This window comes from Argentina anserina, chromosome 3 (genome assembly GCF_933775445.1).
Source record: "Argentina anserina chromosome 3, drPotAnse1.1, whole genome shotgun sequence".
Lineage (NCBI taxonomy): Eukaryota > Viridiplantae > Streptophyta > Magnoliopsida > Rosales > Rosaceae > Argentina > Argentina anserina.
The window spans coordinates 15,487,124-15,557,662 of record NC_065874.1 but is presented as its reverse complement, the minus strand read 5'-3'; the positions used below and the strand labels follow the sequence as shown (position 1 = coordinate 15,557,662).

Here is a 70,539-nt window from a genome sequence, read left to right as displayed (position 1 = left end):
CCAACTACCAATTCTTAGAGGTGGCAGTGGTGGGTTTAGGTTCCACCTCCGTTTTCCCCTGGAAGATGGCCGGAGATCGGAGGAATTTCGCCGGGAAAGTCTCCCCAACGAGGAGGAGTGGTAAATCACCAGTTTCCTATGAGCAAAGTTATACATATTATAATGTGCTAAATTATACAGAAAATCCAGTGGGGTTCTAAAGATTTTCCTTCACGCTTGAAATTTCATGACCTCATAAATATGTACGACATGTACATAAAGTTCAGTAAGGAACAAACCAATAGTTTTAGTCAATCTGTAATAATTTTTCGCATGGGACCAAAGATCAGAATACAAACAAAGTAAAAGTAAAACAAAAGCTACAAGTTCAATATTTCAATACCATACTGCAACGCAGAAATAAACACATTCAACTAACAATCAATTTACATTCAGCAAAGTAGCAAATGTAACTTGTACTTATTCAGCAACCTACATTCCTCCTGAGATTGGTTTCACGAATATATTTCAGTTCCCATAACAGGTAGTCAAAGTCGTGATGCAGTACAAGCAGCTATAAAAGATGTAATGCAGTACATAGTACATATAGCCTGTAATCAAAGATGTGGCTTTATATATTTTGCAGCTACACATAAAGCTTGTCCCCCATAAAGTTTCAAATGCACTAGTATTCCTGACTGTTAAAGTTGCAGACTACAACATATATTTACTTATTTAGTCATTGAAACAGAAAAATCATACATCCAATGGTCCTTCTTATAATGGAATATTTAATATCATAGCACATTGAATTCATACATTGGTTTGTGATCAATTGTCACGTGGAAACATGAAATTAAATATCAGCCTGATTATCACATTAAATTGCAGGAATCAGCTTAATCGTCTAAAAAAATGACATTGTAGATAAATGAAATTTAATGAAGTAAATCATCTTCATTAAATAATTAAATTGACCAAGGACCCGATAAAATTGCACACGTGGCCCAAAAGTCAACAAAGTTGATGCGGATCCGAATAAAACTCGTGTCAGCACATGAATGAATGATCGTAATTGAAGATACGTAATTCAGACGTAAATCGAAAAATTGAATGTTATTGACGATTCGAAATGGTAATCGGACATTTCATTAAATTAATAAATTCCTTAATGTTTATAATTAAGTCAATTATTTTCTGCTTAATTTAGTTATGAGAATAACTAATTTTAAATTAACCAGAAAATACATATTGATTTAATTATGTAATTAAAGGAATATTATTATTTTAGTGTCATTAAATATTCTATAAAATAGAAGCCTTGATACTATAAATACCCCCTTCAACATGAAGAGAAGGGGGACTTGAGAAGAAGAGAAAAAATCACTTGAGCAAGATCACTCTCGAGAAATCCCGAAGTCTCCCAAGTCCACGAAGAACCGTCAAACTACCAAATCGCTCATTCTTCATCAAGTTCAAATCCAAACTCAAGTCCACGAAGAATCATCAAGCTGTCAAATCGATCGTTATTCATCAAGTTCAAATCCAAACTCAAGTCCACAAAGAATCATCAAGCTGCCAAATCGATCGTTCTTCATCAAGTCCATATCCAAACTCAAGTCCACGAAGAATCATCAAGCTACCAAATCGATCGTTCTTCATCAAGTCCAAATCCGAATTCAAGTCCACGAAGAATCATCAAGCTGCCAAATCGATCGTTCTTCATCAAATCTAAATCCAAATCAAATTCAAATTCTCAAGATCAAGTGCACGTCACCCTTGAGCCAAGTCAGATACGGAGATAGAAACATAGGAGTTCACAAAGATTGTAACCCTGCGCTTGATTATAAATAAATCACATTTTTATTTGTCCACGTGTCTACATTCTCGTTTGTTTTCAGATTCTCGTTCTACAAATTGGAACGCCCAGTCGGACATTTTGGCCTCTCATCTCATTCTCCGAAGAAATCTTTCGTTTGTGCGATGGCTTCCAAGAACAACCAAGCCGTTCCTTCGAATAAATCCAAGTCCACAACCGCGAGGTCAAACAGAGAGGCCGAGCCGGTCAAGAAATCCAAACAAACATTCTCCAAATCAAAGAGTGAACCGATTTCCCTTGTCACCCGGAGCGTAGCTAGAGCTTAACCCACAACATTTATGGCACTTGCTAGTAAGCCTCGTCAACCAGTCATCACCTTGGAGAGCTTGGGAGCAATAGAGCATGTCTCTGAGAGTGGGAATAAACAAGCGTCGAAAGAGAAGGAGCCAAAGCAGCAATCTCCTCTATTCGTTCATGGTGATGGCCTTATCCTGGAAGACGTTTTCTCTGACAACGAATCAAGCACGGCATCATACCATGGAAGTGCCAAAGAAGATGGCGATAACTTTCATTCTATGTCGCATGAATCTTCTTCTGATAATGCGCAGGTCTTGGTGACAGGGGCATCCACGATCGAGGAGCAACTCTCCAATCTGTTAGAGATGGTTGAAAAGCTCACCCAGACGGTTGAAGAAAAGGACGTGCAAATCGCTGAACTTTATAGCAAGTTGGAAGATCACGATGCTGAGAACTCCACCAAAGGGTCGCCTGGCAGAAGCAAAGTAAATGAAAAAGGAGAAACATCCAAGAACGATGACGACTCGCTTGGTTCCTTATCACTCCAGCAATTGCAGGACATCATCACCAACTCAATATGGAGGTCCTTTTCGTGACTCCCTCACTTACTCTAAACCTTACACTAAGAGGATCGACAACTTAAGGATGCCGCTGGGGTATCAGCCACCAAAGTTCCAACAATGTGAAGGTAAAGGGAACCCAAAGCAACACGTCTCCCACTTTGTGGAGACTTGTAGTAATGCCGGAACAAAAGGCGATCACCTTGTCAAGTAGTTTGTTCGCTCATTGAACGGAAATGCCTTTGAGTGGTATACAGACTTAGAGCCAAAGTATGTTAACAGTTGGGACCAAATGGAGCGTGAGTTCCTCAATCGATTCTATAGTATAAGGCGGACGGTGAGCATGATGGAGCTAACTAACACGGAGCAACGGACGGATGAACCTGTGGTCGACTACATCAACAGATGACGCTCACTTAGCCTTGATTGCAAGGACCGACTGTTAGAGGTGTCAGCTGTTGAAATGTGCATGCAAGGCATAAGGGAAATAAGGGAAATAATGAGTCCCTGGTTGACCAACGAAAAGACAAAGTCTTCGGAAGCAAATTTAACAAGGTTGTGAAGAAGCATTCCAAAGAATCAATGGTCATCAATACTGCACTAGTTAAGATCTCTACGCGATATAAGAAGGAGTTCAATAAGGTGGAACCTCCTCGAACCTACGACAGGAGTCAACGCACGTTGAAGGAGATGGAGCGACGTACCTGTTCCCAAACTCTGATGTCGCAGGCATGTTAGAGGATCTGCTCGAAAATAAGGTAATAGATCTTCCGGAATGCAAACGTCCAGAAGAAATGCATCGAGTCAACGATCTGAAGTATTGAAAATATCATCGCCTCGTTAGTCACCCAATAGAGAAGTGCTTTGTTCTCAAGGATTTGATAATGAACCTCGCCAAGCAAGGGAAGATTAAGTTGGATGTTGACGACGTTGCTGAAGTCAATTGCACTACCGTAACATTCGGGTCGTTCGAGCCAATTCCACTCCATTTTCACCCGATGAAAACACCGTTCTGTTTCACAAATGAGGAGCGCAAACATGAGAAGACCAAAGAAGTTAAAGAATGTCCTACTTCTACGCCTATTCTCCAAGTTGCCCCTAATGCCAAGTCATAAGAAATCACCTCCACGACAGGAGGAGAGTGAATGAGGACGTTTTGAGATGAAAGTTGTTCCATATTTGTGGAAGCCTCTTCGCCGGAACATGTCAATAGAGCACTTGCCTACAAAACAAACGGAGGTCGCTTCAATGGCCACAAGTTGTGAAGTCAGCTCCAACGAAGACGAAAAGCCTGAAGCAAGAGAAATAGGTCCAAGTCAAGTGTTAAAGAAAAATGAGGTGTTGAAATAATTGGAGAGTCTACCTTTCCAATTTAGGCTCTCTGACTTGATGCAATTGCCAAAATCAACGAGATGTGCACTTATGGAGTTGCTCATTGACGTAGGAAAACACTCCACAAGCATGAAGGAATGTGGCACGTGTGATGCATATTGTGATACCATTCACTTCACAGATGATGACCTCTAATTGGGTTCTAAGCCACATAATCGGCCTCTTTTTATGACAGGATACATGCGAAAATGGAAGTTGAATCGCATGCTCATAGACGGAGGGTCAGCAATAAATATCATGTCCAAGTCAACCATGTCTCAACTCGGCATCAACGTTGATGAGTTATCAAGGAGTCGTCTCATGATCCAAAGTTTCAACCAAGGAGGACAAAGAGCGATAGGGATGATCAGACTAGACATGGACATCGGAGAGCTAAAATCAAACACCGTGTTTCATGTCATCGATGTGAAGACCACGTACAACTTGTTGTTGGGACGACCATGGGTACATGAAAATGGCATCGTGCCATCCACTTTACACCAATGCTTCAAGTTCTATCGCGGAGGTGTGAAAACCGTGGTAGGAGATACCAATCCATTCACAGAAGCTGAATCATACTTTGCGGATTCTAAATTCTACACAGATGAAGAGTCAATGAAAGAAGTCCTTCCGGTCAGAGTACCCTCCACGGGGAAAGCTGCTAAAGTTAAGGAGAATGATGCCAAATCAAAAGACGTTGAGCCTCATGGTGAAGTGTTGCAAAATGCCTCATCTGAAGCAGCAACATCATCTGCGGAAAGAAAAGTCAGCCATGCCTTTCTGGTCCTTCGCTATGTTCCGAAGTCTAGATGAAGGGAGGGGGAGTCTCCATTTGTGGGGACAAAGTCACAAGAGTGCTCACGAAAATTAGAAGAGGATGATGTGAAATTGTTGAAGGAGGAGTCAACATTGCCATTAATAAAGTTGAGCAACCAAAATCCCACAAAGTAGCCACTAAAGGGGTTTGTCAAACCAATTCAAGGTAAGACGGAACATGCATCGCTGCCCAAGAAAAGAACAAGTGAAGGGTTCGTTCCTAACGCATACAAGCTGTTAGAAAAGGCTGGATACGACTTTAGTTCATCAAGCAAAAAGGACGACCAAGCTGCAGCAAAGATTGCGCATGAGCTCGATGAATCACAAAAGAAGTTAAGAGAGCAAGGGGCAACAGTTGATTCTTCTAAAGCTGGTCTTGGTTTCACTTTGAGCAAGCCAATCATAATTTCAGGAAGAAGAAGGGTGGAGCAAGCCAATAACATATCAGTGTCGAGGTAGTTGAAGAGAAGAGTCAAGAGGTCCAGTCAACCCCTCGCATTTCGTTGTTCGATCGCATTCATCCAGGTTCCCGAAGAGCAACATCTAAACGTATCAAAGGATCAATCACTAGGGCATCAGTTTTTGACCATGTGAACATGACAGCAAGTAGAGGTTCAGTCTTCAATTATATCAGTGTTACAACCACTCGGCCTTTCGTATTCAAAAGGATGTCAAGTTCAGACAAAGATAAGAAAGAGTCAAACCTCATTCCGCGAAAGGCGGCATTGGAAATGATCCAAGCACCTAAGGAACAACAAATGTACAAGAGGAAAATGACTTATAGTCGAGCAGAGAGTAAAGAAATCCGTAGTCTTATCCCGTAACGCATGAAGAGGCATTGTGTGTTGGAAGTGGATTCCACGGATCAACTCAAAGTAAAGCAACATACCATCATATTCACTGGCCAAAAAAGAGATAGCAACCTCGATAATGGCGGTGAGGATGACATTGTCCAAACCTCTTATCATGTCACGGTGGCTGAAGCTGATGCCGTAGATGAAGACGATCATGAAGATTTTAAAATTGAAGTAGACGTAGCTCATCCAGAACTTGAAGACGGGGGGGGGGGGGGAAGCCACTATAGACGAACTTAAGGAGATTAACTTGGGAACATAGGAAGACCCAAGACCTATTTTTGTGAGTGCGTCTTTAAGTTCCGAAGAAGAAAAAGAATGTCTTGATCTGTTGCTCGAGTACAAAGATGTGTTTGCTTGGACGTACAAAGAAATGCTTGGCCTGGATCCAAAGGTAGCAGTTCATCGACTTGCTGTCAAACCGGAGGCTCAGCCAACCAAGCAAACACAAAGACACTTTCAAACAAAACTTATTCCTCAAATTGAAGCAGAAGTTGATAAGTTGATTGCCGCATGCTTCATTAGAGAGGTTCAGTATCCCAAGTAGATTGCAAACATTGTTCCTGTCAAGAAGAAGAACAGACAAATCCACGTTTGTGTAGATTTTCGTGACCTAAATGAGGCATGTCCAAAATATGATTTCCCTCTGACAATCATAGAGCTCATGGTGGATGCGACAACCAGACATGAGGTTTTGTCATTCATGGACGGATCATCAAGTTACAACTAGATAAAGATGGCCTTAGAGGATGAGAAACTCACAGCATTTCGAACTCCCAAAGGAATTTATTGTTATAAGGTCATGTCATTCGGGTTAAAAAATGTCAGTGCAACGAACCAACGCGCTATATAGAAAATTTTTTGTGATATGCTACACAAGTATGTAGAATGTTATGTTGATGATTTGGTTGTCAAAACAAAGAAAATAAGTGATCACCTGCAACATCTTCGAAGAGTGTTCGACATGTTACGCGAAACCAGTTAAAATGAATCATTTGAAGTGTGCCTTTGGCGTCAGTTCTGGAAAATTTATTGGATTCATCGTGAAGCACCGAGGCATCGAGGTAGACCGATCCAAAATTAAAGCCATCCAGGAAATGCCAGAGCCAAGAAATTTGTGCGAGTTGAAAAGCCTCTAAGGACGACTTGCCTTCATCAAACGGTTCATATCGAACCTGGCAGGCCGTTGCCAACCAGTCAGTCGACTCATGAAGAAAGATGTTCCATTTGTATGGGATGAAGCTTGTCGCAATGCCTTTGAGAGTATAAAGAAATACCTGGCGAATCCTCCGGTGTTGGGTGCACCTATCGCCGGGAAACCTCTTATCCTTTACATCGCAACTTAAGAGAGATCACTTGAGGCCCTTCTTGCCCAAGAAAATGAAGCCAAAAAGGATAAAGCCTTATACTACTTAAGTCGGACCCTCACCGGACCTGAGCTAAATTATCCGCCGATAGAGAAGATGTGTCTTGCACTCGTCTTCGCTATTCAAAAGTTGAGGCATTACATGCAAGCTTACACAATGCACTTAGTGGCGCGAGCCGATCCAGTTAAATTCATATTATCCAAACAAGTCCTAATCGGGCGCATGGCTAAGTGGGCGTTATTATTGAACCAATACGACATCGTATATGTGCCCGCTAAAGCAGTGAAAGGACATGCGCTGGCCGACTTCTTGGCAGACTACCATATTCCAGCGGATTAGGAAATCTCAGATGAATTCTCGGACGAGGAAGTCTTCCTTACAGAGGTCCTCCCTACTTGGAAGATGTTTTTCGATGGTTCATCTAGGGCAGACGGAGCAGGGGCTGGTGTCATCTTTGTCTTTCCACAAAAATAGAATTTGCCTTATTCTTTTACTCTTGGGGAACTGTGCTCCAACAATGTCGCAGAGTACCAAGCATTGATCATGGGATTGCAAACATAGTTAGAAATTGAAATCCAAAGTCTCGAAGTGTATGGAGACTTGAAGTTGGTGATTGATCAACTGCTCACTAATTACGAGGTTAAGAAGGAAGATTTGGTACCTTATTTCCAACTCGCCACACAACTCTTGAAAGGGCTTTGATAATGTTACACTCATACATGTGCCACGGAAAGAAAATCAAATGGCAGACGCATTGAAAAACTTGGCGGTGACTTTGGCATTGTCTGGAGACGAAATTTTAGACATCCCAATTTACCAAAGGTGGGTCGTGACAACAAAGCCTTCCTCCAGTGTGCCAGTTCTCATGTAATGTCATTTTACACCATTGATGTTGAAGATTGGAGGCATCCTTTTATCGACTATCTTGAGCACAACAAGCTTCCTGAAGATTCGAAGCAAAGGTGGAGCATCAAGCGGCGAGCACCGCGCTTCCTCTACTACAAAGAAACTTTATATCAGAGGTCATTTGACGGATTACTCCTTCGATGATTGGGAAAAGATGAAGCGGTCAAAGCCATGGAAGATGTTCATTCTGGAGTGTGTGGAGCACATCAGTTAGGACCGAAGTTACACTTTCAAGTAAGACGACTAGGGTATTATTGGCCTGCCATGGTCAAGGATTGTATGGAGTACGCACAGAAATGTCAAGCCTGTCAGTTTCATGCCAACTTCATTCATCAGCCACCTGAGCCGTTGCATCCAACAATTGCTTCGCACCCATTCGATGTCTGGGGAATGGATGCAATCGGACCCATCACTCCGAAATCATCGGCTGGTCATATGTACATTACGGGAAGCATTATACAACGCTATGGTATACCACGGTGCATTATCACGGACAACGCCAAGTATTTCTCGAATACCGCAACAGAAAAGTTGAGCAAGAAATTCCACTTCAAGCTTCACTTCTCTTCGATGTACAACGCCCCGGAAAATGGTTTGGCAAAAGCACTCAATAAAACGCTTTGTAACATTCTGAAGAAAACTGTCAGCAAGAAGCAGAGGGATTGGCATGAGAAATTGGGCGAAGCTCTCTGGGCTTATAGAACGACGTATCGGACAGTCACAAATGCTACACCTTATTCCCTTGTCTATGGTGTCGAAGCCGTGTTACCATTAGAGAAAGAAATCTCATCATTGAGAATCGCTTTGCAAGGTCTCACAAATGAGGAAAATGTCAAATTGCGCATTCAAGAGTTAGAAGCTTTGGACGAGAAGAGACTTGATGCACAAAAACACCTGGAATGGTACCAAGCTCGGATGTCACACGCCTTCAACAAAGGTGTTTGACCACGGTCATTTTAAGTTGATGATTTAGTTATTGCTGTTCGAAGACCCATCATTATGACGCACAAGACTGGTTCCAAATTCAAGTCAAAGTGGGATGGCCCTTACGTCGTCAGAGAAGTATACACCAATGGAGCTTACAAGATTGTAGCGGAAGACAGTTTGAGGATCGGTCCCATTAACGGCAAGTTCCTAAAGAAGTATCATGCTTGAAAAACGTCAAAGTGTGCTCCAAGTCTTCACGAGCCTAAACTGCATAAGATAAAAAAAACAAGACAAAAAAAACGCTCAAAGTCTGCACGAGGTTAAATTGCACAAGGCACTAAAAAAACAATAAAAAACCCTTGAACTACGTGATGACTTGATTTCTTCTTTAGAATGATACGTATGCAACTTGAGAATAACAATCTTAAGTTCAGTCACAAAAAAAAGGTTTCATTGAAAAAAAATGGAGCAAATCCTGATCATTCAAGTCAGCTATCACATCCAGGTCAAACCCTTGAAGATGTTCCGACGTTCTTCAAAACTAGCTCGTAACTTCTTTGCCTATTCGATCTCTGTTGCAGTCAGTTCTAGAATCTCTCGGATTTGGCACTTATTCTGTTCTAGATCAACAAGTCTTGCATCGTGAAGAAAAAAGTCTGCATCTAGCGAGTCCAACATCTGCTCTAGCTTCTCTTGTTCTTTCTTCAAGTTCACAAATGACTCAAGCATAAACTAATGCTGATCAAAAGTATTTTGTCGAATTTCTTGGGCTATCGTGATCAAGCGAAGTTCTACAAACGTCTGAACTTAGCACCTCGTTGCCTAACCTGGGCATTTGAAAGTTGGCTACTTGGTGATTCACTGCATAAGTCCACTGCAAGACGGGAGTTGAGCTGCCATAGAATGAAGCTTTAAAAGCGAATGGCCCGGTAAGAGAGGGATATACAATTAAGGTGGTGTCATCATTTTGCTCATCTTCAACATCATCGAGGGTAGTGATTGTCCTGTCCGTGAAACTCTGGAAAGCCGCCATGGTGAATGTAATGCGTAAAGCCTAAAATGCTTTTATTGAGTGCTGGCAAGTCTATGAATTGACAGCAATCAAGTGATTAAGTCGTTTACATTCTTCAAACTCTTGAAAGCCGTCATGGTGAATGTGATGTGTAAAGTCTAACACGCTTTTGTTGACTGCTGTCAAGTCGAAGAAATGAAAGCAGTCAAGTGATTAGGTCATTTACATTCTTCAAACTCTTGAAAGCTGCCATGCTGAATGTGATGCATAAAACCTAAAACGCTTTTATTGATTGCTGTCAAGTCTATTAAATGAAAGCAGTCATGCTATTAGGCCGTTAAGGTTCTTCAAACTCTTGAAAACCGCCATGGTGAATATGATGCGTAAAGCCTAACACGCTTTTGTTGACTGCTGTCAAGTCTATGAAATGAAAGCAGTAAAGGGATTAGGTCGTTTACGTTCTTTAAATCCGCCAGAAATCAACGCGTTTTGAAAGAAGTCGTATGGCTAGATTGACCGTGACTCTCAGATTGTTGTCAAAATCCTACAAAAAAAAATCAAAGTCAGACAAAAAAAGTCAAAGTCAGACTAGTAAAAAATTCAAAGTCAGACCAGTAAAAAAGTCAAAATTGGACTAAAAAAAGTCAAAAAAAACTCAAACCGATTGCATTGAAGCACAACCACACTCAATCATTCAATTATCACAACCACTCCTCCTTTGAAAGAGGACCGTGCTGCTACTTATAGACCTCCACCGCCTCCTCTGCACTCGGTGCAAGCGAAAAGCACTACGAACTCATCTCTTATTCCAGTGCCACCAACACCACCTAGTGCTCCAGCTCCTCCTCTGTCAGGGAAATCTGGAGGTATCTTTGTTCCTAGTGCCCCACCTCCTCCGGCACCCTTGGTTAAAGGAGGTTCCAATCCGGGAACTCCTCCCCCACCACCACTTAGCTCCCCTAGTAATGCAAAAGGCCGTATATCACGTACTATAAGTTCCAAGGATAGTCAGAAGAAGCTGAAGCCATTACATTGGTTGAAACTATCAAAAGCAGTTCAGGGAAGCCTATGGGCTGAGGCAGACAAAACTAGTGAAGACACAAAAGCTCTAGAGATCAACATGTCAGAGCTTGAGAATCTTTTCGCTGCGGCGGTTCCAACTTCAGATCATGGCAAGAAGGCAACTGCACCTGGTCCAGTTGCCCCTAAATCTGACAAAGTACAATTGATTGACCACTGATGGGCATACAATTGTGAAATCATGCTTTCAAAGGTGAAGGTTCCACTGCATGAGTTAATGAATTCGGTGCTTGCCATGGAAGATACAGCATTAGATCCTGACCAGGTCGAGAACCTAATAAAGTTTTGTCCTACTAAGGAGGAGATAGAGCTACTTAAGTGATACTGATGGACGATTTTCAGGAGGTCAAAGATGGCGATAGGGGATCTGAGGTGAATGATGATGAGGATGGAGATGCCAGAAAAAAGCAGCTACTATATATATGAAAAAATGTGAAGGAGTGTCTACACTCAAGACAAGGCTACAAAAAATATGGAGGCAATATCATTGCCCTGGCAGTGGACACAATGATAACTGGACTATTCTACGAAGAGTGATAGAGTGGAGACAGAAGCAGTGGTTTCAAAAGCTAAAGTTAAAGGTGGAAAAATCACATGCTTGTTGCTTTTGATGTTGAAAGAAAACGTGAAGTCGACTGCCTTCATTTATAAGCTCTTAATATCGGGCATGGATCCTCTCCTAGTCTTTTTCTCTCCTGACCTGCATGAGCTTTCTGTTAGATCAAGACACGTGTCTTGGTTCAGATCTAATGGTCACCAATATCTTCTTTACTCTTCTCTGTGGAGCAATGTACCTTAAACTGCTCAATTCCAATTGCCTAATTTGCCTTAATTGCATTCACAGCCAAAACCCACCACAATAACACATGTTTGTCATTAAGATCAACCGGCCCTCAATTTTCTGTTCATGAAAATTTTACGGGGAAATGACCCATCAATTATAGAACCACCCAATCTGAGATTCAACCCCAAATTCATCCATCACTTGTTGTTCTCCTTGTCCAATTCAAGGGCAGCAAACTCCACTTCCGGAAGAGGACAAGACGGCGAGAAAGAGCTTTGTCATTTCCGATTTAAAGGATGAACCTCGCCAATTTCGATTTGGGGAATGGTACTAGAAAAAGTAGTGCTGTAGGAAAAAAAAAGTAAGAAAAAAAAAAGGGAATTTAAAAAGAAAGAAAGGCAAGTGGGGCTTGACTTAAACAATTGGATTGAGACTTTGGTGGAGGTCGGCAATATGATTCAGTGTGCAGTAAAGGGGATGATTCCCTGAAGACAAACAGAGTGGCAGAGTAGTGTGGAAACATATGTACATTCTGTAAATCATTGAAAGCAGCGGACAAAGTCAAGAATGTGTGTGTACTATTTTCTTCTTTTGAAAATATTACTATAAAATTTGGGAGCCTCGAAAGCTAGCTCTATAAATTCTCTAAATCAAATGCATACTTCAAGCTGCGTTTTCAACACGTGACGACAACATGTCTGCAACACGACTTGAAGTGGTGGCATTTGTAGATACATGAAATTTAATAAAGTAAATCATCTTCATTAAATAATTAAATCGAACAAAGACCCGACAAAATTGCACACGTAGCCCAAAAATTAACAAAGTTGGTGCGGATCTGAATAAAACTCGTGTCAGCACATGAATGGATGATCGTAATTGAAGATATGTAATTCAAACGTAAATCAAAAAATTCAATGTTATTGACGATTCGAAATGGTAATCGGACATTTCATTAAATTAATAAATTCTTTAACGGTTATAATTAAGTCAATTATTTTATGCTTAATTTAGTTATGAGAATAACTAATTTTAAATTAATCAGAAAATACATATTGATTTAATTATGTAATTAAAGAAATATTATTATTTTAGTGTCATTAAATATTCTATAAAATAGAAGCCTTGATACTATAAATACCTCATTCAACATGAAGAGAATGGGGACTTGAGAAGAAGAGAAAAAATCACTTGAGCAAGATCACTCTCGAGAAATCCCGAAGTCTCCCAAGTCCACGAAGAATCGTCAAGCTACCAAATCGCTAATTCTTCATCAAGTTCAAGTCCAAACTCAAGTCCACAAAGAATCATCAAGCTGCCAAATCGATCGTTATTCATCAAGTTCAAATCCAAACTCAAGTCCACAAAGAATCATCAAGCTGCCAAATCGATCGTTCTTCATCAAATTCATATCCAAACTCAAGTCCACGAAGAATCATCAAGCTGCCAAATCGATCGTTCTTCATTAAGTCCAAATCCGAATTCAAGTCCATGAAGAATCATCAAGCTACCAAATCGATCGTTCTTCATCAAGTCCAAATCTGAATTCAAGTCCACGAAGAATCATCAAGCTGCTAAATCGATCATTCTTCATCAAATCTAAATCCAAATCAAACTCAAATTCTCAAGATCAAGTGCACGTCACCCTTGAGCCAAGTCATATACATAGATAGAATCAGAGGAGTTCACAAAGATTGTAACCCCGCGCTTGATTATAAAGAAATCACATTTTTATTTGTACACGTGTCTGCATTCTCGTTTGTTTTCAAATTATCGTTCTACAGATACATCAAAGATTAAGCACCATTGTCTATCACAAAAAAATGATGGCTCTCCAAGCATACCTGAATTTGTAAATTGGCCAACTGCTGTGATTGACTCAGCTAATCAGGCAATCGAAGATTCTCCATTTCTGAAAAGTATATAACAGGAAACAAGATTATTAGAACACTAAAATAAGTTAACAGAACAAACCAAAGATGCCTTACACTGAAGCTTAAAGTTCTTACCAGCCTCAATTGAAAACAGAAAAATTCTTTAGCCCTTAACCAATCACAACAAAAAACCAACACTTGAACCATTTCAGTTCTTCTGCCTTTTGTCGTGATTAGATTTCCATGACACCAACTGAAGTCCATCTTCAGTCTTTTGAAATGTCAATGTCCTCTGCCTTTTGTCACGTTTCTCACCTAATGGGGATCTCTTGCGTCTCTTAAGATGTTTCGAGATGCCACTAGTTCCATGGCTATTAGAGTCACAACATATGGATGCACCGCACAAACTACCTCCCGTGCACCACTAGATTATCTAATTAGTTCTTCTACGGTCAATATAAAACGATAATTTGGTGTAATGGCTGGTTCCTTTATCTATTCTTCTAGACTATTTGTACATCGGTTCGAATCCTTATGGCAGCATAGTTTTTTTTTTCATTTCATGTTTGTTTTGATCAAGTATCTTTATTTGATTGTTTTTTCAATATTGATGGATACCATTATATTTCTTATATTTTTTTTTATTGAAGATCTTACGTAATCAAGTTCCTAACTTTTTTAAATTGTTTCATCATAAAAAAACACATTTTGTAAACAAATTACTTCAAGGTTTTTCACAACCATCTTCATTATTATTTGTCTGGAAAATTTGTGCACCATTAAACGAAAACTTTTGTCTCCGCCACTAGTACCACAGTAGTTGCAGATGGCTTTATCTTTCCTTTCAACCACACCATCCTCCTCCTTCATCATTGTGTAATGTTGCCAAGCTAGAGATCTTTTGGGTCTCTTAACGAGTTGCGTACGACTTCTGGTTCGAGTGCAACCCCTAATGTAGGCTTTGAAGATTCCTCAGAGTGATTTGGGTCATCTGGAATATCTGCACAGAGTTTGAACTTTGCGAATTCGTACTGCCGATTGATTCCAAAACCTTTGAGAAAGACACAAAGCGATACATGTAGAAATTAGCAAAACCTAGAATGGAGAAGTTGAGGAGGAAAGTAGTCGTAAGTAGCAGGAATCGAGATGATCCGAGACTCGGAGCTGTGTTTAAGGGTTTATGAAGGATGAAACACAGTAAATTAGAGTGAAAAGTATAAGGTAAATGAGCCGAGCCGAGCCGAGCTGAATACTAGGTTGTTCATGGTTAGTTTGTTTTTATTTGATCTAGCTCGAGTCGGGCTAAAATTAAATTTTTGTGTTTTATGTTCAAGCTCGGTTCGGCTTGCAAAAGCTCGAGTTGGGTTTGGGCCGGTTCATTTTATTAGACAAAGTCGAACTCGAATCGAACCAGCTTGAATCATATAAATTTTAAATTTTATAATAAATTTAAAAAAAATCTAAATCTAATGGCATAGCATCATATAAAAACCTTTTTATTTGTAACAAACTAAAATTGTTGTTTAACTTAAAGTCTTTAACTAATTATTATAGAAAGAAGCTTTTCAGCTCTTTCGAACAAATATAATATTTTTAATATTATTTCTCATATAAAAATGATACTTTATATATACTATAAAAGTTAATAAGTTAACCTTAAGTAGGGCTGTAAGTAGGCTCGAGCCGCTCGTGCTCGGCTCGCTTTTAGCCCGTTCGAGTCGAACTCGTAAAGTTAAATGAGCCGAGTTTGAGCTCAATATTAAGCCAAACCTTGAAATGAGCCGAGCTTGAACAATAAGTATTCGACTCATTCGAGTCGTTTAGCTCGCGAGCTAAATCGGGCTTGTTAAAAGCTCGGCTCGTTTATTAATTAAGCTTAACTTATTAATTTTTATAGTATATATAAAACATAATTTTTATATAAGAAATAATAATAAAATAAAATATTATTTTGAAATAGCTGAAAGGCTTATTTCTAGATTAATTAGTTAAAGACTTTAAGTTCAATAATGAGTTTGATTTGTTATTTTTATCTTATTACAAATGAAATAAATTTTGTGTGATGCTATGACATTAGATTTTAAATTTTCGTTTAAATTTCTAAATTTTAAAATTTTAATTTCATATGATTCAAGACGGTGCAATTTAAGTTCGATCTCATCTAATAAAATGAGCCTAGTCTAGCCGAGCCGAGCTTGAACATGAAGTACAAAAATCAAATTTTGGCATGGTTCGAGCTCGATCGAATGAAAACAAGCCAAACATGAACAACTTATTATTCGGCTCGACTCGGCTCATTTACACCCCTAACCTTAATTAATAAACGAGCTAAGCTTTTAACAAGCCCAAGCTGGCTCGTGAGTTAAACGAGTCGAACGAGTCGAATACATATTGTTCAAACTTAGCTCATTTTCAAGATCGGGGTTATATTGAGCTCATACTCGGCTCATTTAACTTTACGAACTCGAGTCGAACGAGCTGAAAGCGAGCCGAACACGAGTCAAACATAAGCGGCTCGAGTCTACTTATAACCCTAGTGAAGAAAGAAGAGTGAAGAGTGGAGATAGTGGAGGCTGAGTATTCGTTAAAGTTAGCTTACATGCGAGTATCAGATGTGTGCGAGCCTACTGTATGAGAGCTAAGTCCTAGTGAAAGTAATTTTTCACATAGTAATTTTTCTGTGTTGGGGCGACTTTCCTCATAGCATCATGCTTATCTAAGGATGGTGTTTACACTAGAAACATACCAATAACCCTCTCAGAGACAATATTCTAAATAATATATAAACTCTCACCTGACCAAAATTTATTAGCATTTGAAAACTGCAGTGCAACGAAATGAAGATATCGTTACATCCCATTAATAGTGTTGTCACCATCGAGACATACGCTAACATGTCAGTCGTATCATCTGCTTCCTAATTAAGTGAAGTCCTTTAACAAAATTGAATTCATCCCTATTTGGATTAGGGAGTTTAGACTTAAAAATGTGAGACTCAACGAGGATAACCCTGATTTGTAGTCATCTGTTTCGCGATAGAGTGTAGTACATTTACAAAATAGAATTCATCTTTTAATAGATCATCAGAAGTCTGACTTTAGTATTAATAGCTTAACTAAAAAATTGAATGTCCTACGTTGCCCATGTAAAATTGTGATTTGCCAAAATAAGACAAATCAAAGAGGGTTAAAACTTTAAAAGACAAATCTCTTATAAAACCAACATCTTATAAATACCATTTATATTAAACACAATTACATAAAATAATTATATTTTAACAAGTAAAATTATAATTATTATTTTATTCTATTAACAAATAACTAGTATGATGCATAGATATAATTCAAAAATAACACTTCGGACTATATTAGTCCTTTTATAGATCAAGGAGTGTAGACTTTAACTTACCGAGAATAATACCGTCCTGATTTTCTCAAAAGAAAACACACATATTGATAAATCACAAATATGAACCGTAAAACTAAAAAAAGGCAACGTTGTTTCTTCAATTTTATTTTGGTTCCCATTTCCCAGCAGCGAGAGTGAGCTCGAGAGAAAAGCAATGGCTACCTGGGCGAACCCAAACGACCTCATCTCCTCGACGACCCCATTTCACCACCACCATCACAACCCACTCACTTCACTCAGAACCTGCAGCATTCCTCTGCCCGCCAAAACAAGGTCTGCAGTGAAACGGCACCGTGTCAGCTGCTCCTTCGCGCCCATGGAATCCGCCAGAATTAAGGTCGTCGGGGTCGGCGGCGGCGGCAACAATGCCGTTAATCGCATGATTAGCAGCGGTTTGCATGTCAGTAGTTTCTTTGATAAGTGTTTTACTTTAACCTGTCTCTTGTTTTTTGAGCTAGGTTGGGAGAAAATGTGGGTAAAGGGTTTTTGAGCTTTACTTGAATTTGGGTTACTGGGGTTAGTTGAAATTGAGTTAAAATGAAGGATATTTAGTGTGGCATTGTAATTTGGAGCTGTTTAAGAATTTGCTGAAAGAGTTGTTGAGTTCAGGTGAAAATGTTTTGATTTTTTGCTATACTCTTTGTGCATTGTTTATGATGTTGTTCTCGTGTACAAACCCACTTAAATAAGGGTGATAGATTGGCTTAAACGTTTGTGTTAGCTTAATTGAGTAACCCACTTAAGGATTGTATATAAATTTAGAGCTAAATAAGAGTTTGCTGGAAGAATTGTAAGGGATGTTTTGACTATTACTTGTGAGGAACTGATGGCTGATTGTTTTGATTAGGGTGTTGATTTCTATGCAATAAACACGGATGCTCAAGCACTGGTACAGTCAGCTGCAGAGAACCCGCTTCAAATTGGAGAGCTTTTGACCCGTGGACTAGGTCGAGCATTCTCCTTTTGATATAGGCAATCTATACTTTGGGTTGGGGGTGAAAACATGTTTATCAATTTATGATGTATGTATGCGTATACTGTGGCAATGTAGTACCCTTGTGTTATAGTTGCTGCTGTATGAGTTGGTGTAAACATCATCATTACTCTGTATTTGTCAAAATTCTGTGAGGTTTTGTGATATTAAGCATGTGAAGAAATCCAGGTACCGGAGGGAATCCACTTTTGGGGGAACAAGCTGCTGAGGAATCAAAAGAGGCAATTGCGGGTGCTCTTAAAGGCTCGGATCTCGTCTTCATAACAGCTGGTATGGGTGGAGGTACAGGGTCTGGTGCTGCCCCTGTTGTTGCACAAATATCTAGAGAGGCAGGCTATTTGACAGTTGGTGTAGTTACCTATCCTTTTAGCTTTGAAGGGCGTAAAAGATCAGTGCAGGCAGGTGTCAGTTTGGTCCTTTTATACTCGATGGTTAAATATAAATTTGACAAGTTCTCAAGTGCATACAAATGCTTTGTTTTGATAAAAACAAATGTTCCTTTCCAATATGAGTTCTGTGGTATTTCATCAATTAGCGTCAAACTGATGGGTGCCGGTTGGGTCCAATCATACTTGATGATTATTTATACCTTCCCAAGTGCATATGAATTCTTTGTTTTGATAATCCAAATGTTCTTTTCCAAAGATGACTGCAGAGTTGAACTATGTTGTATGTAATCAATTAGTGTCAAAACTTGGATTAGCTGAATCTACTGGGTTTTACATGTTCTGCTCTATATTGACGCTCCCGCTCCCCATGTTGCTTATTTCAGGCATTGGAGGCCATTGAAAAGTTGCAGAAAAATGTTGACACGCTCATAGTGATACCCAATGACCGTCTGCTTGATATTGCTGATGAGCAGACACCCCTTCAGGATGCTTTCCTTCTTGCTGATGATGTTTTGCGTCAGGGAGTGCAAGGAATTTCTGACATAATCACGGTGAGTAGTAGGAACAAATGTTGAAATATACTAAAAGTTCAAAAAAATTCACCATTATATTGATTAAGCATCATGATGTTCTGTCATTAACTTTATTCAAAACTGGTGGATACATGTTAATTTGTGAATAGAAGAAGTGATACTACGAATCCTTTTTCTTTATTTAGTACGAAATGCTGCCATCTTAGAGTCAATGATCTTTGGAATTGATATTTGCATTGCACGCCCCCGTTTTCTGTTTGTCCCAGACCAATTGATGTGCTTCTCAATTTGCAGATACCTGGACTGGTAAATGTGGAAATATACTAAAAGTTCAAAATCATTCACCATTATATTGATTAAGCATCATGATGTTCTGTCATTAGCTTTATTCAAAACTGGTGGATACATGATAATTTGTGAATAGAAGAAGTGATACTACGAATGCTTTTTCTTTATTTAGTACGAAATGCTGCCATCTTAGAGTCAATGGTCTTTGGAATTGATATTTGCATTGCACGCCCCCGTTTTGTTTGTCCCAGATCAATTGATGTGCTTCTCAATTTGCAGATACCTGGACTGGTAAATGTGGACTTTGCAGATGTAAAAGCAGTCATGAAAGACTCGGGAACAGCAATGCTTGGAGTAGGGGTTTCCTCCAGTAAAAATCGTGCAGAAGAAGCAGCTGAACAGGCAACTTTGGCTCCGCTGATTGGGTCTTCGATACAATCTGCCACTGGAGTAGTGTATAATATCACTGGAGGAAAGGACATAACCCTGCAGGAAGTAAACAGAGTATCTCAGGTACTTCAAAATTTATTTTATTGAATCCTAAATTTTCCAAGGAAGAAAGGGACACTTCACATTGTCTGCTTACACTAAAATCTAATGACATTTAATATGTTAGAGGTGCATGTTATGTTTAATAAATGCTTCGTGAAAATTTGGATATAGATACAGTATACTCTACAAATTTGGGTTTAGAAGAGACTGTTATTATTTTCTGATAAATTGCCTTCCATCTAGCAAACTGTAGGTAATGTACCAGTATTGTGTCCATTAAAATTTTAAGTCCTATGAAAGTCCCATATAATTCTGTTACTGTTAATCTTTTGTCCCTAAAGAGAGTTTGGAGACTGCTAAATAGCTATAGCTTTTGAATGTTCTGGAGGATTATTTACAGTTAGATTTCTCACAGAAGAGTTTTGCTCAATCATATTATGTCTCGACTAATGCAGAATATAATATAATGTTGTGGAGTGAGCTCAAAGCAGCTCCTCTCATTTCATCTCACATTTGCGAGATGAGGCAAAATCGTATTCATTTTCAAATAGACTGATGAAATCTGCACATAATGTTCATTTTCAGGTTGTAACAAGTTTGGCTGATCCTTCAGCTAACATAATATTTGGAGCTGTTGTGGATGACCGCTATACCGGAGAGATCCATGTGACTATTATCGCAACAGGCTTTTCACAGTCATTTCAGAAGACACTACTAACAGACCCCAAAGCAGCAAGGCTGGTTGACAGAGTGGCAGCGGGTCAAGAACCCAGGGGAATCCCCCCTCCGCACAAGTCCACCACTCCATCAAGACCGGCTACAAGAAAACTTTTCTTTTAATTCAATGTTTTGTGTTACTCTCTAGTCTACTGTGCATTTGCCTTGTTATGATATTGAAGCTCCCTGGAAAGCAGCATGTATAAGGTATTAAGGTCAACTACAAGATTATTCTATAAGACTTCAACTGAGTGCAAAACAACTATTGCAACCTATTACGGTTTTCTTTTTGTTCCCATCCGTGATGCTCTAAAAAGCTTAATAAATGTTAATATTTTATTATTTTTAGTAAACATTCTTAATATGTCAAAAAAAAATCATGTCTTTTTTTGTCGTTGATTAGTTTTATTTAGAATTTATTAAATAATTTATTTATTGACAACACTCGTAAAAGTAATATTTAACAAACAAATCTGTTTTAGTTTAAAGTTAATTTTTTTACAGTACAATGGAAATAGATTTTTTTTAAGTCACAATAATACTAAACCAGCCCTTAATGTCTTAGATGGCTTCTCTAAATCTCTAATATGATAATATCATGTCGGTCCTCCACATTTTTGTTTTGACTTTAAATATTGAAGGCATGAGATTTTGGCGCTTCATATAACTCATTGGTTATCTATTATGACCAGGAGTCCAGGAATTGGCTTTGTATTTAGAGATAGTTATCTCTAAAAAGAATCTCATTCATAAGGTATACATAGGTCTCATCATTTAGCCCGTAGATCCAATAAGCCCGATGGGCTTTTATCCGGCCCGGCCCGTGAGAAAGTCAGTCAAATCCCGCTTCTGTGGGTAGAGGGCCGGGCTTAGTTTAGAGGTGTGAAACCCGGTCCAGCCCGCCAAAAGCCCACAAGGCCCGACCCGTAAAAGCCCATATGGCCCGACCCATAAAAAGTCTGTCAAGTAATAAAATATTATACATACATATTCTATTAGGTTTAGAATAAAACTATTACATTATGAAGCGACTATATGAAAGAAACTTTTTGAGATCGATCAACACCAACTGATATGATCGGTATATATATTTAGTGACCCTGTAAAAATTTCATCCAATTCGGACCTCGTCTGACCATCAAAATTTCTGGTAAACCGAAAACACCGCTAATATGGCATAAGGGAAAACCCATTACCAAGATGCGAACACAGAAAGCCGCTTGCATATCTAAAATCACCTCATTTTTGTAACTGATCGTGCGCAGTTTCACCAAGGAAACTCATTTGGCAAAGCCCCGGTCAATGGGGTTTTAATATGTCAAAATACCTCTTTTTTGGTTGACTGTAGGTATAAATGGTCAAACCATGTCCAAAACGAACGAAATTTTTACGAGATCCCTAAATATATATACCGATCACATATGCTAGTGACGATCGACCATATTTCAAACTGGAGTTGTCGATCGCTAAAGTGTCAACTAATGTATTATAACTTTTATATTAGGTTTAGAATAAAACTATCGCATTATGAAACAACTATATAAAGGAAACTTCTCGGGATTGATCGACACCAGCCGATATGATCGGTTTATATATATATATATATATATATATATATATATTTAGTGACCCTGTAAAAATTTCATCCAATTCGGATCTCGTCTGACTGTTGGAATTTTCGGTAAATCGTAACACCACTAATATGACCTAAGAGAAGACCCATTACCAAGATGCGAACGCAAAAAAAACCGTTTACATATCTAAAATCATCTAATTTTTGTCATTGATCGTACACGGTCGCACTGAGAAAACCCATTTAGCAAAACCCCGGTCAATGAGATTTTAACATGTCAAAATGCATCTTTTTTTGTTGACTATAGGTATGAACAGTCAAACCATGTCCAAAACGGATGAAATTTTTACGGGATCTCTAAATATATATATATATATATATATATATATATATCAATCACATCTGCTGGTGTCGATCGACCATATTTTGAATTTGAGTTGTCGATCGCCGAAGTGTCCACTAATGTATCTTAACCTTTTATATTAGGTTTATAATAAAACTATCGCATTATGAAACAACTATATGAATGAAACTTCTCAGGATCGATCAACATTATCCAATGTGTAAAATTGTCATCCAATTCGAACCTCGTCTGATCGTCAGAATTTCTAGTAAACCAAAAACACAACTAAGGGAAAACCCATTATCAAGATGCGAACGCAGAAAGCCGTTTGCATATCTAAAATCACCTAATTTTTGTCATCGATCGTGCGTGGTCGCACAGAGGAAACGTATTTGACAAAACGCCTATTTTTTTGGTTAACCGTATGTATGGACGGCCAAACCATATCCAAAACAAACAAAATTTTTACAGGATCCCTAAATATATATATCAATCATATCTATTGGTGTCTATCGACAATGTTTTGAAATTAAAATTTATTTGTGATTTTGTTTTTATGAATGTTTTCTAATAATTCTTTTATTGTTCTAAATTTTTAAATAAGAATATTATGTTTTTTTTTTCTAATACAAATCACAAGACGCGGCCCGTAAAAGAATAATACTGGAAGCAGCATCTGTAAGGTTAACTTGTGTATTCTATATTCAGCAACCTATATACCTAAAGAGTGCATTTGAATATAAATAACAAGTTACACGACATCAAATAGGATTTTAATATATTCTTACAAATGATTTACAGATTCATCAGAACAAGAAATTAGCATCCAGTACACATTTATCACAAGAAAAAAAATAACTCCGGTTTGGGAGTAAAGGGGAATAGACTTTCACCAAAATGTTCAAACAATGATGCAACTACATTCCCAACATCAGTCTCTTCTTTCCATACCTGAGCAAGACCAGTAGGCCCCTTTACCATTTGGCTACTGCCATCCCTTCCTGACATTTGTTCCTTTGGCAACTGGTGGGACATCGATGATACACCAACATTCAAGCTCCCAACAGATGATGAAAATCCACCTGCAACACCTTGCATGTCAACTTGCATGGAGTTCTTCGGTAATGCTCCAACCATGCCATCATGAGCTAATTTTTTTAGTGGTGGTTGCAGCATCAAGTTGTTGGTGCTTGCTTTGCGTTTATCTTGATTAAAGAGGAAACCGTTAACCAGGAGATTGATAATGTGGAAGTGTAGATGTAAAGTTATCAAGTTAAATGAGGTAAACCTAAATGGAGAAGCTATCTAAAGGGAGCCTATGCATATATATCTCTAAGCTAACTGGTCTCATGAAGTAATTGTATCTAAATGAACATCTACGGACCTCCCTACATGTGCACAGAGAATGAGAAGCTCCCAACAAACCAACAACAGGTCACTATAATCATTATGGGATTTGAAGCTGCTGTAATCCCCACTTTTCGTCAAGTTTATATGAACATAAAACCTACATGCACATATATACTGGTGACAAGATTCACAAAGCTCATCTTCAAATGTTTTCTGCTTTTACTAAATGTCGGACCTCATATTCTAGGTGATTTACATACACTGACCCTAGCACATAGACATTATCACAGTATACCCTATCACCTCTCCCCACCCTAACCATCAAGTGCTCTTAAAACTCCCTCATCTATAAGATATTTATCATCAGAAGTGCATAGATATAATAGTAGAGACAAATCAAAACCATAACACAGAGATGCACAACTCATATCCAGGCATGTATGATGTATGTATCATAGCAAGTTAAAGAAAGGCATACTTGTATTTGTTGTTGCAATCTTTCCATTGCTCTTCCAAACAGGATGAGCTGGAGGAGAGAGCAAACTGTGGAACATCTTGAATCGGTCATGCATGCATTGGCCAGCCGCACGCTAGAAGCAGTTTAGTTAGTTCCATGTTCCATTTGATAGGAAAACCATTAACAGAACAACATACTTCAGACTGAATTATGAACTAACCAGCAAGGCCCCATAGACACACCAAGCTTCACGTCTCTTTATCTCATTCTTTTGCTTCTCAAGTATCATTTCTGGCTCAAGAAGTTGCATATATGAATCCAGGTTTGGCAGTATAAGTAAGCGAACCTGTTCAAAGTGAAGAAGTGTAGCTTTAATTACAACAACACAAAAAGGAAAAGGCAGCTCTACTAGAAAAAGCAAAAGTCCACTCAGATGCAGGCAGCTATAATTAAGACTACACAAGAAACTGCTGATACACCAATGGTGCAACCTTTATAATGAAATTCCAATAATAATAAAGCATTTAGGAGGGTACCACATTCGGACCAAGAGCTGCTAGCCCTTGAATTGCACCATAATGTTGGGGTAATGCTTTGTTTGGGTCCAAGAAAGCATGAAGAAAAGTCCTTGTCATACGTGGCTGAAGATTATGATAAACATGTCCAAATCTGCCAAAATAAAGACATTGCTGATGGTTAGAAAGTAATCAAACCTAAGCGAATTAGAAATACTTCGAACTCCAAAGGCAGGATTTCCACATTCCAACACGCCCCCTCATGCCCCCTTCAGTGGGGCCCATGTCACCCAATTCTTACATTGGAGCTCGTAGGGCCAAGCACACTAATGGTTTTAGCTCCTACGCTATGTTAGGGTTAGAGCATCCAAGCTCACACCAAGTAATACTGTACACACACATACACATCTTCACATAAAGGCAACAACTCAATAACACAGAAATTCAGAATTGAAGAGTTATATTCTTGTCCCATGTAACCAATTTATTCAGAAAATGAAATTTCAAAAAAAAAAAAAAGATTGGTGTCGGGCTATGCTCTTTTTTTTTTTTTTTTCAATTTAGTCTTGGATCAGGTTTGTGCGAACATCGTTCTTGGTTTATTAAAACGAGCCCGACTGTACATTATAATGTATTGCCCAACTCATATGTTAATGTAAAGCCATCAAATGAATGATTTGAAAGTTCATGGCACATGCCCACCTTTACCTCTGTATGTATTTTTATATGTTATTAAAATGACCTTCTGATATGAAGAAAAATTTTCGGTGCATATGGATGAAACATGAATAACCAAATTGAAACTAATAATCATACCATCTTCTTTGGAGCACACTTATATTCCTTAATAACTTGCCAATGCATTTGCATAATGTAGTCGCATATGATTTTGCCTCAACCAAAGAAATAAACTTAGGAAAGAAAGAATCTTCACCTTTTGCAAATTGAGGAAACCAGGTTGGCAGTAAAGTTTCTAAGTTCCCAGTGATTGTCAGTATATCTATTACCTAGTCTTTTTGCAACAAGGCAGGTAATAACAGATGGCATCAATTGGTGGAGCTGGAAAAAATTACCAAATTAGATGGATAAATCCATTTGAAATTGTGTATAAATACATAAACGGGTCAATAACAATGCAAATAAGGTCATCCTACTTGTACATCAAAAGTTGAAGTGCTTACATAAAGCTCAACATGTATGTGAGGATTTTGAAGAAGGCTCCGCACAAGACGCATCAAAGCGAATAGGTAGAGAAAATTATTCAAATTCCGCGTAACCTGAGATGATTACAAGAGATGAGTACCATATAGTAATGAGTTCCAGTTTGGGGTTACCATCAAAGGATTACCTCATCAGCAACGAAACATGTAAAGTAAGGGACCAATGGCTGGAGCCCGGAATCTGTTGCCAAGCTCACTAATGCTTGTTGAAACAGGTTTGAGCTGGACCTTTGAGTAAGCCCTGTAATCTTCTCAAAGTAAAGCTGCAGAAACCACAGAGATATTATGGTACTAAAATGTTATTTTGTGAAAAAGGCATACAAAACATTGGAAGAGATTTACCTGGAGTTCCCTTGATAGTACATGCTTAACGGGCCATTTAACATCTACAGGAAGTCCATCTTCCTTGTATTCAGATTTTTTGATATCAGAGTAAACAGCAAGTGCTGAATAGAAAAGCAGAACCGCAACCCACATCAATTATAAAATTATAAAAGACATAAAACTTCAGAAGGCGACACAAAGATGACTGCATATAGTAACTGAATTATTGAAAAAGGGTCACATCATCAATAATTAGAGAAGTATTTGAACAAACAGGCTTTATGTATCTATGTAAATAATAATTCAAGGTACCATGCCTGCCTCAGCATGGTAGACTAGGACAATAACTTGGTAAAATATAAAATTCCTCATTCAGCCAAGAAATCTTGCACCAAAATTCAGGCATGTACCTTCAACTGGAGCATTTTCTGGAACTGCAGGTTGAACACCTTCGATTGCCAGCCAGTGAGAAGCAACTGATACATCAAATGGTGCTTTTGGCACGGGTGCCTCAATCACCTGTATGTATAATACGAGACATAATAGATGAGAAGTAAAGAAAAAACATTAAAAATTAGCATGAAATTATTTATAAAGGTATTTATAAGTTCTTACATCTTTAAATTCAACATCTTTGTCATCAATGTAGAACAAATCCCTATGTCCAGCAGCTCTCTTGAACCTCAAAGGATCTCCAGAAGCAAAGCCATATATCGGCTAAGGCAGGCAAAAGAGAAACAAACTATTATTCTTTTTACAAGAAAGTACACTATGAGCCTAGGTAGATAAGACTAGAAACAGAAAAAGAACCCTAAAGTCGTAAACCATAACCACAGCATATGAATAACAACACAGCTTACCTCCACATTTCTCAATTTAAGTGCGCTATCCACATCATCTGTAGTAAGAATAGTCCGTCGCGAGTGCCTCATACATTTGATGGCCTCCTGCAATTCAAGATTCAAACACTTCCATCAATTGCTACTACAAAGCACTCCTCTCAAACACTTCACAATTGGTACCTTATATCAACACTACTTTAATAAGAGTTTTGCACTGCTAGACCATTTCAGTATGTCTGATTCCTATATCTAAACCTGACCCTGAACTAAAGCTTAGTTCTTTCTACACAATGGCAATGATAACCACGCAGATTGGGAGAGAAAAAGTAATGATAAAACAAAAACAAGATGGAAAAACCTGCATGATCTCGCGAACGCGGTACTCAACATCAGGGGTGAGAGCAAGTGCAACATCAGGAGACAAATTGGTGATGCCAATGCTCTGTGCTATGACCTCAATTGCTTCTTTAGGGACGTTGCTCATCTTCTTTTGTTGGGTAGTGTTTACTTCACTCAATCAATCTTCATAGCAAGAACCCACTTGGTTGGAAACTGAGTATGTTATTTCTAGATATATGATAGAAAGAGAAACCCAAGAACTCACCTGGGTCAGCTACATATGATATAATTTATGTAAGAAAGTTACCTTATAACGGATTGACTGCCGATGTTGGAGTTGCAGGGCTTAGAGAAGAGACAGTAGCTGGGTTCGTACGAGGATAGAGAAGGAACTAAACCAGCCAGTTTCTACTATGGGGGATCTCGTCTAAAATAAACATAATTGTCATTGCTATTTTATAACTCAGATATTATGATTGTTGACTGCCCTTTCTTGACTTGCTTCTTCATTTCACTCTACAATTTACTGGCTGAACTCAGATCTCGATTTTCAATTTCTCTCATCAAGGAGATTAGTTTCTTTGTATTTCTAACAAATTTAAACCAAAAGGGGATTGAAGGAAGAAATACAAATAAAACACCCTACATCCTAAGTTTTGAAGATAATAAAAAAACATAGCATTAGTCTATCAACCGCTGATTAACTTGATGGCCAGGCGTAGCTACGACATCTGCCATAAAATTTGTCTAAATAAACATGGGTAAATTCAATCAAATTCGATAGACTGAAATTTAGTAGCCAAGTTCTAAAATGATGAACCTAGGTGTTGATGCACAAAATAAAATTCAATATTTCCATTGATTTAATCGATTAGGAGTTTAAAGGAGACTCATTTTGAGGATTGGTAATGTTGTGTACCAAAGCAGCTTGTAGCGCAGCTCTAGGACCAAAGCCTACAAATGCAAGAGCATATGAATGACCTAGTGACTTTGCCCATCTCAAACTATAAAATCTTGAGCATTTTTTTAGCAGTGAGCCATCAAAGTTATGTTTCATAAATTTTGAAAGAAGAGCCCCTCCCCTATAAGAGTCGCTTTTCTCTTTCAATAAGAAAATCGTTGTATCTTCGTGCCTCCTACTCAAATCAAGGACTTGAATCAAGACAAGTACTGATGTGCAACTCAATCCTTTTTTATGCAATTCTTACGTGAGTTATTCCTATGCGTTACTAAAAAGAAAATTGGTTCAATGTTCTTAAATTCACAAGCGCTATATACTGTATGTAATTTGTCTTTAATCCCTAATATTCATTATTCAAAGCCCACCCCGAAATTAACATCCCACAAATTTCTGCACAAGCAATTTTATAGCCACCAAACCAAACAATAAATGATTTAGAAATTACAGCTTTTGTTTCCAATGTGCCATTTGAACTACAGGCTTCCATCAGTGTGACAAAACATGCAGTTTATTCAAGCAAGGATAGCTCACTGCAGCCATTTACAACTAGATAAAACCAGAGAATGAAAATATGACAGAAGTTAAGTACTTCAAAGCTCGCAATGAAAATTTACAATTATTTATACACCTCTAAATTCACAAACAAGTATCGAGAGAGCCGAATGCAATTTCACAACCAAAGATCATTCCATAGCATCACACACAAACAGCAGCAAACAGGAGTTCATTGTGCCCTATGGACTCAAGAGTTAATATAATTACAAGTATTTGATCAACAAGAATATCACAGCAACCAGACCCACAATACCAAGCACAGCTAAAAGCATGCACATGCAGGAGCAACCACCCTTTGTGCGTTTATTCAAAGCTGCCAAATTCTTCTGCACTCGCTGTTTTTACAATATTGAGAAAGACCAAATAGTATGAGAACATTGCACCGATTAGTGAAAAAAAAAAGAACAAAGAAATGAAAGCAATTTAAAGTAACTCCAGCGACTGCTCAGAGGATATAATACAAAATGAAGAAATTTTTTTCCAATTTTTAACCAATAAAGTTCTAAAGATGACGAGTTTTCATTCTTTTTACACTACTGCAGTTAACTGAAGTAGCAGTAGCAGAATATTCAGGTCTTGTTAGCCAAAGAAAAGATATATTGGGTTACACAGAGTACAACACTACATCCAGTATCTTGCTCTATATATGCACAAGCAAACAAACAAGAGAGCATCCTACTGATTCTAGTTGGCAAGCCTCTTTAACACCGAATAGCATAAAGAAATGCAACTTTTGGAAAAGCTATTGGTGCATCATTGAACATGGTTTTTAAGTGTATTGAGCTTTTAGTTCAAGCAACACAATGCTTTTGTAGTACTTGGTTCATGCTAACAGGACATTTCGTTAGGAAGATGTAAACTCAAAAGCTATCCAAATCCTAATTTATCCATTATGGCTGGCCAAGGAAAATGGAGTTCTACCATTCAAATCACTTCCTTACTTTATCCATCTATTTCCAAGCAATAAGGATATTCAATATGTTAAAATACATAAAAGATAACATTACCCGTAGCCGGGAGTCAGTAACATCCACATGTTCATCCAAATCATCCTGCACAAATGGGAAGATATAATAAGTAATACTCAAGATAATCAAAATGCTTGAGAAAAGTAGTGATTACAATTTAGAAAGAATAAACCAGTTAGGCAGTGGGAATTCAAATACGATAACGTACGATGAGCCTTGTGTGCAGAGTGAGTTCTTCGTTGACTGCCAATGCAATATGTTTAGTGCTTACTACAGTCTCCTCCAATCTGTCAAGCCCCTCATCTTGTTCTGAAAAAGGTAGACTGTAAATAAACTAAAGATACAGATTCTGAAAGCCTTTCAATAAAAGAAACATGAGAAATACAAGAAAGGTTTGTTCTGATTAAGTTAAGGAACTTGCCTTTCATAACTTGCCGCTGAAAACCAACAAGGCCATAGTTGTCCAGGCCAGTTGTTCGGCCCATGGCATCAGCTTTACTTATTTCAGGTCCAAGCAAGCTGTCTCTGTTGCCAGCGTGTGATGTCAATGTTGAAGACATCTGGTTAACTTTTGATCTCAAATTTCCAACCATGTCCTTCCGACGATTCATCTCTTTGGCTGATCTGTTGGCCACAATATATAGGCAGCATAAAAGAATTTCAGATGATGATAACAAGAATTAATACTCTCAATTATCAAAGATTATCTTATTAAAAATCGTATCCAAATGGGGATCATATGAAATACCAACTCAACAAACTCATAGCATGGGGATAATTCCCTGCATATGCAACAGAAGTAGGAAAAGAGACAGATTTAAACAAATTTTTTAAGTTAGAGATCTATTCAGCCGTATCTCAGATTGTATTATATACTGCACCAATCAACCGTAATGACTTACATGTGCTGCTTTCCGGGAAGTGTTGACAATTCAGACTGTAAGCTATCAAGTCTAGTCCCCAATATTGTAACTTTCCTCCGAATAGCAGAGACATGACGCTGAGTTTCTGGACCCGACGCAGGAAATTGACTCCGCTCAGATATCATACCACTAATATCATCACCAAGTTTTACTGCTTCATTATATTCCTTCATCCATGAGTCCGCAGAAGATGCCATCGCTCTGTAGTACATAGGTGCAGATTGATTCAACATTTACACAATCAGTTACTATTTCAAATAAATGAAAACAGCAACGAAATCGGTATATATCTTGAGTCTAACATAAATAACAGAAAATACATCAAGGAACACAAAAATAGAAAAGTAAATCCAAAATCTCTCTCGTTAATTCTTATACTTAAGGGAACATTATATTACATGTTTTGTCTATACAAGGCAACAAGGCAAGAGCTTGCAGCCGTCCCTGTATCGGGATAACATACATGAAAGCAGCTGTGAAGTACATTGCATAATAATGTCACCCCAACCCTGTCTTTCATTCGAAAAAGCGGGCCACACCAGCCCTAACTTAAATTCCCAGTTCTAAGCTAAGCAGGCTACATGAACATTATTGTTAAGCTCAAATCAACAAACAAACAAACAAAAAAAATCAAAATTCAATTCAATCGAATCAAAGTAAAATTCAAGAAATTCCAGCTGAATCCAAGTAAATGTTAATTCAAGACAGAACAGAGTCCCCGAAAAGGAAATCGACATTGACCAAAGAAACAAACACGGAAGGAACAAACTGATCGGGAACGTTAAAGAGAGGAAAGCACAAGACCAAGAAAAGAAACATGATCGCGAACCTGAATCAGGGATTGCGATTGGGGAACAGTCGTGGAAGATGGGAAAGAAAGTAGGAGGAGAGTCCGAGACTGGATAGGGGATGCTGCGATTTAGAAAAGAGAGAATTGAATCGGAGACGGCGTACGACACCACCAATACCCAGTATTCGACTCCTTTTCCGATCACGACTGGCGTTTTTTATTTTATTTTATTTTATATTATGAATGGGATTGCTTGCTTATCCTGCGGTGTGTGTACTTGTATTATTAAGTTAATGAATTTTATCTTGGTGCAACCCGTCATTCCGTTTTATTGTAAAATAAACTTTATATTATTCTTTTTCTAATAATATAAAACTCTTCCGTATCAGACTAAGTGGCCGGGTTAATAAGGGTTAAAATAGAATTTTAAATTTAGATTAAGTTTAAAATTTTCCTAAAAATATTTTTGGTGGTCAAAATAGAAAACTTATGTAGTGCTCGATATTATTCTTTATTTTGATTTTTTTTGGGGGATTTCATAATTTCTATTAATTAGAAAGATCATCTCGCTCGGTCAAGTTAAGGGATTCGAAAAGTAATGCACGGACTAACATTCAACAAAGACTAGGTGATCTTGCTTAGACAAACTCTATATTAGCATCAAGAAACTTCCTTTTCAGACATAAATAAATGGACGGACTTTCATGAAATTATGAGCAACATTCCAAAAACAAACAAACAACCAAACAAGAAGGTTTAAACAAAACAAAACTAATCAGACAAGTACTTGTAATGAATTCAGCAATGACACCTTCCTTCTTGGTATTTTGTTTATTTTAGACCTCTTGTATTCAAGTCCAAATTGTGTAGGACTGTAGGCTCGTGGCCATGCCTTTTCTTTGCAATTATAAGACCTTGGATCGGTATTAAGCAAAAGAAAGAAGTATTATCCTTTCACATAAACATGTCCCTTCATAATTCTCAGATGATCAGGAACTAGCTGTTTGTTATGCACATTTTACAACTTGCAATAATCTCCATGGGCAACGTCTAGTACTCAGAGTATCAATACTCAACACATCAGATACATTGTCAACCATAAGATCCTAACAAATAGATCACGTGGTTGTGATTTAATACATGATGACCAGTTTGACCCTTCAATATTAGAAGAGGTGAAGACCACATGAGGAGAGGACCACAAGGTGAGGACAACATGACATGTAAAAATATTTTTAAAAATTTCAAAATTATTTAAATTAATCAACACAAAATGACATGGACAAACAAGCCGCAAGAATTGCGCCACATGTCTCTTTATTGATTTTTAGTTAATTTTAAAAGATCTAACATCTTCTAAAAATCGTAAAAAAATAGTTCCAACACCCTAAAAATTCACCAAATATTATCACGCAATCAGGATACTTAGTTCTATCTACCCATGTAAAAGTTTTAAAATAATTTTGATTGCACGATACTACTGCTATTAGGGAGGTAGTGTGATAATTATGCTCGACCGCATAAATCGAGACCTAAACGACTACGAATTTTGGTGAATTTTGTACTGTATCAATATCGTAACGTAAATCACAACGTACCTACTAATGTTGCATGACATTCGTATTATGTTATATGTAAATGCATTTGTTTATAAACTAATTATACTGAGAAAATAAAATTTTATAAAATCGACCGTAGGATACCGTCTCTATAGTGTGCTATGACTGTGGTAGAAAATTCACTAATTTTAGGTAATGTTTGGTTCTCGATCCACACGGTTAGCTCTTTGTACCTCATACCCTCCTAAGGAGAGCTATGTTACGGAAACATAATTATTCAAATATTTTTGCATGAGTTGATAGAGCACGGTAATGACAACGCATATGATTTTATGTGGAAGTTTTTGGAAATCTATGATATTTTTAAATGTTTTTTTGGTTGCGAAATTATTTAAAATAATCATAAAATTACAAGGACAAATGTGCGGCCAGGATTGCGCCATGCGTCCATTTATTTGACTTTTTGTCACTTTTGAAGGATTTAACATCTTCTAAAACTCATAAAAAATAGTTTTAACGCTCTAAGAATTCTCCAAAAATTACCACGCAATCAGGATAGTTAGCTCTATCTACACATGTAAAAATTTTAAAATAATTTTAAATGCATTACACGACTGTCCTTAGAGAGATAGTGCTGAAATCATGATTGACCGCGTAAATCGAGACCTAAACGATTACGAAATTCGGTAAATTTTGTACACCATATCAATATCTCAGAAACCTAATTACATCCAACGATCGAAATTTTATTTTATAATTTTTACTCATGTGAATCATAACGTATTTACTAATGTTATATGACATTCATATTAGTTATAAGTGAATGCGTCCGTTTACTAACTATATTGAGGAGGTAAAATTAGGACAAATCGACTGTAGAATATTGTTGCTATAGTGACAAAATGACATGGACAAATAATCAAAACAAAATGATATGGACAAATAAGCGGCTAGAATTGCACTGCGTGTCTATTTTTCTGACTTTTACTTAATTATGAAAGATCTAACATCTTCTAAAAATCACAAACAATAGTTCTGACCCTCTAAAAATTCACCAAATTACCACGCAATTAGGATACTTAACACTATCTATCCATGTAAAAGTTTTAAAATAATTTTGATTGTGTGATACGACTGTTCTTAGGGAGATAGTGTGTTAGTTAGGCTTGAACGCATAGATCGGGACCCAAACGATTACACAATTTAGTGAATTGCGTACCATATCAATATCTTAGTAATTTGATCACATTCAACGGTCAGAGTTTTATTTTGTGAAATTTAATAACATAAATCATAACGTGTCTACTAATGTTAAATAACATTCATATTAGGTTATATGTAAATGCGCCCGTTTATAAACTAACTATATTGAGGAAATGAAATTTAGAAAAATCGACTGTAAGATATCATTGCTATAGTTTACTATGATCATGATAGAAAATCCACTAATTTTAGGTAACGTTTGGTTTTCAGTCCACATGTTTAGCTCTTTGTACCCAATACCTTCTTAATGAGAGCTATGTTATATGAACATAATTATCCAAAATGTTTTGCATGAATTGATAGAACATGGTACTGGAAACGCGTGAGAATTTTTTGCGGAATTTTTCGGGCACCTATGATATTTTTAAATATTTTTAAAGTTGCGAAATCATTTAAAATAATAAAACAAAATGACATGTACAAACGAGCAACCATAATTGCGCCACGTGTCACTTTATTTGACTTTTTACTAAAAGTCATAAAATATAGTTCAAGCTCTCTAAAAATTCTCCAAAACATTACCACGTAATCAGGATAGTTAGCTCTATCTACCCATGTAAAAACTTTAAAATAATTGTAATCGCTGAACATGGCTGCCCTCAGGGAAGTAGTGTTTAAATTAGAGTTGACCGTGTAGATCGAGACCCAAACGATTACGAAATTTGGTGAATTTCGTACCATATCAATATCTCTGTAAAATTATCACATCCAATGGTTAACGTTTTATTTTATAATTTTTAGTCACATGAATCACGACGTGCCTATTAATGTTGCCTAACATTCATATTAAGTTATATGTAAATGCGTCTGTTTATAAACTAACTCTACTGAGAAATAAAAATTTGAAACAATCGACCGTATGATATCGTCACTAAAGTACTATGACCGTTGTAGAAAATTCACTAATTTTTTGTAACGTTTGGTTCTCAATCCACATGTTTAACTCTTTATACCCCATACCCTCTTAATATTTAAAATTCTGTTACAAAATCAAAATTGTTCATGTGATCCAACTCTAACCGTTTATTTATCAATATTCATTAAATATATATGACGTCAAAATAATAAAATATTTTATTTAAAGAGTAAAAAAATAATGGAATAGTTTTAAAGATGAAAAATAGAAAAATTTAACCCTCATCTACTTACAATATTAGCAAAAAAAAAGTTTTAACCTTCGGAGTAGATTTTGAATAACTCAAGTGGATGACACTGGTAGCCTGACAACTGCTATGTCATTTTCTATGTGACATTTTTGTTTTAAAAAGGAGAGGAGATGAATTAATACTCAGAGCACTAAAGAATTTTCGAATCTCCATGTTGCACATCGAGCATTGCCGTAAGCACCATATCAATCAGGAAGTACAAAATAAGCAGAGTTACTTCCTCTTGGAAGATTTTTCGTCGTACATTCTTAATGTAAGACAGAAGTACACGTCTTATTTAAACTACAGAACAAGCATTGCTCGGTACCCAAATAATCAACTTACACAACTGATTTGAAGAAATGTGGTCATAAGATAGATTTTCCTGGGAAGATGCATATCTTATTTCTTTTGAGATTATCATCACATCAGGCTTTAAGAGACTCCCCCACTTTGACAAGGTCCTCAAGTGCTTTTGAGATCTGTTGTTCTGTCAAACCTTCCAGCCGGACACCCCTCTCAACACCCAAGTCTGATTTATAAACAAAGTCAAAAGAAGTAACAAGCTTGAATAAGTGATTAACCGTTCAGTAAAGATTTAAGATCATGATGGGTACTAGGATAAAGCACACAGATTTACAGAATGAAGTTAACTAATGCTGTCAATGAATACAAAAAAAATGGCAAATGCAAAGTGAAACTGTTACCCACGAGGGTGAATGCTGGCAAACCAAGACCTTACATTTCTAATGTTGCTTAGATGTAAATGTTAATCATAGGTAGGTAAATGTTAATCATAGGTAATGAAAAGCAAGGTTCAAGTTTGGGATACCTAAGGATATTTCTTACCTTGTACAAAACAATAAACAATAGAAAAAGGTATGGCTCCAACCCAAAGTAATCCAAGAATCACTTGTTGGAAATTTGAAGAAATAATATTAGTTTGGTCATTCAAGCTCCAAATATAAGCAAGCCATCCTCCTGTAATTGCCCTATACTAAAATTTGAGTCACTTTTATCCGAAAGTACCTATGAGTAACTCCAAACAAAAGAATGTGGATTGATAGTAACAGAGAAGCTGGTGTGGTTCATTCTATAGCACACTTATCTTTAGGTGCCTATTGCTTTTCCTACAAACTTTTTCAAGAATCTGCTACCGTGTTTCGTTAACTTTAGGCTCACTATTCCCCTTAAATTTGGTGTAAAGAGAGAGGAACATGTGAATTGTGAGGTGTGTCTTAAAGGAAATGCATAATGTGAAAGAGTGATAAAAAAGAGATGGCTTCCATATGTGAGAAAAAAGTCTCCAGGTAATTGAAGTTTTTATCAGCTTTCCTTTGCTTGTTATAAGTCAAACTACTACAAGATGATAAGAAACCTGATCAAAGAAAAATATGTTTGCATACATCGAGCTGTTTCTGAACAACATTCACATCTTTGAGGCATTAACTTAGTGTCAATAGCTATTGATTATCATCATTGCCAAAGTAATGAGTCTTTTAAAGCCACAACTTCATTGAACAGATGAGAATTTGAAGAATACACATCGAAGACCACCACATGCTAAAGCTTGTCAATGTATCTGAGGTCAAAACCTTCTTCTTTTTTTGGTATCAAGCAAGGCTCACAGAGCCTAAAAAGAGAGAAAGAAACTAAAGCCTAGTTAGAACATGACACTCTCCTAGCTCCAGTAACCGCAGCAAGTTCATCAATATAGAACTGAGCAGCATGGACAGGCATTGTCAAATGTAACAAGACCCTTTGCATGATTTAAGCTCATTTTGGCTAGAGAAGCCAAAACCTTCTTTAAGCCATACTAAACTAAAAGTCTAAAACTCATGTTAAACAGCCACAGCTTTTCACCAATTGATCCTAAATCTCCTATGCACTTGGTTGGTGCAGCTCACAAACACCATTGCATATGCACATTTCTATGATAACACGGGTAACTCTATGTAATTACTCTTCTAACGGAAACACATAATTCCCAGTAAAAAAAAACACATTAAAAACTAGAACTCTTTCCTTTAAGAATGAGCTGGAAGTAGCAGATTCAATCAGATAGAGCTAAATGTGAGAGCATCTCATACACTAATATTTCACATCATTTTCAAGTATTCAAAATCTCAAGGATATGAAAAGAAAAATGAAACCCACAAATGAATTAGTTAGAGGGGAGAATAGGAAAGAAATACCATATCTAGCCCAAAGCTGGGGCTCAATCCCACTGCTCTCGCGAATCAAGATGGGCAATTTGGGGTTCAACTTCTTGAGATCCTTGTAGTTCTTCTCCACAAATGTTCTGCAAATGCCATCACCCAATTTTCATCGTTATTGATGCCAAAAAGGAATCAAAAGAAGAAGAAAATGAAAGGGGTAGCAAACCTGGTGGTGGCGCTAGAAGGAGAAGACTGGCAGAGTAGGATCCTCAGCTCCTTTAAGTTCCGAGACAGATTTCCCCTCCATGCCATTTTACTTTCTCCGACTCTATCTTCTTCTCCTCTTTGGCTCTGCAACGAAGATTCACGCTGTGCCTAAATTTTATGCGTTTGGTGACTTTCAGGTTGAACTACATGTCGTTTTGAGTATACGACGTGTTGTCTTTCATTGAGTGAAATTTCAACTTTATCCCTTTTTGTTTGAGATATTATAGTAAGACCCAACAAATAGGTCTCATTATTTAGCACGCATATCTAAAAAACTCACGGAGAGCCGCAAGTCCGATGGGCTTTTACACGGCTCATTTCGCGAGAAAGCCCGCTTCCGTGAGTAGAAGGCTGAGCTTAGTGTAGGGTTGTGAAACTCGGCCCGGCCCGCCAAAAACCTGCAAAGTCTGTCAAGAAATAAAATATTATACATGTATATTATCTATTATACATATATCAATTATATGTTTTTTTTAATAATTATACATAAAATATTATATATGTTAATAATACTATATTTAAAATTTTATATTTCTTTATATTATAACTGTATACTAGATTTAAAATAAAATTGTAAGATTATGAAGCAACTACATGAAGTAAAGTTCTCGGGATTAATCGACACCAGCTGATGTCATCGGTATTTAGAGACTATGTTAAAACTTTATCTAATTCGGACCTCGTCTGACCGTCATAATTTCCGATAAACCGAAAACATCACTAATATACATAAGGAATGACCCATTACTAAGATGCGAACGTCGAAAGTCGTTTGCATATCTGAAATCATCTAATTTTTCTCACCGATCGTGCGCGGTCGAACCGAGAATACTCATTTGTAAAACCCTGGTCAATAGGGTTTTAATATATCAAAATACATCTTTTTTGTTGACCATAGGTATGGACAGTCAAACTATATCCAAAACGGATGAAATTTTTACGGGGTCCCTAAATATATATACCGATCACATCTGCTAGTATAGATCGACCGTATTTAGAACTGGAGTTATCGATCGTTGAAGTGTCCACTAATGTATCATAACCTTTATACTGGGTTTTAAAATAAAATTATCGCATTATGAAGTGACTATATGAAGGAAACTTCTCAGGATTAATCGACACCAGCCGATGTCATTGGTACTTATATATAGTGACCCTATAAAAATTGCATCTAACTTGGACCTTGTTTGACCGTCAGTTTTCTGGTAAGCCTAAAACAACACTAATATGCCCTAAGGGAGTAAGGGATGATCCATTACAAAGATACGAACGCCGAAAAACGTTTGCATATCTAAAAATCACCTAATTTTTGTTACCTATCGTGCGTGGTCACACTGAGAAAACTCATTTGGCAAAGCCCGAGTCAATGGGGTTTTAATATGTCAAAACGTTTTTTTTTGTTAACCGTAGGTACGGACGGTCAAACCATGTTCAAAACGGACGAAAATTTTACGAGTTATCTAAATATATATACCGATCATATCTATTAGTGTCGATCGGCCATATTTCGAACTGGAGTTGTCGATTGCTGAAGTGTCCACTAATGTATCATAACCTTTATATTAGGTTTATAATACAACTATCGCATTATGAAGCGACTATATGAAGGAAACTTTTCGAAATTGATCGACACCATCCGATGTGATTGGTATATATATTTAGTGACTTTGTAAAAATTTCATCTAATTCAAACCTCGTTTGACCATCAAAATTTCCGGTAAATCAAAACACCACTAATATGCTCTAAGGGAAGACCTATTACCAAGATGCGAATACCGAAAGCCGTTTGCATATCTGAAATCACCTAATTTTTGTTACCGATCGTGCGTGGTCGCAACGAGGAAACTCATTGGGCAAAGCCCTGGTCAATGAGGGTTTTAATATGTCAAAACGCCTCTTTTTTGTGACTGTAGGTACGGACGGTCAAACCATGTCTAAAACAGACGAAATTTTTATGAGTTCCCTAAATATATATACGGATCATATATGCTAGTGTCGATCGACCATATTTCGAACTGGAGTTGTCGATCGCCAAAGTGTCCACTAATGTATCATAACCTTTATATTATGTTTATAATAAAACTATCGCATTATGAAGCGAATATATGAATGAAACTTCTCGGAATCGATCAACACTATCCGATGTGATCGATATATATATTTAGTGACTATTTTAAAATTTCATCCAATTCGGACCTTATTTGACCGTCATAATTTCCGGTAAACCAAACACCACTAATATACCATAAGAGATGACTCATTACCAAGATGCGAATGTCGAAAGCTGTTTACATATTTAAAATCACCAAATTTTTGTTACCGATTGTGCATGGTCGCAACGAGGAAATTGGTTTGACAAAGTCCCGATCAATGAGGTTTTATTATGTCAAATCGTCTCTTTTTTGGTTGACCGTAAGTACGAATGGTCAAACAATGTTCAAAACGAACGAAATTTTTACAGGGTCCCTAAATGTATATATTTATCACATCTACTAGTGTCGATCGACAATATTTCGAGATTAAAATTTATTTGTGACTTTTTTTTAGAATGTTTTCTAATAATTCTTTTATTGTTCTAAACCCTGAAATAAGAGGATTATGTTCCGGTAGAATTACTATTCTACCCTTATGTGTGTCTTAGCCTAATAGGTTTCCTGTTAGGAGATAGATTAGCATCTCCGTAATAGATTAGGACTCCGAATCCTACGGGATTGTGGTTTTGTAAATACCTATATATAGGCCACCATATCATTCAATAATACACAATTATTTCATCCTGCATCACGTTATCACGCACTTTGCCCTAAAACCCTGAACTTTTAGAGCCCTATTTTTTTTCTCTCTCTTCTCCTCCGCCGGCCGCCGTCGATTCCACGTTCCGGCCTCTCCTCGCCGGTGCACCTCCTGCTCACCGCCGCATCGCTGCACCTCCAGCCCTGCAGCCCCTCCCCGCAGCCCCTGCACGCATCCCCGCAGCCCCTGCCGCAGCTCCTGCCCGCAGCCCTGCACGCAGCCCCGCAGCCCCTGCCCGCAAGCCCTGCACGCAGCCTCGCAGCCCCGCAGCCCCTGCATGCAGCACCGCAGGGTGTCCTCCGCATTCGCTCCGCAAAAACATCTTTTTGCCCCGCAAGTCCCCGCATCAAAGCCTTCAAAATTACTCCTCCCGCATATTCACGCAAGAGACATGAAATTCACAAGCAAGGACTTCGCTCAAGAGAAGCTACTCTCGTATACTACAAACCTTCAAAAGTAAATTTTTCATAAACGTTCCCGCTTTTGAACGTATAGATATATTATATCGGGCGCTATTAGCCTTCTTCTTGTCTTAATTCCGGCCTTTCTTATAACGCCGATGAGACTATAGAGGGATGAGTTTCCCCTCTTGGTCGATGTTTTCTGTGTGACGATCCTGGGGGAGTCACGATTGTTTTGAAAGGGAAGTTAATCGATTTTCGTGTGGTCGCCTGAGTGCACCGCTGTTTTGGGTGTGATCATGAGTATCGCCGCTTGCATCGATTTTTCTTGTGACCATATACGTCACCCCTTCTAATTCCTATTATACTTGAATCTAATCGATTCCGTATTTGTTTTGTGGATGTCATCGCCATCTCGACCGGAATTTGGCATTCTTGATCTAGAAGGAAAGGAATACCACCGCTGGGTTTCCGACATGGAACTCGCTTTCGAGAGCCGAGGGATTGAAGGCATGTTTGCCGACCCTCCTGCTGATTTCCCACCCATGGCTAAGACTCAGACTCTCATCTTCATGAGACGTCACATCCATGCAACTCTCAAGAGGCAATACTTGAACGTAAAAGATCCTAAAGAATTATGGGACAAACTACGCTTGCGGTACAACAACGTTCATGATAAGCTTCTTCCTGAATTGACCGTTAGATGGGATAACATCCGTCTATTGGACTATAAGAGAGTGGATGATTTCAATCAGGATATGCTATGCTTGCAATCCGATCTTGGCACCGTTGGTGTCATCAAGACCGACCTAGATCTTCTCAATAAGACATTGGACACGTTTCCAATCAACTATGAGGTTCAAGCTCATACGTACCGCACTCATGTAGAGGAAGGGAAGATCCGGTCTTTTGCCGACTTAATGGCACTCTTGGCTAAGAAGGAGAGACATTCTGAGATTCTCCTCAACAACAACAATATACCTGTTGGCACTAAGAGAATTTCTACGCCACAGTCTAACTATGGGAAAGCTCCTAAGCAAAAGAATCAATCAAGGAACGCTCCATATCAGCACCAAAATAACAACTCTCGTGGTGGGAGGCAACAAGGCCGATCTCGACCTCGGTCCAATACTTGGACCCGTGATGGTGGTGGCGCCGCACCCTCTGGGGGAGGCCGTCCCCATCCCAAACTCCAAGGAGGCCGTGCGCCTCCTAATGCCTTCACTTCCGGTAATGGCAAGTCTCCATGCTTCAAATGTGGCTCCTTCAAGCACTTTAATCGCGATTGTCGCGCTAGCAAAGAGATGATCAAGGCTTACTCCGCCTACAAGAAGTTTCTACAACCCGAATCGAATCATGTGGATGAGGACCATGAGATCGAGACTCACCATATCTCCATGAAACCCGAGCCCCTTGCTTCTAAGGCTAGGCCTCCGGTTGCTACCATGGATACTCCCGACTTTGATTAGCGTTTTAGCTTCTTTAGCTTTATGATTCAAGTATTGTTATGGCCGACCGCCATTGTTATTTTCATTGACTTTGTAATAGTCTTTTGATTTTGAAATTAGAAGTTCATGTGTGATGTATTAAAGATTGACATTCAATAAAATTTCTCATTTCTTGCTTACAAGACGATCTCTTTGAGAATTTTATTTATCCGACACTTAGCATGATGATCAACGTGTGCAACTCACGTGGTTTTTAAATTGGACGCTTTTTGGGTCACATGGGACCCCAATAGCACTATATTGTGAATTTGGAACTTAAAATTCGGAAAACGAACCTCGGAACGTCGAAAACGACGTCGTTTTTGCCTTGGCCGGACCCGGTTACTATTCAGGCGTTTCCAGCACGTTTTGCCGGCGTATTCGCCATCTTCCGGCCATTTCCCGGCGTTTTCGGCATCGCCACCCGGTTCCTGCCGGCGTCCCATGTCGGACCGGAAGTTCCGGCCTCCATACCGGCCAGTTCCGACCGCCGCCGGCCGGTTTTCCGGCAATCGGTGCCGCCGGTTTTCCAACGAGTTTTTCGACGATTTTTTCCGTCGTTTCTCGTCATTTTTCTGGCATATTGCAGCAGTCCCTACTGCCACGTTTTCCTCGTACAAAATTCACCCGGTTTTGAGTTCTTTTGACATGGTTTTCCGGTTTGTTTTCCGGTTTTCTCCAAGTCCGTTATATGCACTCACCGGTACTCTTTGTGTGTTTTCCACACCATTTTGGATGGTTTATACCACCCTAGTTTACTGTTTGGTATTTCACTGCTTCAATACCATGATTTCCAACTCTTTAGTTGAAGAATGTAGTACTATTGCCATGTGATACATTCGATGGGATCGGCCTTTGTTCCGATTCCCATTCTTACAATATCCTACAGCGTATTGTATAGAATTGTTCCCGTGTCGCTGACTCTCTTAATTGTCATTTTGTAGATGTCCCGCGATGAAATCGAATGTCTAGTTGATTGCGGAACCACCCACACTGTCCTACGGCACGGGCAGTTGTTCACGGATCTAGTGTTTTCGACTTCTTCGATGACTACAATGATTGGCTCGAAATCCATCATTCAAGGAAGAGGCACTGCTTCTTTCATGTTGCCTAATGGTACGACTCTTAACGTCGTAGACGCTCTTTATGCGCCGAAGTCTCCCCGCGCCTTGCTAAGTTTTAAGGACATACGTGCCAATGGTTTTCACCTCGATACTTATGTTGAGAATGGAGAGGAATATCTCTGTGTTACCTCTGAGAAAGCAGGCCATCGCCGCATCTTAGAGAAGATGAAGAGTCTTGGGAATGGTTTGTATCTTACTTCCATTCGGATCTTTGAATCATATGCGGTTGAACGCAACTTTTGTGATTCAGACTCTTATATGCTTTGGCATGCCCGTCTCGGGCACCCTGGACGTGATATGATGATTAGAATTCTTAAGAATTCACATGGTCATCCATTTTTCAAGTCCCGGAAGCGATTGGAGGATCACCTCACCCGTGCTCCGCATGGTGAGGCCGTGCCTACCCATGCATCGCATGGTGTGGCTGAGCATGCCTCACTCGGCAGCTCCACGGCTTTCATGCCGTCGGTGGCGGCATCCCCTCCTTCACAGGAGCTTGTGATGCCTCCCGTGCTTTCACATGCCTCCATGGCCATTTCTGATGCCCATCGCTCGTTTTGCAAAGCTTGTTCTCTTGCTAAATTTCAAGGAAGTCCTTCTTTTGCTAAGGCTTCAACCGAGAACATTCCATTCTGACAACGTATCCAAGGTGATATTTGTGGACCTATTCAACCAGAATGTAGACCTTTTCGATATTTTATGGTATTAGTTGATGCATCGACCCGTTGGTCACACGTCGCATTGCTATCCACAAGGAATGCTGCATTTGCTAAGTTATTAGCTGAGATCATCAAACTTCGGGCTCACCACCCCGATTATCCTATCAAATCCATTCATTTGGATAATGCTGGAGAATTCACCTCCAAAACTTTTGATGATTACTGCATGTCTATTGGGATCGAAGTTGAACATCTCGTTCCTCATGTTCATTCACAGAACGGTCTAGCAGAGGCTACCATCAAGCGTATTCAGCTTGTTGCTCGGGCCATGGTTATGGGTACTAACCTGCCGGTCTCTGCGTGGGGATATGCAGTGTTGCATGTAGCGACACTTATTAGTTTCCGACCCGCGGCTAACCAAGCGTTTAGTGCGTACCAGATGGTAACTGGTTACGAACCCAATATTTCACACTTACGCATCTTTGGTTGCGCCGTTTATGTGCCTATTACGCCTCCGCTGCGTACTAAGATGGGTCCTCAAAGACGATTAGGTATCTATGTTGGCTATAATTCCCCAACGATTGTCCGCTACTTAGAACCAATCACCGGAGATCTCTTTACTGCAAGATTTCCAGATTGTCACTTTGATGAGACATGCTTCCCATCGTTAGGGGGAGATGGGAATGTTATCATTCCAAATGAACGTCAGAAATTGACGTAGTGTGTCCCCACTATGTCTTATTATGATCCCCGCACTGCTCAAAGCGAGTTAGAAGTGCAACGCATTATCGACCTCCAGAAAGTCGTGGATTCGATGCCCGATGGCTTTGTAGATATTGCTAAAGTGACGAGATCAAACATACCCGCTGAGAACGTACTGGCACGGTTGGATGTCCCGAAATACGGGCGTGGAAGACAAGCTCCTGGACCTAGCAACGTTGGCACCGCCCCTAACAGTGGGACGAAGGCCGGCGGCGGCACCACCGTACGCCGTGGTGTTGCCGGCGCCCCTTGTGGCGACGATGCCGAGATGGCCCGGCATGGAGCAGCTTCGGCCTCGGCTCCTCAAAGAAAAAGGGGGAGACCGATAAACTCTAGGGATTCAAAACCTAGAAAGAAGCGAATGACTAAGGCACAGCGCGTCATCAACGATGAATCACCATCGTATGAAGTTGTCTCTGATTACAGCTATGTCCATGAATCAACTCAAGTGTTACCGTGGGACGCTATGGAACCTTGTTTGATGCTAGAGAACAACGAAATCTCAGTGAACTACACAAGTGAGCAGTCGATTCGAAACCGAGCCACTACATGCATTGATGACGTTTTCGCTTATTCCGTCGCACATGAGATCATGTCTGAAGACGACGTTGAACCTCGCTCTATAGCTGAATGCGAACGCAGAGCAGATTGGCCGAAGTGGAAGGAAGCAATCCAGGTAGAACTTGACTCATTAGCGAAGCGAGAAGTCTTCGGAAAGGTTGAATTGACTCCAAGAGATGTTAAACCTGTTGGACATAAATGGGTCTTCGTTCGTAAGCGTAATGAGATGAACGAGATCATGCGCTATAAGGCAAGACTCGTGGCGCAAGGATTCTCACAACGACCTGGTATTGACTATGAAGAGACTTATTCTCCTGTTATGGACATCATTACATTCCGCTACCTTATTAGTCTGGTAGTGTCCGAAAGACTAAACATGCAGCTTATGGATGTGGTCACAGCTTATCTCTATGGGGATCTTGACGCAGAGATATACATGAAAGCTCCAGAGGGACTACCTTTACCTCCATCAAGTGCCTCCAGACCACGGAGTGCTCATGCAGTCAGATTACGTCGTTCGTTATACGGGTTAAAGCAATCCGGAAGAATGTGGTACAATTGGTTGCATCAATACTTGGTGAGAAGGGGTTACAAGAATGATGAACTATGCCCATGCGTGTTCATACGAAAGACAAATTCCGGATTCGTCATCGTTGCGGTCTACGTTGATGACATGAACATAATCGGTACTCTTGATGAGATTGAAGAGACCGTGTCTTATTTGAAGTCGGAATTTGAGATGAAAGACCTAGGGAGGACGAAATTCTATCTCGGCCTTGAGCTTGTGCATAGGGCCGACGACATCTTGGTGCATCAGTCAAATTACACGCAGAAGATGCTTCGACGTTTCAATATGGATCTATGCAGTCCATTGTCTACTCCCATGGTCGTCTGAAGTCTAGATATCAAGAAGGATCCCTTCCGTCCTAAAGAGGATGATGAAGAAGTTCTTGGTCTTGAAGTTCCATACCTTAGTGCGATTGGGGCACTATTGTATCTTGCTCAATGCACTAGACCGGACATATCTTTCGCAGTGAACTTATTAGCTAGATTTAGCTCCGCACCTACGCTACGTCATTGGAATGAAATCAAGCATTTGTTTCGATACTTGAAAGGTTCCATTGACATGGGATTGTTCTACCCCTATTGCATAGAGAACACCGCCACGGTATCTCCCCACACCACCGCCGTCGCCGACCCCGGCCTTGCCGCCGTACGCCGCAGCGACGCAGCCGGCCGCCATGGCGTGGAGACCATGCGCGGTGCCGAGAGCAGCAACCGGTCCCGTGCAGCTCTTTCCCCCGATGCAAAGACTCCAAACAACTTGTTAGTTGGTTATGCCGACGCATGGTACCTCGTTGACCCTCACAAGGCTCGTTCTCAAACCGGTTATGTGTTTACCATTGGGAATACGGCGATATCTTGGAGATCCACAAAGCAAACTCTTGTTGCTACTTATTTGAATCATGCGGAGATCATCGCTCTCCATGAAGCAGTTAAAGAATGTGTTTGGCTACGATCACTTGTTCGCCATACTCGTGATTCTTGTGGATTAGTCTCTACAACTGATCAACCTACGTGCATTTATGAAGATAATGCTGCTTGCATAGAGCAGACGAAGTTAGGTTTCATCAAGGGAGACAACACCAAGCATATTTCGCCTAAGTTCTTCTACAACGTTCAACAACAGAAGTTCTTGAATGTTCAGATCAATCAAGTGAGTTCAGAATCCAATGTTGCGGATTTGTTCACCAAGTCTTTGCCTAAATCTACTTTTGTGAAACATGTGAAGATCATTGACATGCGTCGTTTATCGGAACACTAGAGTTTGGTAGACTTCAGGGGGAGTCTACATCACATGTTAAGATCCTTAAGTAGTTGGTGCGTTGTGGTTTTTTTCCCTTCGATCAAGCTTTTGTTTTACCCAAGAGGTTTTTGTTTTGCTTGACAAGGTTTTTACCGAGGCAACGATATGTGCACCATGCAACCTAGGCATGCGACACAAGGGGGAGTGTTCCGGGAGAATTACTATTCTACCCTTATGTGTGTTTTAGCCTAATAGGTTTCCTATTAGGAGATAGATTAGCATCTCCGTAATAGATTAGGACTCCGAATCCTACGGGATTGTGGTTTTGTAAATGCCTATATATAGGCCACCATATCATTCAATAATACACAATTATTTCATCCTGCATCAGATTATGTTTTTTTTCTAATACAAGCTCGCAAGACCCGGCCCGCAATGCCCATTTTAGGTGGGCGGACTTGAATCTTCATATTTGTGAAAATATCCAGACTAATCCAGCCCATCACTTATTTAAATATACTAAACCATGGTCAGTTGAAGAGTCCTACCAACAGAACATGATATCTTTATTATTCCCCTAGCCCTATGTTTCGCCCACTCTTTTTTTTTTGTTGGAAGCGAAATTTCACCTTCATTCTTCATCGAATTTGTCATTGATACAAGCAATGTCATCTTAGACTCTTAATTATATTCTACATGTCTTGTTGTCTTATGACTCTCATTTCACCCACGGTAGTCGAGCTAAAATGAGGTATATAGTGTACAATTTCGACATTAATCAAGTTATATACTTTGTTTAATTTGACTCGGTCACATTTGATATGAGCACTTTGTGCGACGTTTTTAACATGTTTTTACCTCAATTTGTACTTTACTTAGCCCTTATTGTTGTACTATTGAGTCATTGAGTCGTAGTAAGAGTCTTGAGCGGTATTGGATGCATTTTTGTGCTTACATGAGTTAAAACGCATAATTGGTTTAGAGTCCTAGTTTGACTAGGAATCCTTGTTAGGTTTTGAAACTAATTATCTCTTACTTATGATTTTATTTTCTTATTTTCAGATTGGATTGAAGAGATAATTAAAGAAAAAAAGATGGAGCCAAGTCATGCAACAATTAAATAAGAAGATGATCATTAAAGGCATAAAACATGGCATGTTTTAGGGAATAAAACATGACATGTTTTAGGGATTAAAGCATGGCATGTTTTAGGGAATAAAACTTTCCATGTTTTATGGATTAAAGCATGACATGTTTTAGGGAATAAAACTTTCCATGTTTTAGGGATTAAAGCATGACATGTTTATAGGAAGAAAGAAGCAATTTCAAACCCTCCATCTTTCCTCTATATATACATGGCTTCACCTCTCAAATATGATCACTTCTCATTAGCATTCAAGAGCCAAAACTCTACCAAAACACCACCATAAACTTCCCTCACAAATTAGCCAAGCCGTCCACCCCAAAACCATCATCATCTCCACCGAATTTCACCATTGAAGACACACCTCCAAGGTTCCTACAACGTGTGATTCTCACAACTCATCTTCATGGCTTCGTCTATTTGTGTTAATTTACAATTCTTTGTCTATGAAGATTGTAAGTTGTTGTTTATGTGGAAATATTGGTTTTATATTTGTTTTAAATTTCAGTTGTATTTGATATTTTTTGAGACTATGCCAAATCTATGTTCTTATAATTAATGAGTTTGTATTTCTATTGTTGTGTTCTAATCATCTTTCTCATATTTTTAGATAATTTTCAGATATGTGCATATGAATTTAGCGGTTGGATGCAATCCCTAAGATTGTGTTTGAGTGCTAGATTCATCAACCATATTGACACAAATCGAATCATGCCCTAAGTAGGTTCGGTTTGTGTTGATTAAAAGTGGTAAAAATTCTGGAAATTTGCATGTGAAACCATGGTGGGTGACGCCACACATGAAACATGTCTCCAACAAAGATTTGGTGCTTAAATGTAATCTTGTTTGATTTCTACTCTAAGTGTTATTGAATTCGATTGCATGCAAATTTAGATTAGGCCCTAAGTCAATCTAAATGTTAATTGAAATCTTGCATGATTAGATAATCCCCTAAGGCTCTAATTATATTGGTGTCTAAAAAGTATGTAATTGGTCGAATTAGAATGCATGATAGGTTCGAACTTGTAATTATGTGGTGTAATGGTAAATTTGGTTTAAGTTTGTTAAAGAGAAGTCGATCATGTAAATAGTAATTTAGGTTTTATTTTAGTAGTTAATAATCAATCTCAAACCCCCCATTATTTGTTAACACTAAAAGTTTAGAGTTCCCTTCAATTCTCCGGAAAGAACGATCCCTGCTTATTCTATACTAACGATGATGTTTTACAGGGTTTATTATAGACATTTTAATAAAACGCTCTATCAACATTTTATTGTATTCAAGTTTTGACTTAGGCTTTTGTTTGTATAACAACTTAACAACTAATCTTAGTGGAAACTTAAAATCAAATTCGAGACCAATAGTTGAGCGTAAATGTGTTCTTAATTAATCGAGTAGGTTAGCTAGCTATGACTTTGAGGGAAAAAACAAATTAGTCAAAACCCAAGCATATTTATTAACAGTGGAAGGGCCAAATGGAATAAAAATCAAATTTCGGGGCGGCTAGTGTAATTAAACGAAAGTAAAGTAAAGCTAAGTGACGAGTGACGACTGGGACTAGAGAGAGCTGAGCTGCCCTAGAAAATAAATAAATAAATAAATTGAAAGTGAAAGACAGAGGTCGCGAGGAGTGAGCATATACACAGATTCACAGATTCACAATCTCACTGTTCTGAGAGCCAACGAGAGAGCCTCTGAGAGAGGTAGAGCTCTAGGTCTAGGTCTAGCTCTGAGGAAGAAGAAGAAGAAGAAGAAGACGAGAGAGAGAGAGAGAGAGAGAGAGAGAGAGAGAGAGAAGAGGGAGAGAGAAATGTCTTCTGACCTAGACCGGCAAATAGAGCAGCTGAAGAAATGCGAGCCTCTCAAAGAGTCGGAAGTGAAGGCTCTCTGCCTCAAAGCCATGGAGATTCTCGTCGAAGAGAGCAACGTCCAGCGCGTCGATGCTCCCGTCACTGTAAGAACCAACTCATTCCGACCTTATTGATTTTCATAGACTCATTTTCGATTCACTAATCTGTGCGTTTTGGATTTTCTGTTTCTTATTGTTAATAGTATTCCGAAGGCAGAGATTTGGTTTCTTAGGGTTTTCGTTGCGAAAAAAAAAGCGATTAGGAGAACCATATGCAGGGTTTAGTGAACAGTAACATCAACATTAGGTGTCATTTGTATTGGATTGTGATGATTTTGGAGCTAAATGTGTGTAGGAATGATATTCTGTTGAAGTTGAATATAGTGCTTCCGATTTTGAAGTGTAATATGGGGACTTCAGGCTAATTGTATATTGTTATTGCTGTATGTTGTGTGGAAATAGATATGCGGTGACATCCACGGTCAGTTTTATGACATGAAAGAGCTTTTCAAAGTTGGAGGTGACTGCCCCAAGACTAACTACTTGTTTCTTGGGGATTTCGTCGACAGGGGATTCTATTCAGTGGAGACATTTCTGCTCCTACTTGCCTTGAAGGTGATTGCCTATACTCTATACTGTTTTGCTCTTGCCCCTTTATATGCTATTTCTAGTTTTCTACTAGATCTGTATAGCATGGAAAGAAGTTATGTTGGTTTAAAGTGTACTTCATTTGATCATTTGGATATATTCTTCTTAGTTCTAGTACATGTGCTGCTTCTATTATTTTGAAATCATAATCCTATTTCAAATCCTATGATCCGTCTTTATTTTCAGTATACAGTTCTTCATGTGTGGACTTTTGTGGCAAACCAATTTAATGCCTTAGATACAAACGTTGTCCATGTAAAAAAATTTGTGACAACCAAATTTAACGTCATTTGACTAGTGCTGATGCAAACATTGTATGATAAAAATTACTTTTACATATTCTGACCCAATCATAAGCTATCTGTATCATCTTGCACAAAGTTCTGTAACATGTAGAAGAAACAGTAAAGTGACATATATTAGTTGGTATATAACCTTGTTATATCATTTAGCGAATGATAGGTTTTGCTTCCATTTGTACTTCGTGGAAAACAATTTGGTTCCTTTATACAAGTTTGGTTGTTCAACTTCACAAATCAATGCACATATGATGTTAGGAAACAGTTTCATTTCAGTTCAATTGTGCTTTCTTCTGTTTCTTTTCGTCTTCTGTCAAGAGAATAGATTTTAAAAAAAAAAAAGAAGAGAAATACTGCCACTCTGAGGTACGTAAGTTTTGGTTAGCAGTTTTGCATCCTAAACTACCAATGTTTAATTGATAGTGACACATCTGAGACATCAACTCCATCTAAAGAAGCACAAAAAATAGGGGAAGAACCGGAAAGGTCTACTGAAAGTTTATATCTCTTTGTTACCATATGATTTGGACAGATATAGTAACGGGAGAGATTGTTCCCTTGTCCAAAAATAGAAAAATAAAATAAGAAAAGAAAAAGGGACAACACAAATCAAATTATGCTGGCCTTGAAATTGCCAATACTTTATTGCTGAGTCATCTGAGTTGACCCAAAGAAAATCCTTTAGTCATCTGATCATGGCTTAAGTTCTTTTCATATGAGACATGTTTCTGAGTCATTCATTTCACTGTTGTTTAGTGAACACGTACATGCTAGCTTAGCCAGCTCTCAATTTTTATCTTTATCATCGTGTAGACGTGCAGTTATTCTCCCGTTGATCTAGTCTTTGACATCTTATTTGACATCTTATTCATTTATTTCATTGTTTCGGAGTTGTACTAAACCTTTTAAGAAAAAAAAACTGTTGACTACCAGGTGAGATATCCAGATCGAATAACACTCATTAGAGGGAACCATGAGAGTCGACAGATAACACAGGTTAAGTTTCTTCAGCCAATGCCTATTTTTTTCTTTTCCCTAGGAGAATATTGACTGGCTATCCTTTCTAGACAGGTGTATGGATTCTATGATGAGTGTTTACGAAAATATGGATCTGTCAATGTTTGGAGATATTGCACGGATATATTCGATTACCTAAGGTTTGCCACTTTCTGTCAAATAAAACCCCAGACACTTGTATGTTGCAAAATAGAAAGTGTGACTATTATGAAACAAATGTGTAAACCATCATCCAGTTTTTTTTTTACATAAAAGTAAGCCCATGTCCTTGGCTCAGGTGGCAGACTTGAGACGGTGGGAGGAAACTGTGATGGGTCAGTTTAACTTAATGAAAAAGATGGAAACAAGGTCCTTAGGACTTTCATCTGTTTGATAGTGTGATCATGGTATTAGTATATTAGTTTATTTTCTCTTAATAGGCTATGAGTGTTGGATCTATTAGGACTTCTAAATCATTTTTAAAATTCCTCAAATGAAGTCAGTTTTACTTATGAGCTACTTTTATGTTTATGATTTTTTATATAGCTCTTGAATTTTGATGGTAATTCATTGCAGTCTGTCAGCTCTTATTGAGAACAAGATTTTCAGTGTCCACGGTGGTCTCTCTCCTGCCATTTCAACTTTGGATCAGGTCTGACCATCCATCCTAGCTCTTATCATTACTATTGTCACCTATTACTTCTGGTCTCCAAGCCTTTATTGAACGTCTTTTGTATGGCAGATACGAACAATTGATCGAAAGCAAGAAGTACCTCATGATGGTGCCATGTGTGACCTACTATGGTCAGATCCTGAAGATATTGTGGATGGTTGGGGTTTGAGTCCACGCGGTGCTGGGTTTCTGTTCGGTGGCAGTGTGGTTTCTTCATTTAACCATGCAAACAACATTGACTATATATGTCGCGCCCACCAGTTGGTCATGGAAGGATATAAATGGATGTTTAATAATCAGATAGTTACTGTATGGTCAGCTCCAAATTACTGTTACAGGTACTAATAATATCCATATTTAGTTTCTTTCTCATTGTTTTAGAGCTTAAAGGTTGCATAAACTATTGGTCTGCAAATTGTTTTAAAGCTTAAAGGTTGCATAAACTTTTGGTCTGTTGCAGATGTGGTAATGTAGCTGCAATCCTTGAGCTGGATGAAAATCTTAACAAGCAGTTCCGAGTTTTTGATGCTGCCCCACAGGTTGTACATCAAATTATGTTGCAATTTATCACCTATTCTTTTCCTCTTTAAATTGTGACGTCATCAATTGTGTTTATGTTCTACATATTTTGTGAGCTATACACCCTGGATCTAGAGTCCAGCCATTCAGTTTTAAAAATATGCCCTGTTTCTTCAGTAGACCAATTGGATAATGTGGAAATAAGTTAGTTTGAATATGCTCAGTAACAGTATCAGCAATTTACAATTGTACCAAAGATGACAAGTTGAATTTGACGGCTTTGGCATAGTAATGCCAGAATCCTGTGTTTGATTATTTCATATTTTTTCTTTCTATTTTCTGCTACAACTTTTGTGATAATGGTCAATTTGTTTTTGTTCTTTTACTAGCTCATCTAGAATGTGTTGGTTCCCTTTACTTGACACTTGATGTTGTGGTAAATGCAGGAATCAAGAGGCACACCAGCCAAAAAACCTGCACCAGACTACTTTCTATGAGACGGATGAAGTTTTGCCATTATCCCCTATAGGAGAATTAATGAACAAGATATATGGACACCAGGTGGAGGAGAATGGTCTTGCATGGTACGCACAGAAATTTATGGGTGAGCTTCTCAATGATCAGCTCTTCCAGCAACCAGCGAGAATTGTACTTTCATGTATGTCGATACTCGGTAGTTAGGAACTTAGGATTGGGTTTGCTTTCTTGTATGTCTAAAGCTTCAACCATCTTTCATATTTACATATAAGAGTAGTGTGCATTGCCTAGTCTATCATGTGAGTTATAGAATCTTTTCTTTGTGATTGTCTTAGCGAGGGAGACATTAGGTTCTCCTTCTATTTGTAAGGAATAGAATGATTGGATTGAGTTGGATTAGGGACAAAGAGGAAGGGATCAGGATCATGAGCACTTATTCTTTTATTGTTCTTCCAGGCAATGAAATGTGCTTAATTTTCTGTGTCTTCAAATTTGGGTACTCTCCGTTACATGGACTTCATCTTACTTTCGAATTCCTTCAGTTATTATTGTTTTGCTCGCAGTCTCCCACCCTATAATATATATATTTTTCTTCTTTCTTTAGCAGACTGCAGACTAATGCTTTTCCCAGAAATAAAAACAGAATCAGTAAGAAACCAACTTAAAATGAACAGGGTAAGTTCAGTGTCATTTAAAGCAATGTTGAACAATCTGCAAGCCCCAATGTCTGCTCCATACTCATCTTTTTTTAACGAACATTATCCTTTAATATTTTGTGAGACTCACTTTTTTCTTGAATATCCACTGTTTTGTTTTCATTTCTTCTCTTGGGCCCTTTCTGCCCGTACTGCAACACGCTAAAACCCTGCAAACACAGAAAACTTCGGGCGCAACTGATAAATAACGTAAATTCATAGGAGTGCGTCAATCTGTCGAACACAAGGTAAGGCGTGTGAAAGTCTTATCCTACAGCCAATGTTCGCAAGCAGCTTGATTTCAGTATCATTTCTTTTTACCTGTGTTTGTTTCTAGTGGAAATACCAACCACAATTAGGCCTCAAACTGATCTATATATGGTGTTAAGCATTAGCGTCAAGTTATTCAGCATCATCTTTCAATTTTGTTTCCTTCTGCATGGTCATATTGTGGGCAAGGATGGCTGGATACGTCTCCATTCAATTTCGCTTAGTTTTCTTTGGTCTTTTCTTCTATTAGACATGGTTTGTTTTTAATCATCTGAGAAAGGAAAGTAGAAGTATAGGCTGTGGGTCTGTAGCTTTCTTGTTCTGAAAAATGCCAAGAGGAAAGATAATGGAAACATTCCACTACATTGTTGTTGAAGATACCTTTCGGGTACCTTGTCGAAGAAGCAAATGCAACAGAACAACAAAGATCAGTATTATCTTCAAGCCAGAGGTGTGAGGTTAAGTACATGAAATCAAAAATGCAAACCATTGAAAATGAAAACATGTGACAAATGGAGGTCATCAGATCGTTGGCTTGGCGCCTAAAACGTCAACAAATCATCTGTCTCAGGCACAGTTGTCTAATACATTTCATCACACTCCTAATCGAAGCCAACCTAATCTGTCAAACTCGGCCTGTATCGGTAGTTGTGTTTTAAGGATTCAGCACAACCTGCTGCATCTTCTTCTCTAATCAGTGTATTATTACATCCATGGAATCCTCTCAGTTTCTTCAGTGGTAAAAGGGACGGGGGCAGTTCTTTTATACCTGTTCCACTGACATCAATCTCCTCCAAGTGTTCCAGGCTCTTTAGATTCTGTGGTAGTCGGTCAATCCGTGGACAACCCGACAGATACAGATTCTTAAGAGATGTCAAGCCACAAATGGCATTTGGAAGATTGGAAAGATTCACGCAGCCTCTTAGATCTAACAGATGAAGACCAGTAAAATGCTGTATTGCTACTGGCAGCTCTTGTATGGCCGTCCCATCTACATGAAGCTCTAACAGAGCTTGCATATTACTCACATTCTCAGGAAATTGTTGGAGTTTTGAACATCCTGAAAGCGTAAAAATTCTAAGAGATTTTAAGCTAATGGAGTTGGGAAGGCTCTCTAGACTTGTGCAATGCTTCAAATTCAGTAACACCAGATGCTGCAGATCCCAAACTGTTGTGTGAAGCTTTGATAAATTTTCGCAACCTTCCAGGATCAACTTGTCAAGATTTGGGACGTTACTGAAGGAAGGGGTCTTGGTCAACCATCGACAGTAGGAAAGATCCACTAGTGACAGCATTTTCAAAGAAAGCTGTTAACAAGAGAAAACACAATCCTCTTAGTGAGACAATTAACTAATGAAGTGCAAGAAAAACTTGTTAGTAATGTAAAATGATCATACCCTCTCATTCCACAGATGTTCTATGCAGCTGTTGGGCATCTTCAGTTCAATTAGTTCATGTTCAACAAGTTTGTCAGGTTGAAAACTAGGTGGCAGGGATCCCAAGTGATATTCATGCCATTCTAAAACCCGCAACTTTCTTGAGAGAAATCTAAGCATCCCGATGCAGGTCACATTACAAATCTTCAACAATCTTAGGTTGCCCATATATTGGAATGGGTCATCATTCCATTGTATTGCTTCTTTTGCAGGCAAGCTCAGATATATGCTTTCAACAGCATTTGTGCCCTACACCAAATCATAAACGTGTTTCAAGTGTACGTTAGATATAGCGCTAGCATGCTAGAACATATAATGTCAGATTTGTTTGAAGAAACACGTCTCTTCTTGGAGGAAGTATCACTAGTAAGTCCAAGAACAAGAAAGAAGTAATGCAGTCCTTACTTGATTTTCGACGAGTACATCATCAATCCATGACCGTCTACGAGTGTATTTATTATATTCATTAACCCACAACCTGCTACGTTTCCCCGGCTCTTTTGTATCTTCTTCATGGACAATACGCCAACCAAGTTGTTGTAATAAATCATGCATGCACAGTTTGTTTCCTTCGATTCTGATCAAAGATTTATCAACAAGGATATTTATGCCGATATCGGGAAAAAACCCACAACTATCAAATATCCTTTTCACACGATCTTGATCCTCGCCTTTGAAGAAACATGCAATGTCTAAAAAGATTTTCTTCTCTGTGTCTTCTAATCCATCAAAACTTGTTTGAAGCACACCTAATATGCCTTTGCCGGGACCTCCTTCTAGTCTGGCGTATGATGCTGACCATTCTAGTACAGTCCTCCCACACAAGTTGGAACCCAAAACTTCAAGAGCCAAGGGAAGGCCACCGGCATACTTTACAAAATCTCTGGAATACGACTTGTATTCAGATGGAGCAGTGATTGTTCCAAAGGCTCTCTGACAAAAAAGCTTGAAAGCTTCATCTTCCTTCAGTATCTCAGCCTTATGTGTGTAGTCTACTCCTACTGCCCTCAACAAATGCTCATCTCTAGTTGTTATAATGACTAAGCTCCCTGAACCCAGCGAAGGATTAAATCTTTGACCATTTTCCCTTCGAGCTACTAAAGCTTCTATTTGTTTCAATTGATCAGCATCATCAAGAATGATAAGTACCTTTTTCGTAAGCAGTCTGCTTCGTAATAAATTGATCCCCATATCAACATTCTGTATGTTTTCGTCACTGTCCAGCAGCAATCCGTACATGAGTCTTTGCAAGGTGATTAGGCCGTCCACTTTTTGGCATCGCTCTCTAACATCAGCAACAAAGGCACTGGCATCAAACTGGTCACGAATGCCTTTGAAAACTTCTTGCGCAAGAGTTGTCTTGCCTATGCCCCCCATCCCCAAAATTCCAATCATGAGAGCATCACATTCTGACTTAGCATTATACAAAGGCAACAATTTCTTCATACGTTCATTCAAACCAACTAAACGCTTGTTAGCAATTAAGAATGTGTAATAGTTCAATATATCCGAAATCTCTTTAGTTAGCTCTTGAATAGCTGATGATTCATGCCTGCAAAACATTGTGATTCCACATTGTAAATGTGATTCTTGTTTGTAAACCGTAACTAATCATGTTATTCAAAAAGTGGTCTCATCTCTTCTCTTCTCATGTTATTCTATTACGCTATTATTCAAAAAAAAAAAATCGTAGTGGTATTCCGTGGAAATAATATTTAAATACTCTGACGTAGTTTACATACTCTACTTCCACAAAAAAACTGTAGAATCATAATATTCTGTAAAGTATTCGACCAAATCTACTTATATGTTAGGATCACTGTATTATTGCTTTTACTCTAAGCTGCACAGAATCAGGTGTGGGTACGTGAAAACGAATCGTTTGGAAACACAGAAACGATTTTTCTAAAAAAAAATTAGAAACAGTGTGTTTTGGAAACGTTGAAATAAAATACTATAATATATATATATATATATATTATGTAATATATCTCACATATATTACCTCATTTCTAAACTTCTTTTGGTGCGTAATTTTATTCCAAACACTGAAAACATTATTAGTATAAGTCAACGATTATATTTAGATCATTATGAACAATGATAACTACAACATGCATACTGGCCTCACTGCCTTATCATTTAGCTCGCGAATCTGATAAGTCCACAGAGGTCCGCAAGCCCAATGGGCTTTTATCCGGCCTGACCCGCGAGAAAGCTCGCCAAAGCTCACTTCCTTGGGTAGAGGGTTGGGCTTAGTTTAGAGATGTGAAAAGCCGCCAAAACCAAGCGAGACTTGTAAGACCCTGCCCGTAAAAGTCCGCCAAATAATAAAATATTATACATACATAGTCTATTTGGTTTTATAATAAAACTATTGCATTATGAAGCGACTATATGAAGGAAATTTCTCGAGATCGATCGACACCAGACGATATGATCGATATTTTTACAGTCATTAAATATATATATATATATTTAATGACTATAAATTTTTTATCAAATTCAGACCTCGACTAACTGTCGGAATTTCCGGTAAATCGAAAACACCACTAATTTGCACAAAAGGAGGACCCATTACCAAGATGCGAACTCCAAAAGCCGTTTGCATATCTAAAATCACCTAATTTTTGTCACCGATCGTGCACGGTTGAACTAAGTAAATCCATTTGTCGAAGCTCCGGTCAATGAGGTTCTAATATGTCAAAAAACTTATTTTTTGGTTGATCGTAGGTACAAACGGTCAAACCATATCCAAAATGAACGAAATTTTTACAAGATTCCTACATATATATACCGATCACATCTGCTAGTGCCGATCGACCATATTTTGAACTGGAGTTGTTGATCGTCGAAGTGTCTACTAATGTATTAGAACATTTATATTATGTTTAGAATAAAACTATCGCATTATGAAGCGACTATATGAGGAAAATTTCTCGGAATTGATCTACACCAGCCGAATTGTTCAGTATATGTATTTAGTGACCTGTAAAAATTCATCCAATTCGAACCTCGTCTGACTTTGAAATCACCTAATTTTTGTCACCGATCATGCGTGGTCGTACCGATGAAACCCATTTGGCAAAACTCTATTCAATGAGGTTTTAATATGTTAAAACACATTTTTTTGGTTGACCGTATGTACGGACAGTCAAACTATGTTCAAAATGGACAAATTTTTTACAGATTCCCTAAATATATATATCGATCACATCTACTGTTGTCGATCGACAACATTTCGAAATTAGAATTTTTTTGGAAATATTTTCCAAAATTTTTTTTATTGTTCTAAACCCTTACATAAGAGTATTATATTTTTTTTCTAATAAAAGTCCGCAAAATCACAGCCCATAAAAGTCCATAAGGCCCGCTTTAAAATGGACGGACTTGGATATAATACCCCGATATGATCCAGCTTGATATTTCACTCAGTCTAAATGTACTAAGATCGAGCCCGACATATTGACGAGCCCTAATGCATATCAATCAAATAACAAAAAGAAAAAGAAAAGAAGAAGAAAACTATGCATATACTGTATAACATCTGATCATAAAATTGGTAATTAAGTTAAAAGCGGTGAACTTTGACCAAACCACGTAATAGAATAGCAATATCAATGGGTTGGAAACAGACTCCTCCGTCTGCTCGTGCTTAATGACACATCGATTTTCTCTCTATCTCAAATCATTCATCTTCTTCCTCTTCTCGCCTAATCCTCGCAAATTCTTTTCCTTTCCTCTTCTTCCTCTTCTTCCTCATCGGCTTGCTTCTGATAATTCTCCTCACGTTGTACCACTGACACTGATACACAATTTGCTGCTTTCTCAATCCAAAACCCAGTAAATATCCGATCACTGCAATAGCCACGACTCCGCCCGCTTGGTTTCAAATGAAACCCAGGCAAAGATAAATGCGTCTATTTTGGATCAATTCACGAATGGAAGTCGAATTTCGATCTGGGTCTCCAGAATTCTCCCTCGCGATTCCATGATTAACTTCACCACCGCGCTTCTCAATTGGAATCGTACGATTCCAACGCACACCCAAACATACTTTTCTCGGAATCGCGATTCTGGACGATTCCGGCCGCTTCCGATTCGTTTCCGCTTCAGAAGCGCGAATCGTAGGCTGATGAGCGATTCCGTTCTACGTAGCTTCACTAAAAGATTTGAGGAAGGGAGCCGCCTATTTAGTTTACCTCAAAGAGAGAATAGGTTTTTGGGGGAATTTAAGAAAAAACATGCTATATTAGTCTTTTTTGCGAATATCTTATATGATGATTTGTGTTTAGTAAAATTACCTTCCGCACAAATCCCATCCCGCGAGACCGGCTATTTTCTTCAAAGCGGACCTCCAATTTTCCAACTTCCTCGTGCGCTCGAGATTCGCAGCATGACGAGCAAACGCATCACCAAACTTTCCAGTTTGGTTTCTGACCTCGGATGGTTCGACATCATAAAAGACCGGATAGACTTTCAGTTCCTTCTCTTCTTTGCACTTGATGATATGTGCAAGTTCATCCAAACACCACTTTGAATCAGCGTAGTGTTTTGAAAGAATGACCACTGCAAACTTTGATCTTTCAATTGCTTTCTCGAGTCTTTGTTTGATGGCTTCTCCTTTTATAAGAATTTCAGCATCCCGAAAAGTATTGATTCCTTTCTTATTCAAAGCATAATACAGATGATCCGTAAAGCTTTTGCGGGTGTCGTCACCCCTAAAACTGAGGAAGACGTCGTGGTCAAATTCTGAGCTACTGGATGAAGAAGACGATGAAGATTGTATGTGGGTGTTTGTGGAATGAACTGCTGGAAACACCTCGGACTCTAAATTAAGGGTTGAAGGTGATGATTGGATGCTGATATGGATGTCACCTGAGTCCAAGTCCGATGACCGAGTACGTCGAGTACGTCGATGTAGCAGAAGAAGAAGAAAAAGTAGTAGAAGAAAAGTAAGGAAAAGAATGGGGAGAAGGATGGTTAGCATACGGGAATTCATTGGATTGATCACTCGAACAAGGGTTGGATTAGGGTCGGCCTTACCGGGTATTGAAATATAACTATACGTTTCGAGGGGCGCCGGCCAACTATAGAAGTCTTCACAAGTCTTGAACAATTCATTTTTTTTCAGTTGTTATGGCTAGTGCTCAATTCTTTATTCTTATGTGTTTTCCAAACCCCTGCGAACGGCGAATTCTATTAGGCAGCGATGCATACAATGCAGTTCTGTGGCTTGGTGGGCTGGGCCTTGTACATCAGCTTCCTTTTACTTGTTTGGTTGGGTCTGATTTCCGGCCTCTTGTGAGGATGAAAGATTCTCTCTCGTGTTTTTTTCTTTCAACTTCACTAACATTGAAAAGTATGCAAATTGATGCCTTGAACTTGATGTGTTAATGTGTTTTGTCGTTAGTTTTGACATGAGGGAGTTACTAAGCTTTTACTTTAGTTTGTATAATAAGCGCGTTTTGCGCATTCATCTGCTTTCTTAGTTGTTAGCGTGAATGAGAGAGAACATGTTATCTCTTGTATTTGATCCTTGTGGTCATGTAATGACTTATGCCCAATGAAGTTAATTCATTCCCTTCAAAAACCTAAATTTTATTAATCATTTTGAATCAAAAAAGAAAGTGATAAGTGAAAAATGTGCTTTCATACAAGTCATATTCAAGAGAGCCAATACTTCATTAAATACGTTTGTAAAGTATTAAATACTCTATACGACAAACATATTCATCTATATAAAAAAATTGGAGTAGCTGAGCTTGATCCATCTCGACCAAGCTTGATTGAATTTCTAGATCACTTCTCTAGAGAAAAAAGCACAGAGAAAGCCAAAGTCACAGATCAACTCGAGAAGTTTAACCTTAGAATAAATCAACTCGAGAAAATAAATTGCAGAATAGCTAAGCTTAAAGTCAACCTAGATTACCTCAGGAAGAAGCAATATCTCTCAAAGGGGTATTTTCCAATAAGGACCATCTTGTTGATGACCAATTTGATTCACCCACTTTTTGACTCATATTCATATCTCGACCGTTTAGTTTTTAGATATATATGAGTAGATCATCTTGCAAAATTTCATGAAAATTGACAATCGTTAAAACATTATTAAATGTGATTTACTCATTATGAACATGAACGGTTCATGTTTGACAATTTTTGTTCGTTCACTAATTTGATGTACATTTATATACATACTATCTAGACGGTTGAGAAGAAAAAATTGTAACGACCCCAAAATTTCAAGCATAAAAACTCAAAATTTCAAAGTCGTTAAACACCAAACAAGCTCGATGAAATCGAAATCATTTAAAGTGCCACAGCGGATCATCTCTGAGTTCAAAATACAACTCAGTCAAACCGATTATTACAAACCAATTTATAATTCAACATTATAACAAATGGAAATGTATAATCCTCACAACAACCTCACAAGATAGTCGCACAAAATCCTCACACAAGCTGGAGATAAATAACTTCAAGTCCTCTGAGCGGTCCGTCAATTCCCGCTAATCCACACATGCGGAGTTATCCACTACACCATCGAATTGGTGCACCGGGATTGTAAACACAAACCCGGTAAGCTTTACAGCTCGTATGAGTAAAATGAAAATATAACTCGCATATTAATATATATACGAACATCCACAAATCAAACAAATATAAATGCACTCATGAGTCAATGGACGGCCCATCTGGTTGTCCCAAAGAAATATGAAAAAGAAGCGCTCATGAGAAATTAAGTAACCCTTCTGGTTACCCAAATGCATTTATAATACGGGTACCAAGAACGCTGGTACACATCTGTTACCCCTCTCGTAATACACCGCCGATATTGGATAGCCACCCGCTACCCAATATCCAAAACAATCTGAGTACCCATGAGCAGATAACCACCCGTTACCTCACATGCAGTACTACGGTGATATTGGGTAACCACCCGCTACCCAACATCCAAAACAATCTGAGTACTCATGAGCAGATAACCACCCGTTACCTCCCATGTAGTACTATGGCGGACAGACTAGAGCTCTAACTGTATCGTAACTTTCGCCCGGCCAAAGGCTAGGTTCCGACTTGCCAAACACGTACAATAATCTCACATCATATTGTACCAAATCACGTCCGAAGACAAATCAACATTTTAACAATCTCAATGTTAAAATCACGTACAATAATCTCACATCATATTGTACCAAAAATCATGTCCGAAGACAAATCAACATTTTAACAATCTCAATGTTAAAATCACGTACAATAATCTCACATCATATTGTACAAATCAAAATCACATGCTCGATATTTAAATCTCGTCATTGAAATGACATAAATCACGATAAAATCATAACAGTATATTATATAGCAAACTATATATATATGTACATATTTACCATTTATACAATATATATATAATCCATTATATCATATACATGTCATATTTCATAAACACATCCGAAGACAAAAACTCGTCCGAAGACAAAACATTTTAACAAACTCATGTTAAAATCACGTACAATAATCACATCTCATATTGTACAAAAATCAAATCACATGCTCAATATTTAATTCTCGTCATTCGAAATGACCAATTCCAATGAATTCATAACAGTATATAATATAGCAAACTATATATATATGTACTTATTACCATTTATACGATATATATGTAATCCACTATATTGTATACGTGTCGTAATTCAATCTTAAAAACTCTTGCAAAATCTTGAATCACCGCAAGGGTAGATTCGTAAATAAGTGAGATTTTTACTCACCTTCTTTCCTGCGTGCAACTTCCACGACCCTGAAAGTAATTTCCTCACTCGTTTCGTTAGTCACCTAAAAGCACGATAAATGCTTAGAAAATGATACTTAAAATATCAGGTGACGAGTTCAGCACAGCTAAATGTTGTTCATAAAACATTGTTAACGGAACACTGTTCATGTTTACTAATCACTGTTTTTACTAAACCACTGTTCACAGTTACTGTTTTACCATAACAATGTTCAAAGTTACTATTTTACCGTGACACTGTTCACATTTACTGTTACAGATCACTATTCACAGTACTGTTACAGATCACTATTCATGCGGAGTTACTATTCATTCGGCGTTACTGTTCACCGACCGCCACCAATCATCACCAAGTTTCACCACCACAACCTAAACAACATTTCCAACAACTTTCTAGTTGACACCAAGGTCTAAATCCGAGTCTAAACAGTCCAAACAACGAAGAACATGAAATCGGCACTATTCACAAACCCTAGAAATTGAAATTTTGATTCGGGTACTTACTGTAACGACCCTAAAATTTCGAGCTTCAAAACTCAAAATCTTAAAATCGTTAAACACAAAAATAATCTCAATGAAATCGAAATCATTTTAATGTCGCAGCGAATCACATCTGAGTTTAAAATATAACTCAGTCAAGCCGATTATTACAAACCCAAATGATAATTCAACATATAACAAATGGAATTGTATAATCCTCACAACAACCTCACAAATAAAATCACACCAAATCTCACACACAATCCACGCTGGAACCTCACCACGACTGGATGCGATCGACTTCGAGTCTTCGGAGTCGTCACTCAATCACCACTACTCAGCACCTGCAGAATTATCCCCTACACCATCGAATTGGTGCACCGGGATTGTAAACACAAACCCGGTAAGCTTATAGCTCGTATGAGTAAAATCACAATACAGTTCGCATATCAATATATACGAAAGATCACAAACAACAAATATAAATGCCCCCATGAGCCAATGGTCAGCCCATCTGGTTGACCCAAAGAAATATGAAATAATAAGCTCATGAGGAAATTAAGTAACCCTTCTGGTTACCCAATGCATTTATAATACGGGTACCAAGAACGCTGGTACACATCTGTTACCCCTCTCGTAATACACCGCTGATATTGGGTAGCCACCCGCTACCCAACATCCAAAATACACCGAGTACCCATGTGCAGATAACCACCCGTTACCTCACATGCAGTACTAAGGCAGACAGACTAGAGCTCTAACTGTATCGTAACTTTCGCCCGGCCAAAGGCTAGGTTTCGACTTGCCAAACACGTACAATAATCTCACATCATATTGTACCAAAATCAGGTCCGAAGACAATTCACATTTTAACAATCACAATGTTAAAAATCACGTACAATAATCACACATCATATTGTACCACACATCACGTCCGAAGACAAATCACAATTTTTAACATTCTCCGTGATAAACTCATGTACAATAATCACTCATCATATTGTACGTTTTAAAATTTTCACGATATCACTACAATAAAAATCATAACAGTATATTATATAGCAAACTATATATATTCGTATTTATTACCATTTATACAATATACACATAGTTCACTATATCCTATACATGTCATATTTCATAAACACCTGAAGAATTACTTACAATATTCTCACATACTCATGCTCAATTTTCCGTCACCGAAATGACTATTTTTAATGCATTAATAACAGTACGTAATTTAATGAACTATATATATATTATGTACCTATTACCATTATACTTTATATATGTAGTCCACTAAATTATATACATGTTATAATTCATTTGATAAACACACTTGAAAAATGTTGAATCACCACGAGGGTAGATTCATAAATTCAGTGAGATTTTACTCACCTTATTGACTTGAGCGTAATTCCACAATTCGCGATGCTAATTCCTTTCCCCGATTTAACGATCACCTTAAAAGAATAAGAAAAGAATTTAGAATCGTTTCGTAAACCTTTAAATGCCAAAACAGTAATATACGGTTACTGTTCAGCAATTTTAGTTTATACGAAGTTACTGTTCAATGTTCACTATTCACGGGTACTGTACAATACTCAATTAATACGTATTTCTGTACGTATAAATATTATATACGTATTTTTGTATGTATAAATATTAAATACGTATTTCTATACGTATAATATTATATACGTATTTCTGTACGTATAAATAATAATACGTATTTCTGTGCGTATAAATGTTAATACGTATTTCCGTACGTATAAATATTAATACGTATTTCTGTACGTATAAATATTAATACGTATTTCTGTACGTATAAATATTAATACGTATTTCTGTACGTATACATATTAATACGTATTTCTGTACGTATAAATATTAATACGTATTTCTGTACGTATACGTACGATTTAATGTAAATACAAATTCAGTAAATAAAATTTACTAAATTACCCTTTTTACAAAATTACTTTTTACAATTACTGAAAGTAATTTATAATTACATTTACCGTAGGTAAAACTTAATTACATTTACCATACGTAAATAAAATTTACATTTACATTTACCGTTACACAGTAAATTACCAAAATACCCTTTCAGTCAAAACTAATTACACCGCCTCACACGGCGGCCACACGCGCCACCTCTGGCCGGCCGCGCGTGGGGCCCACACGCCTTCCCCGACGTCGGAGCGTATCACACCACCTCCGGCCCAAAAACCATCCTCTCCTCCTCCTCCACCTTCCTACGGTCTCCGATCACCCATAGATTGCCCCATACTCCCTCACGCGCCGCCTTAAGGCGGCGGTGTTCATCAATCTCCCCTCCCCTCCGATCTCCTCCACAAATCATCCACAACATCCACAATACACACAACAACATCACAACATCCATATTCAATCAATCCATACCTTGTTTGATCCGTGGGAAGCATCGGGGAGGATAGGCAGCGGCGGGGAAAAATTGCAGAATCTTGGCGACGTCCGAGCGGCTTGGCGACGGCGGGGCACGGGCTGGCGAGCTGGAGGGTGGCTGAGGGAGTCCTTGCGGCGACGCTGGGCTGGGCGGTGCACTTCACGGCGGCTCGGAGACGGCGAATCGAAGGGGAGAATTTCGGAGAAGGAGAGGAGAAGAAAATCGGGGAGAGAGAGAGTTGAGAGCGGCGGGATGAGAGAGAAGAGGGAGAAAGGGTTTCTGATTATGGAAACCCTAATCCCATAATTATCTATTTATACTAGTTTCCAAATCGGAAACTAACTTCCGACGTTAATAACTTTTACCTCCGACGTCCGATTCGAATGCGTCACATATCCACGAACTCGTATCGACGAGCTCTACAACTTCCGTGAAGAAAGTTTTCACAAACGAGCGACGAAATAAAAGTCGATAAATTCGTTCGGAAACGTAACGTTTTCTTATTAAACGTTCTCGGAACGTTTCCGTTCCCATTTCGTAACATTTGCAAGTAATCATATTCGGTTTAAATCAAACTTCACAACTTAATAGAATTAAATTCAATTTCAAATATTGTTTGAAAACGAGGGTTATTACACTTACACTTCGATTTGACTTGATTCCTTTTGTGGGAATGTTGCTGGGACTTAGACAAGCAAAACCCCCCAAGAATCTCGAGCCATGGTGGCCGGAGGAGGCGGCGCCGCCACAGCAGTAACTTCCGGCGGTTGCTACACTATGTGTGGTTGTCGCCGGAGTGCAAGGCGTAGCCCAAAAGATGGAGCTCGTTGAGCCCGTCAGTTTGATAGGTGGCACGACACGAGGCGACGTCGGATGGTGGAGAAATCGGCCGGAGAAGGTTTTTGGGTCGGGTGAACAGTGCCCGAGCTCGGGTGAACAGTACCCGAGCTGATTTTTAGAAAAATCTGATTTTCTGATTTTTAATCTCCTCTTCTTCCTTTTATACTATTTCCAAAATCGGAAACGAACTTCTGACGTTAATAACTTTCGCGTCCGACGTCCGATTCGAACGCATGACGTGTCCACGAATTCGTATCGATGAGCTCTACGACTTTATGAAGGAAGTTTTCGCAACCGAGCGACAGAATAAAAGTCGATCTATACGTTGCGGTAACGTTACGTTTTCTAATTAAACGATCCGAGAACGTTTCCGTTTTCGTTTCGAAATGTCGCAAACCTCCAATTGTCATCTTGAATTAATTTCACAAGTTTAACACTTTGAAAATACTCGACATTTAGTTTCTAAAAAATTCGGGTTATTACAAAAATATTACCAAAAAATAGATCTAATTAACAATTAATTAGAAAGTCTTCAACTAGTCCTCGAGAAGATTGTCCTCATTAGAAAATCTCTCATCTCCCAGATATTGAAAAGAAGTTAGCTTGAACATAGAATCTTGCCAACATTATTCATTAGCAAGCATTTGATTTAAGAGATACTCAAGAAAGCTTGAGGAAGCTTTTAGAAACTCTTGTTTCCTGAATATGATGAATTAAAGAGTAGATCTAAAAGTGAAAAAAGAAGATGACAAAGCTTTAAGCTTTAATCTTCCTACAGAAAAACTTAGCGAAAACATTGAAATGATAATTCACCAATAAAATTATAGCATAGCCTCTCTCTAAGAGATAGGACATCACCTCCAAGAACAATTTCGAGAATTAAATAGCACTAATTGTTGCAAGTAAAATCAAGATACTCTCACCTAAAAGAGAAAATGAAATTAAGTTTAGTGAACCAAAACTACTCAAGAGGAAAAAATCCATAAGAGACATGACGATACTGAGTAGAATCCTCAGTAAGAAGAGTATAATTCCAGTACAGCTCATTAATGCTCAAGAATTTGAGTACAATGAGATTAAATCTAATATTAGAGAAGCATTTGCTCCTAGATTCAAAATTAACGAGATAAGAAATGATCTTTTATCCTGGATTTGCATAGATTCAAGGTTTTAGAACTAACACTTCCGACTATTGGTGGAGAAACAAATATTAGATTAATCACTCTTAAAGAAGTGAATGAAACCCTTCAGAAAAAGGTACTCGTTCATGCACATTAGAGTTGTCCAAGTCAGTTTAAAACTCTTAGCAAATGATGAAATAGATTATTCCGTCCTATGTGTTTTAGAGGATGATAAAATAGCATATTTCAAGAAAAATCTGTTAGGAACAGTTAAAACTTCATTGTGCAACCAAGTCGTCTATTTTAACATTTTCCCAAATTTTACCACTCATTTAAGGGACACACTGAAATTGAGAATGAAGACATATCTGATCATAATGAAAAATGGGATTATGGAACTTGCAATAACTTGAAAAACAGTATGAAGGCCGAGGCAAGTAGGAGCAGAAATGTCTCCACATAGTATCCCCTATCGACGAAATCCCCAAGAAACAAGTAGTTAGTCTCGGGGCAATCGCCTCCGACTTGTTTAGAAGTTTTGTATTAACTGCTAGGTGCTACATTTGAACTTATCAACCTGTAATAAATAAGTTAATACATTACAGGTTGATAAGTTCAAATGTAGCACCTAGCAGTTAATACAAAACTTCTAAACAAGTCGGAGGCGATTGCCCCGAGACTAACTACTTGTTTCTTGGGGATTTCGTCGACAGGGGATACTATGCGGAGACATTTCTGCTCCTACTTGCCTCGGCCTTCATAGTTCATACTGTTTTTTCTGTTTTGCTTCTGCCTTTATATGCTTTTACTTGGTTTTATAGCATGAAAAGAAGATATGTTGGTTTAAAGTGTACTACATTTGATACTTTGGATTTGTTCTTCTTAGTTCTAGTACATGTGCTGCTTCTTTATTTTGAAATCATAACCCTATTTCAAATCCTATGATCCGTCTTTGTTTTCAGTACAGCTGTACTGTATATCAGCAATAGTTCAATAGTGGATACTTAACTTCAATTTCAAAAGAAGCTCTTTGCAGGCTGCCAAATCAAAAAGGACCAATTTGAACAAAACTAAATCACACTAGCGCTCATTAATCCTTCCAAGGAACAAAATAGAACAACTAATGAAATCAAATCTTATGAAAAATAATTTTCACTATTTTTTTTGTTTGGTTGGTCGTTCCTCAGTATCACAAAGGAGTCTAATATTTCAACATAACAGTCTACATGTGAACGTGAGTCTAGGCACCAAAAC

General features: G+C 38.3%; 8 protein-coding genes across 10 annotated transcripts in view; 2 read left to right on the top strand and 6 right to left on the bottom strand.

Annotated features, from left to right (window-relative positions):
• LOC126787149 (16.9 kDa class I heat shock protein 3-like) overlaps positions 1-5,885 on the bottom strand; it is a 6,990-nt gene extending 1,105 nt beyond the window's left edge. The window contains exon 1 of the mRNA XM_050513074.1: positions 5,732-5,885. Within this exon, the coding sequence (XP_050369031.1) occupies positions 5,732-5,885 (154 nt within the window). The remainder of the gene's footprint in view (positions 1-5,731) is intronic.
• Positions 5,886-17,174: 11,289 nt separating this feature from the next.
• On the top strand, positions 17,175-20,747 carry LOC126787398 (cell division protein FtsZ homolog 1, chloroplastic). Its single transcript, XM_050513292.1, has 6 exons — positions 17,175-17,454; positions 17,902-18,001; positions 18,217-18,446; positions 18,821-18,988; positions 19,538-19,771; positions 20,336-20,747. Exons 1-6 carry the CDS (start codon positions 17,209-17,211, stop codon positions 20,588-20,590), a joined length of 1,233 nt encoding a protein of 410 aa, XP_050369249.1. The 5' UTR covers positions 17,175-17,208; the 3' UTR covers positions 20,591-20,747.
• Positions 20,748-23,134: 2,387 nt separating this feature from the next.
• LOC126787396 (transcription initiation factor TFIID subunit 6-like) lies at positions 23,135-27,976 on the bottom strand. Its single transcript, XM_050513290.1, has 13 exons — positions 27,738-27,976; positions 27,450-27,613; positions 27,110-27,196; positions 26,865-26,966; positions 26,660-26,768; positions 26,268-26,371; positions 26,054-26,188; positions 25,887-25,982; positions 25,640-25,764; positions 24,727-24,859; positions 24,411-24,536; positions 24,212-24,323; positions 23,135-23,588 (listed from the first exon to the last, which is right to left on the bottom strand). Exons 2-13 carry the CDS (start codon positions 27,573-27,575, stop codon positions 23,224-23,226), a joined length of 1,620 nt encoding a protein of 539 aa, XP_050369247.1. The 5' UTR covers positions 27,576-27,613; positions 27,738-27,976; the 3' UTR covers positions 23,135-23,223.
• A 987-nt stretch (positions 27,977-28,963) lies between these two features.
• On the bottom strand, positions 28,964-31,885 carry LOC126787405 (syntaxin-52-like). 2 transcript variants are annotated; one of them, XR_007671239.1, is made up of 7 exons: positions 31,667-31,885; positions 30,817-31,038; positions 30,336-30,538; positions 30,123-30,223; positions 29,954-29,998; positions 29,071-29,281; positions 28,964-29,014 (listed from the first exon to the last, which is right to left on the bottom strand). XR_007671239.1 is itself a non-coding variant. In XM_050513301.1 (6 exons), exons 2-6 carry the CDS (start codon positions 31,032-31,034, stop codon positions 29,150-29,152), a joined length of 699 nt encoding a protein of 232 aa, XP_050369258.1. In that variant the 5' UTR covers positions 31,035-31,038; positions 31,667-31,885; the 3' UTR covers positions 29,070-29,149. The 2 variants fall into 2 exon arrangements, 1 of the variants encoding a protein (XP_050369258.1); XM_050513301.1 differs by lacking the exon at positions 28,964-29,014 and having other exon boundaries at positions 29,070-29,281.
• Positions 31,886-35,746: 3,861 nt separating this feature from the next.
• On the bottom strand, positions 35,747-38,068 carry LOC126787407 (NADH dehydrogenase [ubiquinone] 1 alpha subcomplex subunit 2). The gene is made up of 3 exons (XM_050513303.1): positions 37,980-38,068; positions 37,790-37,896; positions 35,747-36,126 (listed from the first exon to the last, which is right to left on the bottom strand). The coding sequence occupies exons 1-3, from the start codon at positions 38,063-38,065 to the stop codon at positions 36,023-36,025; spliced, it is 297 nt and encodes a 98-aa protein (XP_050369260.1). The 5' UTR covers positions 38,066-38,068; the 3' UTR covers positions 35,747-36,022.
• A 12,340-nt stretch (positions 38,069-50,408) lies between these two features.
• LOC126787402 (serine/threonine-protein phosphatase PP-X isozyme 2) lies at positions 50,409-54,713 on the top strand. Its single transcript, XM_050513296.1, has 8 exons — positions 50,409-50,713; positions 51,071-51,223; positions 52,489-52,551; positions 52,627-52,712; positions 53,128-53,203; positions 53,294-53,562; positions 53,685-53,763; positions 54,190-54,713. The coding sequence occupies exons 1-8, from the start codon at positions 50,570-50,572 to the stop codon at positions 54,238-54,240; spliced, it is 921 nt and encodes a 306-aa protein (XP_050369253.1). The 5' UTR covers positions 50,409-50,569; the 3' UTR covers positions 54,241-54,713.
• A 1,089-nt stretch (positions 54,714-55,802) lies between these two features.
• Positions 55,803-58,184, bottom strand: LOC126787148 (disease resistance protein RUN1-like). The gene is made up of 3 exons (XM_050513072.1): positions 57,027-58,184; positions 56,583-56,870; positions 55,803-56,492 (listed from the first exon to the last, which is right to left on the bottom strand). Exons 1-3 carry the CDS (start codon positions 58,182-58,184, stop codon positions 55,803-55,805), a joined length of 2,136 nt encoding a protein of 711 aa, XP_050369029.1.
• Positions 58,185-60,093: 1,909 nt separating this feature from the next.
• Positions 60,094-61,706, bottom strand: LOC126787404 (disease resistance protein RUN1-like). 2 transcript variants are annotated; one of them, XM_050513300.1, is made up of 2 exons: positions 60,926-61,706; positions 60,094-60,823 (listed from the first exon to the last, which is right to left on the bottom strand). In XM_050513300.1, the coding sequence occupies exons 1-2, from the start codon at positions 61,621-61,623 to the stop codon at positions 60,820-60,822; spliced, it is 702 nt and encodes a 233-aa protein (XP_050369257.1). In that variant the 5' UTR covers positions 61,624-61,706; the 3' UTR covers positions 60,094-60,819. The 2 variants fall into 2 exon arrangements, with proteins under 2 accessions (XP_050369257.1, XP_050369256.1); XM_050513299.1 differs by having other exon boundaries at positions 60,094-60,784.
• Between the last annotated feature and the right edge of the window lie 8,833 nt (positions 61,707-70,539).

Bases quoted from the DNA above. Each gene is read 5' to 3' on its own strand.
- LOC126787398 (XM_050513292.1), top strand. From the start codon at position 17,209: ATGGCTACCTGGGCGAACCCAAACGACCTCATCTCCTCGACGACCCCA. The intron at 18,002-18,216 runs GTCGAGCATTCT...GAAGAAATCCAG, and splicing joins GCTTTTGACCCGTGGACTAG to GTACCGGAGGGAATCCACTT. The intron at 18,989-19,537 runs GTGAGTAGTAGG...CTCAATTTGCAG, and splicing joins GAATTTCTGACATAATCACG to ATACCTGGACTGGTAAATGT.
- LOC126787396 (XM_050513290.1), bottom strand. From the start codon at position 27,575: ATGAGCAACGTCCCTAAAGAAGCAATTGAGGTCATAGCACAGAGCATT. The intron at 27,197-27,449 runs GTTTTTCCATCT...CTTGAATTGCAG, and splicing joins GCGTTCGCGAGATCATGCAG to GAGGCCATCAAATGTATGAG. The intron at 26,769-26,864 runs GTAAGAACTTAT...TTATACATACAG, and splicing joins AAGATGTTGAATTTAAAGAT to GTGATTGAGGCACCCGTGCC.
- LOC126787405 (XM_050513301.1), bottom strand. From the start codon at position 31,034: ATGGCATCTTCTGCGGACTCATGGATGAAGGAATATAATGAAGCAGTA. The intron at 29,999-30,122 runs GTACGTTATCGT...CCATTTGTGCAG, and splicing joins CTCTGCACACAAGGCTCATC to GATGATTTGGATGAACATGT. The intron at 29,282-29,953 runs GTAATGTTATCT...TTGTAAAAACAG, and splicing joins TTACTGACTCCCGGCTACGG to CGAGTGCAGAAGAATTTGGC.
- LOC126787407 (XM_050513303.1), bottom strand. From the start codon at position 38,065: ATGGCATGGAGGGGAAATCTGTCTCGGAACTTAAAGGAGCTGAGGATC. The intron at 37,897-37,979 runs GTTTGCTACCCC...TGGCATTTGCAG, and splicing joins CCTTCTAGCGCCACCACCAG to AACATTTGTGGAGAAGAACT. The intron at 36,127-37,789 runs GTATTTCTTTCC...TTTATAAATCAG, and splicing joins CCAGCTTTGGGCTAGATATG to ACTTGGGTGTTGAGAGGGGT.
- LOC126787402 (XM_050513296.1), top strand. From the start codon at position 50,570: ATGTCTTCTGACCTAGACCGGCAAATAGAGCAGCTGAAGAAATGCGAG. The intron at 53,563-53,684 runs GTACTAATAATA...GGTCTGTTGCAG, and splicing joins GCTCCAAATTACTGTTACAG to ATGTGGTAATGTAGCTGCAA. The intron at 53,764-54,189 runs GTTGTACATCAA...TGGTAAATGCAG, and splicing joins TTTTTGATGCTGCCCCACAG to GAATCAAGAGGCACACCAGC.
- LOC126787148 (XM_050513072.1), bottom strand. From the start codon at position 58,184: ATGTTTTGCAGGCATGAATCATCAGCTATTCAAGAGCTAACTAAAGAG. The intron at 56,871-57,026 runs GTAAGGACTGCA...GATTTGGTGTAG, and splicing joins ATGTACTCGTCGAAAATCAA to GGCACAAATGCTGTTGAAAG. The intron at 56,493-56,582 runs GTATGATCATTT...TCTTGTTAACAG, and splicing joins AACATCTGTGGAATGAGAGG to CTTTCTTTGAAAATGCTGTC.
- LOC126787404 (XM_050513299.1), bottom strand. From the start codon at position 61,623: ATGAATTCCCGTATGCTAACCATCCTTCTCCCCATTCTTTTCCTTACT.